We start from the raw sequence: 72,089 nt of genomic DNA on the forward strand, positions 1-72,089 counted from the left end.
GGGCTTTTCTCCAACGCACGTGCATACCCAGAAACCAGTTTATTGTTATCGTTATCGTCTTGCCCCGACACTCTGCACGTCACTACCAACTGGCAGTTTGTGCATATTTTATTGCGTCCGTTTCCTGTTGCATTTTTGTTGCATACTTTCAGGCTAATTCGTGCTTCATATTTTTTTGTCCATTGTTATTGCTGTAGCCTTTGCAGTTGGCGTGCATTTTTATTGCAAATTGCTTATGGGAGAGAGTAGCAGCTGCGGGAGCTGCGCCAGCAGCAATAGAAAAACGTCAACTGCTGGCCTTCTTATCGAGCGGCAACTGTTTCCTTGGCTGTTTTGCATTAATTGCCACTCTACGCAGGCTCTGGGTGATTTATGAGCGCAGCTTAGCAGTGGCCACTTTGGCAAATATAAATACCAATAAAATAACCACACACACACTCACACTCACACTCACACACACACACACACAAATACACTCACACACACAAACACAGCCAGGCCGTATGCTCATTCAAGTGTTCGAAATTTATAACACGAATCCGGTTGCCAAACAAGAAATTAAAAGTTTCTGACCCGCACACACAAACTTTTTGCACACGCACATGGCGCAGTGTAAAATTTATTAAACTAACTGCAAATTAGTGCAGAATTACATACACACACAGACACAGTTGACAACACATGTGTGTGCCAAATTTCGGGCGATGAAAAAAAAACTGCTGCATAAATCAAGGCGCCTGCAGCAGGGCAATTGTTAAATAATGTTGCCAATTGGCTAAATACTTTCGTCAGCCCGCGCCGCTACGCATCGCCCTGCGCTTCAGCTTCCACAATATAAAATAAAAAGCGGCGCCGCGTTTGAAAAGAAAAGTAATGCAGTGAGAATTCCCATAGATGGCTGCTTGTCTGCAGCGGGGCGAGCACTTTCTTTTGATGTTTTTCATTTTATTTTATCTTTTTTTTTCTGGCGAAAATTGTAAAACAATTGTTATAAATTTAATGCGCCTTTTTGGTGGCATGTTCTGGGCTTGATAAATGCAGACAATTAGCTAAATGCTTCACTGGCGCCAACAGCCGCCAACTGCTAGACAAGCGTACTGCTCCGGTTCCCGATCTCCGTCAGCCCCGCGCCGCTCCAAAATGACTTAGTCATTGCGCAGTTTTTGACACGCGTCCAAATTAGTTGCTACTGCAGTGCAGACAAGGAAAACCAACAGATGAGTGAGACAGCGGGCTATAGCAGCAGCATAAGGGCGTGGCCAGTACACACAGTTGGAGGTCTTTTATTAATTGCGGCCGGCTGTACTGCAGGCGATAATAAAAGTTTCAAGGTGCTGGCCAGCAAATATTATTAATGCATTTTGTTTGGCCTGAAACTTTTCCGGACGCTCATTGCACTCATATTTTGCCATTGGCCTTGGCAGTAGCTGCCGAAAAGTAAAAGTACATTTCACAATAAGACAGCATATTCAAGTCAAGATATCGCAAATATCATGCTTCGCAATGCTTTGCTTTTCACAAATATTTTGGCAAAGCCACATTCCTATAAACATGTTTTGAATTTGGTATGCGCGCGCGTATATGTGTCTGTGCGTGTGTGTGTGTGATGCACTTGTAAATCCCCTTGGCGCATTGTAATTTCCGCATTATAGAATAGAGGGCATTGAGCAACAAGCGGAAATGGCTTTAAGGATATTGCAATTTTATTTTGGGAAAAAAGGTAAGTCAACCAGCCAGAGGAACTGAAAATATGCAAAAGTGAACAGCACTCAAGCAAGAAGAATGCAAAAGAAATTGTAAAAATATTACCCATTCATATATGTACTAACAACTAACATGTTTCCCAATCGGAATTTTAATGGACAGTCTTTTAGTTACAGTTTCTGTTGAAGATTCAGCTCCGGTTATTGTTAAGTCACATCAGCCTAATCCCGGCCAATAATTTACAAAACTCTCATTAATAGGTTACTTAGCAAATTAGCAATTTATGTGATATATCTGCAACAGCTAAGCGCCAAAAGTTTAGCAGACAAAGTAATTTCCCTTTGCTTGCCTCAAAGTCGGCAAGTTTACTTTGGTTATTTTCATTCGATTGCAGCACGCAAACGCCAGAAACTTCAAAAGTGTTTTTGTCAAATGCTTGGGGTGCGTGTGCGGTTGCGGGTGTTTCTAACAAATTCGCGTTGGGAAAACATTTACCACACACACACACACACACACACACACACACACACACACACACACACACACACGCGAAGCGAAAGTGAAAGTGCGCGGTCGCGTTTTGTTCGTCGCTCCCATTATTTCCCATCTTGGGCCGCGATGCCTGCAAGGAAAACAAAACGCGTAAGTACTGGCGTAAACAACAACGCCAATGCGTACCTGTAAGGCTGATCTGCCACGTGTCCGACGCTCCCTTGGCTCAAAGACCAATCTGGTGTTCTGCCCCGAGTGTGTGGGTATGGAGAGGGGGAAAGCATGCTATGTGCTTTCTCCCTATCACATTTCTCCACACTTCTCCAACAAGAGGAAAATGTCGCCGCCCACATAAAATTGCTTTCTCACGACGAGAATGCAATAGTAAAACAGATGGTTAACCAATCAGCTGATGGCAGTGCTGTAAGGTGCAAGGCGATCCATGACACGGTACCTAGCACGACGTTAGTGGCGCTGCAAATCTTGGCCGCTCTACTAAAAGTCGTTTACCAGCGATAGAGGGCGCTGCCGATCATTAGCCGGGACACACACCACCTGAAAAGCGGGAAACATAGAATACCCACAAGGCGCAGTAATTAATAGCTGCTGATATGCAAATAATAGCAATTTTAGAAGTATCAGTCACGATTCTCACAGGGGAAAAGGTACATAAGGTCACGGTTCCGACCAATTGCCAACCCCGCCACGCATGTGGTGTACCTAAAGAGGGCTCTGGTGACCGAATCGGAGCGGTATAACTCCCAACGGTTAAACGCTGGGGGAAACTCTGAGCCACCGCGGGACTCCTGAGGAGACCTGACTGCAACCCGCACAAAACCACAAATCCACCAAGCGTCTGCTTCACATTGAACGGCTTGGTGGTCTGCGTCTGTGCCGCATCGGCCGGCAGTATACCAAAACCAGGCAGCTGGTATAAACTGCAAAGCCTGGCAGTAGGCATAAAATGCATAAAATGGAAAGGAATGGATTGTTTTAACGAAACTACTCCAGGTGGCAGTCACACATGTGAAAATCCACCCGTGGCACAGTCCACGGTAGGGGCACGGATTCTGGAGGCCCCAACAACCGTTACCAACCAAACTACTACGATGGTGGCACACTTGGCTATCGTAGCGGATAATGCGACAAGCAACAACACCACAGCAGCATCAGCAGAAATGGATCCCTTCCGGAGAAATGCAAAGATGTCAAGGACCCCCCCGCAAGCAACACTGCCTGCACAGCAGGCAGCTCAGGCGGAGAGGAGCAGTGCTAGAGACGCGGTCAGTGGCACGCCAAACATCAAGCGAAGCAGGGATTTATTAAGTTCCCCAAACGCAACAAGCGGACGCCCTGGGAAAAAACCAAAAGGGCATGGCGTAGGTACCAGCACTCTACTCCTTGAGCTGGGAGCTATTCTGGACAGGCTCCTTGCGACTGTGGGTGGCAAAAAGCCAGCTGTGCGGCACATCAACCAGAGTATGAAAGATGACCTTGCCAGGATGAAGGAGATCCAAATGGCAGCCACAGCGCAATTGCCAAGTGAGCAAGCGGCGCAGCAAACGGGCCAGGGAAGCAGTGCACAGCCATGCGCACTGGCTAATGAACATAGCACTAGCAGAGAGAGCGCAGTGCAAACCTCCCCGGCGCTGCTACAAACAAGGAGGAAAACCCCCGCAGATAGGCCGGTGCCGAGTGCAACCCCAAAGCCCAACAGGAAGGCGAGTCCAGAAGAAGCGCGAACATCTCAGCGCCGAGATGCGGACAAGCGCGGGACCACCGAAAAAAAGGAGGACAATAACAACAACAAAGGGCCAGGCAACAACAAATGGCAAAAAGTTGGAGCCAAGAAGAATAAGAGGAGCAACACCCAGCCACCAAAGAGAAGTCGACCAGATGCCATATTGGTCAAATGCCGGAGCCCAGAGGAATATGCCAACGTGCTCAAAACTGTACAGACAAACCAAGACCTACAGCAGTACAGAGAGAGCGTTAGCGGCATCATGCGTACCGCAGCCGGAGAACTCATCCTACGAATGAGCAAAGCAGAGGACGAAGCCACAACCAAACTACAGAAGGCCGTCCAGGATGCCGTGGGGATTACTGCAGACGTCAGAACGATCTCTGACAAAGTCCTCATAGAGATACGGGACATTCCGGAATGGTCAAATAGCGACGACGTGCTAGGAGCCGTATTCACAAAAATCGAAGGGGACCTCCTTGCTGAAGCCTCACCGAAGCTAAGGAAAGCATACCGCGGCACACAGACGGCTACTATGCTACTGCCCAAGAAAGTCGCAAGCGAACTTCTGGAGGTAGCGAAGATACGCATTGGATGGGCGGTATGTCGTATACGCCAAAAAGTGGAGCCGAGGCGATGCTTCAAGTGCCTGGACTTTGGGCACACGGCTGCACGATGCCGCAGTAAACACGACGCCTCGAAACTGTGCTTCAATTGTGGAGAAGCCAACCACTCGGCGAAGGAGTGCACCGGCAAGTCAAAATGCATAATCTGCACGAGATATGAGACCGTGAACACGGCACACAATACCCTTAGCAGGGCCTGCCCGTGGTTCATTAAGGCGTCGCAACCAACAGCCAAAAAATCAAGTTAATCCAGATTAACTTGAACCACTGCAGAGCGGCCCAGGACCTACTCGACCAAACCACTCGGGAAGAAAAAACAGACTTCGCCATCGTCAGTGAGCCATACCAGCCCAAACATGAAGGCATCTGGACCCAGAGCAATGGCGGTGGTGCAGCAATTTGGAGCTGCGGAAGCCCACCAGCGCAACTTACAGACAGGAAAGCGGCAACCGGATATACCAGAGCCAAGTGTTGCGGAGTCTATATATATAGCTGCTATATTGCACCCAGTGTAGAAATCAGCGAGTTCGCCAACATACTCGACAACATTACGGACGACGCAAGAACCCGTTCACCCGTAATCATAGCGGGCGATTTCAATGCGTGGGCAGTTGAATGGGGAAGCAGCAAAACAAGTCAACGTGGGCGTATCCTGCTAGACGCGTTTGCAACCCTCAACGTGTCGCTTCTCAACGTTGGTAACAGGCAAACCTTCAACAAAGCAGGCAGAGGATCAATCATCGACTTGACATTTGCTAGCCCATGTCTGGCGAGACGCGCGTCCTGGATGGTGTCCGACTTATACACACACAGCGACCACCATGCGATAATAAGTCACTTCGCCGACCAGCACAAGGACCAATACCACCAGCGTGGCACATGGAGCCAAGATACGCTCAGCCCAGAAGCGCTGTTGCTAATGGTCGAGAGCATGCAACTCCCAGCCGATGGAGATGCCGACCACTGGGCAAATTACCTAGGAAGAACGGTAGAGGAGGCATGCAACGCATCCATGCTTAAAAAGAGAAGGCGGATAAACGGGCGCAGACCTGTTCACTGGTGGAACCATGAAATAGAGATGGCCAGGAGAGAATGCCACATAGCCAGAAGACGCTACCAACGGGCCCACGGGAGAAGCAATTGCCAGGAAATGCAGGAAGCCTACAGAGCGAAGAGGGCCGCACTTAAGAAGGCTATCAAACGCAGCAAGGACGCCACGTGGAAGAGCCTATGCGCTGAAGCCGACGCGCAACCCTTTGGTACAGCCTACAAATTGGTCATGGGAAGAATGTGCAGGATGCCAATGCCCACAAACGAGGTCCAGCTAAGGGCAATTGTCACCACGCTCTTCCCCTCGCAACCAACGCTGCACATAACCACCACGTACGCCGGAACGTCGACGGTAAAATGGACGGGCGCAGAGGAGGTGCTACAGGCTCTTGCGCGGATACAGCCAAATAAAGCCCCAGGACCTGACGGGATCCCGACAAAAGCTCTGAAGCTAATAGTGGCCAAGCAACCAGCAGTCTATGCAGCGCTATTTAATAAGTGCATGGAGGATCGCCGCTTTCCTACAAGGTGGAAACGCCAGAGACTGGTGTTGCTCCCAAAAGGCGACAAGCCACCAGAGGACCCGTCCGCATACAGGCCACTGTGCATGCTCGACGTGGTTGGCAAACTGTTCGAGCGCATCATATGCAACAGACTGCAAGACGAACTAGAAGAACGGCAAGGGCTATCTGAGTACCAGTTTGGATTCCGGAAAAAGCGCAGCACTGCCCAAGCTATCAGCCATGTTGTGGGCATCGCCACACAAGCCATCGAGGGGTCCCGATGGCGGAATGGTAGCAAAAAATACTGCCTCATTACGACCCTGGACGTAAAGAACGCGTTCAATGCAGCCAGCTGGATGAGTATCATACGCGCGCTTCAGGGACTCCAGATATCCGAGTACCTGATAAGCCTGATTACGGACTATTTCTCCAATCGTGTGCTCTTGTATGACACCGCCGCAGGACAGCGGCAGCACACCATAACTGGCGGCGTTCCACAAGGATCAGTCCTGGGACCTACACTATGGAACGTGATGTACGACGCAGTTCTCCGTTTGAACATCCCTGCAGGCACTCACATCATTGGCTTTGCGGACGACATTGCGGTGGTTACGGTCAGCAAGGAGCTGCCGGCTGTGGAGGAGAAAACAAACACCGCTATCCGACAGGTGGTGAACTGGCTCGCGTCCAATGGCTTAACACTGGCTGCCCACAAGACGGAGGCAGTACTGGTCAGCAGCCGTAAGGTAGTGGAGACAGCCACAATACGCGTCGACAACTGTCCCATACACTCGAAGCCAGCCATCAGATACTTGGGAGTAATGCTGGACCATCGGCTTACGTTCAAGCACCACCTGGAGTTCGTCGGGGGAAAGGCGGCGAAAGCCGCGAATGCAATAGCCAGGATGATGGCTAATAATGCGGGCCCGCGGCAGAAGAGCAGGTGGTTGATAGCAAGTGTGGTCAGGTCAATCATACTGTATGCAGCAAAAGTCTGGGCGCCGGCACTGAGGATACCAGCGTACGGCCGAAGCAGCAAGGCTGCATACCGCAGGTGCGCGCTACGATGTATCAGCTCTTACCGTACTGTCTCCGAGGATGCAGCACTAGTACTGGCCGGAATGATCCCACTAGATCTCCTGGCAATGGAGACGAGGAGCAACAGCCCCCAAACTGTAAGGCGGGCTGAAACCATGGAAGAATGGCAGGCGAGGTGGAGAACTACCACCAATGGCAGCTGGACACGATCGCTGATCCCGGACATACGGCCTTGGGTGAGTAGGAAGCACGGTCAGACCGACTTCTACCTGACTCAATTACTGACGGGACACGGGTGCTTTAAATCCTATCTATATAGGTTTAAACACGAGACGGACCCGTTCTGCACACACTGTGCGCGGGCCCCAGAAGACGCTGAACATGTCTTTTTCGTCTGTCCAAGATTCTCTGCTGAACGGGAAGAGCTTAGTCAAATTATTGGGAGACCTTTTATAGTCAACGACTTACTAGATATCCTACTAAGCTCGCAAAACAATTGGATTGCTATTAGCACCACAGCGGCAGTGATAATCAAATCCTTGCGTCGCGCTGAACGACAGCGCAATCGTCAATCATAGATGAGAATCTAGCTGAGGCTTTCATGCCATCTCCCCCTCGTGAAGTGATACCCATCGGTGGTGCCATGAGAGGGATACGGAGAGTAGGTGGGTTTTTAGTGGGTGCAAGTCCCACACTTTTCGGCTTTTAATGCTTTTCCCTCCTATACAAAAAAAAAAAAAAAAAAAAAAAAACACAACACACACACACACACACACACACACACACACACACACACACACACACACACACACGCAATACTAGGACATTTGTGAGCCACAGCAACTGGCTAACGAAGATAAATAGTCAAAAGTTTGCAGATGCCTAATTGACAAGAAAATCGAAAATTTCCTTAATGAAATGCAAAAATAACTAAAGAAAATATAACTTAAGCAGAGCTCAAGCGACTACTCACCTTAAGTCTCTAGTTGTAAAATTAATATTTCTGTCTCTTTCTCTTCGAGTGCTGCCTTTTCTTACTATTGCACAGATTAGAAATGTTGGAAAAGTCGCTGACTGCAAGAAAGCAGCGTAATGGACAAATTGTAATTTAATGCTCTTTTGCACCTTCAAAACCTTTCAATCCCTCACAAGATACGTAATCACATTCGAAGTGCTCGCCTCCCCAAGCCTCGTTTACCCCTCAGCAAAGTCGGCGTAATCACCAACACTTGATGAAATGTTACAATTTATAAGACTAACCCGCAGCGCGTTCCCTCCTTCCATAAGCCTTGGCGTGCATATATCTTGTGTATGTGCATTTCGGTGTATGTGTGTGTGTGTGTGAGTATTATCCTTGCAGCGGCAGCTTGCTGGTTGCACAGTTGCCATTTGTACATTATTTTGAGCTGTACTTTGCTGTGCTCAGTGCTCGCTGAGCTCTTACTGCAATTTTGACACACCTGATGAATTTCATGCACTTAAGTGAAGCCCTCCGCCCCGCCCCGCCCCGCCCAGCCACGCCCTATTTGAAGCTGCATCTGCACTTGTGCATTTTAAAATTATTTGATTGAAATTACAAACTGCAATCGGACGCGCGTCATTTGCACTGACAGACTTTTGCTGATTGTGGCTTGACAGCTATTGGAATCGGGATTAAATAAAGTATATAGGATATAGATATACATTTTGTCCTTGTTAATAGCTCTGCCCAGGAGCACCTGCTACCAATTAGCAAAGGGCAAATAGCCAAGCGCAAAACTAAACTCGTTCATTTTGCAGAGCTGACTGTGCCTTCGCCTCAGCGGCCAATTAACAGTTTTAGAATTTTTCATGTTATGCTCCAGTAGAGTGAACTCCATGGTGAAGAGGAAAGGGAAGGGCGTCTACTGCTAGGCCTCGACTGCTTTCAGCCTTGGCTATATCCCAAACTAATTTCGGCGCAGTGGAGCATGTGGCAAACTTTTTTGGCATATGTCGCCCATTATTTGCCATAAAATTTAACATGAGGCAGCTGGCGCACCTACGCAACACACACAAATACACACCGCCTGTTACTAGCATGTGTGTGTGTGTGTGTGTGTGTGTGTGGATGTGCCTGTATGTGTTGTTATTGTTGTTGCTGCCTACGTGCACCGCGTGCGGTTGGTTAGCTAAAACGGACCCAGCGGCTGCCGCTTAAGTTGTTCTGGCAAAAGTTTTTGTCATGCCTGGGACTAATTATAAAATAGCTCAAAGGCAACTCAAAGGCTGCCCAGAAACTAAGCGAGACAGAAAGACTGATAGAGAAGAGAGGAAAGGAAAGAGAGAGGAACAGGGAATCAAATTTAAAGCTGCTTCTGATGCTGCGGAGATGGGCTGAGGAAGGGGACTGCGGCAAACTAAACATTTGCCTGCCAATTTGTTGTTATTTATTTTTATGTTTGCTTCCGTTTGCCATTCTTCTCTCCTCCCCTCACCGCCTCTTTCAGTCGGCCCCAGTAGCTTGTAATGTTTGGCCATTAAAAATAATAGTGTGGTTTTTGTTGTTGTTTTTTTTTTATTTTTTGGTTGGTTGTTGATTTTGTCGTTGCTGTTGTTTCACATAGCCAGCGAGTTTTTGGGCTACATAAATGCTACCTTTATCCATTTTTTTATACCCTGTGCGAAAAGTATATGAAAAGGCATATGACACGTAAATAATTTTTGTCTGCGTTGGTCAGAAGAAAAATCTCCCGAGTATCTTGTTCTATAAAATTCATATGTATTTTAAATTTAAGAATTTCGGCATCACAGAAGCATTGCCTGCCAAAAAACCGTCCAAACAAAAATAGAGTAAGGCACGTGCGCGATTTTTTTTCTTCTGAAGAGTTTGACAAGCGGCTCGTAATTGGCAAGCAGCATGATTTGACTTAGCCTGAGGCAGTCCCTGGCATGTGTAGGTGTATCTTGGTGCTGGCATGTTCATGTGTGGATCTTGTTGTATTAAATTGCCAAATACCCTTTGGCAACATGCGACAACACCACAAAAATTAGCACTTTAATCTTTGCTTAATTCGTGTCATTTGTTGCAACAATTTTTTTTTGGGCCAAATTTGTAGCGATTAATTTTGAGCAAGCGGACGAGTAGTATGTTCATTGGATTGGTAATGGGAATGGGAATGGGTCAGAGCATTGACTATAACTCAGTGGCTTTATCAAAAAACCACTTACACACACAATCAACTTAATGAAGCCATAATTATTTGGGTTAACAGCTTGCGGCGGACAGCTGGAGTGACTACGGGGCCAGCTTCATTTCATTGCGGCCAATTTGTTTCTGGGCCCAACAAATCAAAGCGCACGCCTGGTAAGTAACCAGAGCCACGCGCCTTGCCAGAAAACAAATAAACGTACATTTGCAAGCCTATTTAACAAATAGATGAGCATTATTTTTCCTTTTCTACTTTTCTGGACGTTCGATATGCGCATAGAACCGATGAGGAATAAAGAAAATCATGTGTAGACGGAAAACATATGTGCGTACCGTGTGTGCCGATTGCCGAGAAATCATATAGACAAGGCGAGGCGAAATCTTCAAATTTCATGAGAGATGTAGTTACTTGGAAAAGTCTGGCACGGTAAATCAGTCAGCAGACGTTAAAAAAAAGTAAACAATTATCAATTCAGATACGAAACATAAATAAGTAGCTTAAGCATTGTCATAGAAATAATGGCAATGCGGTAAACTGTGCCAAATGGGCTGTTAACGTGTAATGTATATGCAAAATTATTATACATTTCTGTCAGCAACCACTTATTTAATTTTACACAATTTAACTAAATAATATATCAATTAAATGATTGACCAAACTGATTATAGAATGCATGATATTATTAAATTAAATTATTTATTTGCAAGCGATTGCTGCCAGATAATTTTCGTTCTGCTTACAGGCAAGCTGATACCCTATAAATGCGTTGAATGTGAAAGTGTATAACTGGCAAAATCGATTAGCATTTGCTACGCTTAGACCCTTAGAGGTCCTACTCGATTCAAGCACTGTTGCCAGTTAGAAACCAAACGAGACAAAAGCAATTATTAGTCGGATTTCATATTTATAGCCTCACTGGTTTTGGCTGAGACATGAGATGAAGCAGGCAATCAGTGATGCAGGCAACTGCTTTATATACTAATATAAAGACTTTTTGTGTGGCACGTATGTCTAGACAAACATTGAACAATGGTAAGCACAAGAAGTTTAATCGGTTATTGACATCATCTCTGGTTTCGTTGACAGCTGCAGCAATTGAGATATTGAGAAAGCTAAGCATACATATATATAGTTAATTTTGGGCAAAAAATCTGTAAATCCTTTCAATTCCAAAGCCAGCTCTAATTAGTCTTTTGTGTGTGGCCATTGAACTTGAAAAATTAATCAAATAGTAAACAAGTAAGTTCATAGGACAAAAAGCGATTTTTAATGGACATAAAATTGTTATAGCCTTTGCATATTCGTATTGGCTTATTTATGTAATTAGAGGGATTTTGAACACGCCAACAATTTTGATAAACAATTAAAATTTAATGCTGCAATTAAACGCAGTTTTTCATTATTTCATTATTGCATTGTGAGCGCTGGCAGGCCCCAAGGCAACCGCCGAACTGTCAAAATGTTTGCCATCAAAAGCTATTACGAAAACGTATTAGATTACACAGCGAACATTACAGTTAGCTTGTTTAGCAAACAACAAACAAAAATCACAAAAACAACAACGAATGTTTTATGGCTGCACGCTAAAATATAAATATAATGTAATAAGCCACATGCAATCGGGTATATATACATCATAGCATAGGTCAGGTTTCGTTAGGGGTAGTCGTGTTTACGCTATTCGCCTCTGCGAGGGATTCACTTCAGGGGCTTGTTTGACTTTCCCATGCGGCTGAGTATTTGCTTAGGCCAGCCCCGGCCTTTGTCAATAGTTGCCAAGATCAAAGCCAGCACAAAACTACTTGATTGCCCAGGGAGCAGGTGTCGCGTGCTAAAGCAGCCGTTACCCGAACTTGATGAAGCGGCAAATCGCTCATTCGCAATGCATGAACCAAGGCGACAACACACGGGACGTCGCAGACTGAACTTTGCATAAAATATGAAGCCGCAAGGTTACACGTTTGATTTGATATACAACTGTTAAGGTTAGACAGCAATGCGACAGATTCAACTACAGACATGACATGACAAGCAGAAATAGGATATCTGCGCATATTAATGTACTCGATGCCTGAAAACTTGTAAGCTTAATTATGCATTAAATACACAGCATATTTAAGCATATTATTTAAAGTTCATTATGTAAATGTTGTCGGAAACATTATGTTAATTAAATACCAATATAGCATTTGTTATAGTAATAATATTTTGGCTACATATATTCATATTCATATGTGTAAATATGGTATTTTCTAGCTATACCTAAGGGCAAAGCTGCCCCAACATGCTCTAAGATCAATGTATCCACTCTCGCCGTTTTAGGCAGCCACTGGGACTGAGTTACCCGTATGAAATGGATTATTAAATCAGCTTTGAGCACAAATATTATCGTCTTGCTCGTGTTGTTATTAAAAATGATAGACACGTTCCTGTTGTTAATTATTAATTTTCGCAGACTTCATAGCGCTGCTAGCTAGAAACGTGTCGCAAATAACTTGAATTGCATAATAAAACGCTTCTCCGGCGTGCACATGACGTTCAGGTTTTTATAAGCTGTCAATTTGTTTACACGTCAGCATTCCCTATGTTGTTGTTGTTGTTGTTGTTGCTGTTGTTGTTGATGCTGGAGGAGCTGCCATTGACTTTGTCGCAGCCGCAACTGAAATATTAACGCTTCTTATGATGCGCCATGTCTTGGTTCACATGTATAACTCCCGGCAGCGTCTTGTGCTGACAATGTTGCTGCTCCGGTTGCTGCTTGTCGCACTTGTGGCAAACACTTTGCGAGGCGCATTTAATATTTTCGCCAGACCCACGCAACGCACAGATAGTGCTCCTGGGAGCTAGGGTAGGGGTAGGAGCATGCTGAACCACGGCTATGCCACAAAAACAAGCAGCTCAGGTCGACTTTGACTGCGACACAAGGCGCTGCCTTGTTGGTGTCTCTCACGCGTGCGTTTATCTTGATGTTGTTCCAGCCGACTCCACAGTCTAGGCGTGTGTGTGTGTGTGTGTATGTGAGCCTGTGAGTGACGAAAAACGCATAAAATAGCATAATTTGTCAGCTTGAACATGGCAAGAGACCGTCAACAGAATAACAATGAATCCAGCAATGCGACATGGTGCGGCCCGTCAATTGACAGACGACCTAGTCGGATGCTCATAACAGAAGGGGTCAGACTTCCAAATAATTGGGTCACTTTGACATATGATCAAAGCAGTTTTTAATTTGCCGAATTCCAAAAACTTGGCCCACGAAATGTTCATTAACACGGTCAAAAGCAATCGACTCGCCGCTTTTCAACCAGTCTGCAGCGAATCGTAATAATGGCCAGTCTGTCAATTTAAATTAACAAATGAGCTACGCACCTGATCTGGTCACATCTGGCAGCATATGGAGAGCAAAAGCATTCCAGCTTTCATGACACAAAGGTTCAAATAGTTGAAACCAGTGTTAGAAACGATGCCTTGTCTGTGGTCAATTAATTTATGCTCCCTTGATTATGTGACTGTTCGAGAGAGGTTTCGTCTTATTGCCATTGTGCTGCCGCCTACCATGGCCGCCGCCACTGTTGTTCCTGCTCCGGAATACGCCAATATGCGGGGCTTTTTTGTCACGCGTACAACATGTAGAACACAAACTATGTTTGCCATTTACTCTATTTAGTTCTTATTTGAAGTAAACTTTTGGCTCTTCCTCCTAATGCTTTTTTTATTGAATTTGCTTGGCTTTTAGTTCATTACGAGAAATGTGTTTGTCTTCCGGTAAATTGAATTGTATAAATGCTAAATAAAAATGCTGTGTGTATACTTTCGCGAAATGTGGTTTGATTAGTTGCTGCATATGGTTGGAATCTTGAGCCAAGGGGAATCCGTGGGCTTTGGCAAGCAGCAGATTTGGAACAGGATTTATAAATTAAAAACTGATTAAGATACCTTTTTTTTACATAAAAACAATAAATTATTACAAAAAAAAGGAGCCTTCTGGAACACCCAAGGCATATACTGGTTGAAAAGGTGGTGGAGCTAAGATACAAGTTTTGTATAGAAACTTGTCTAGTTTGTTTATACATACACCCATGTATCTCCCGTAGTATCATATGATATATGTCTGCAAGGATATTCAATATTCGACGTCTTTTTTTACGCTCTTTCTTGTTCTATTGTATTGAATTTTTGTTTATTTAAATGAACCAACTGTGCAGTTGGAAAGTTGTTTTTGCTGTTTGTTGTACGCTTAACGTGAGTTCAATTTTCGAGCGCTGCCAATTAAAAAAGTTTTTACCCAGCCGCGATTGGCGCTGCAACTGGAGCCCGAAAGTAGACTTTACTTTTATTGTATTTCACGAAAAAATCCATTTGGGCCACGCATCATTGCATCGTGCCTCGTCGATTATTTATCACGCATTCCTGCACGTATGTATACCTAAAAATATATTTAATAAATTTAAATGCTCAATTTTATTTTCATACTGTGTTGCATGAATGCAAAAAGCCTTAATTGAATTCCAAGTATTATGTGTGTTGTGCGTTAAGATTCCAGCGTTTAAATATTTGTAATACTATTGCATACTGCTAATTGCGGTCTAAATTGACATTAGACATATGCCTGCATAAAGGGGTATTCGTGCATACATGTCCTGTGCTCAGTGGCTCCCACGGAAAACGCGCTCCAGCGTAAACACTTCAAAGATATTCTCCGACGGGTACTCTGTACATTGCAGAGCCTGACGCTGTGCCATACTTCCTTAGTGACATAATTATCATGTTTACATCCCTTTGTATGTCTGCAAGGGGTATACATCACGAAAAAGCAATGTAGATTATAATTAGAATTATTTAAATTAGTTTTCTGCTTTACTATCTATATCTATTGGAAATTAATCTGTACTATTTGGACCCTATTAAAAGTTAAAGCTAAAAGCTAATGTATATAACTAATGATTCGAGGTCAATGTAAAAGAATTTCAAAAACTGTAACACCCACATCATAGGGTATTTATCTAGTCTATACTAAATTCAAGTTAATGTAACCAGGGCCGGAATAATAAGACAACAACAACAACAGCAAATGTAAGAGCGTCTCTTTTAGAAAGCAGGCCGCTTTGGCAGCCACAATTTTGATTTAATTGTTGGCATGGTGACATGTTCTTTTAATTTATGCCAATTTATTTAATCATGCACTTGCTGCCTTTGTGGCCCACAGGAGGACAGGGACTCGTATTAGGTTATAAGCAGAAAGCTTGCCAAGCTAGAAGACGAGCTGCTCCGTGGCATTTGTAATTAAAAAGCACTCATGTTGGCCAGATAATTTGAAAAGTAAGTAAGTTAATGTAAGACAGCGCTTTGACGCTACTCTGACGCTGCTCACGTCCCAGGCACATCATAAAAAAGCCAAAAGCGAGCGCGATAAAAATACATTTATCAATCAAAACTTCAATGGGGAACTTTTGCGTAAGTTGCAGCATAAAAATATTCATTTTATAGGACAGAGCGGGCATCCGAGCTAGGGGCGGAATGGGGCAGCTGCTGTTGAAGCAACCATTTAATAGCTTTCATTTTGCCAAAGCAATTCTCAAAATCTCGCGGACGCAGGACCACGACGGCAGGACGTGCACGAAATGCGCAAATTCACGCACGTCACTTGAACTTGCACAGCAGCCCGGCGCGACGGCAGGGAATACGGGTCGAGTGGCGCAATGTGGCTGGCGGGGATTGGGCTGCGTGGCTAAGGCTAATTTGTGAAATGTGTTTTGCTCCTTATTATTGTTGCTGCTGCTGTTGCATCATTCATTTCATTAACAAGCCATCAGCACAGCCCAGCAGTTCCCTGGCAAGAGCTTTAAATTCTTATAAGAAGACCAAACACAAAGCTCGCCGATGAAAACTTTTTCAATATATATTTAAGCGCATTTTATGTTTTTCAATCTTACTCGTAGATTCTCATTGTGATATTTGCTTTGAGCTGGCGTTGCAAATCGCTTGAGCTGTTTACTTGTATTCACAGCATTCTATTTGCTATTGAGAGTCTCACGCATCAGCCGTTTATTTTGCATATGCTCAGCCAGCGAAACCCTAGAAGAAAAAAAAGTATATTGCGAATTTATGAGAAGCTGCTGAGTAAAGCTATTCTAGCAAATATCTTGGGCAAAAACGCGAACAACTTACTCGGTTTATAATCAATTGCAGATCGTGCACATTTAAAAACAAATTCTTAAAGCCTTCCCCCTAGAAAACATAAATGTTGGTCTCGTTTTTGTTTGGTTTTGTGTTGCAGCTATAAGGTATTTTTTGGTACAGGCCAACACGATTTTAATCTCTTAATGCAAACGAGCAATGAAAATCAACTTGGCAGTTTTTTTACACTTGTACTCATTAAAACTGGGAAAAAAGCAAGCAGCACTGTATGAAATGCATGTGGGATGATCCACAGCAAACAATATTGCTTAAAAAAACAATATCTGTCCTTATTCTGAAGTCAACTTCTTCGAGGACAGCATTTATATAAGTACTTACTCAAGACCTCATTGGAGGGTATCTGCAAGTCGAAAAGTAGATTTCTCAGAGATCGGGAACATATAAAAATAATACGGATTTATAAGTATTTATGGGATTTTATCGGAAGGCTTACACATTTTAAGCATTCAATTCGCAGTTTGTGCAAATATTTGCGCTGCTATTGACCTGCTGTTGAGCAGCTGTCGGTCTGTCTGCCTGTCTGGCAGTCCGTCAAGGGGGCTTGACAGGCGGCGCCTTAATTTAATGCGCTTTACTTGACCATTTTTTTTTATTTTGCGACTTTGTATAACTTTGTAATTAAATGCAAATTAAGTGAACCGTATTTTGCGCCTTGATTTTTTAACCCTTTTTTTTGCTGACAATTTTAAACTTGCTGGCAAACTCATTGGTAAAACTCTCAATAATGCTGGGACTCTATTAACGCCAATGTTGCGTTAATAGACGCTACGGAGCTCGATGTATAATGGGGAGTAAGGGGTAGCGCTCACTCGCGTAATCCGGGAATGAGGCAACTTTTCTAATTAGGATCCGCCGAAGAGCGGCTAAGGAGTAGCGGCAAACATTTACATTTGCTGAGAATTCATTTTGGCGCTAGAGCCAGACCAGAGCCTGTTGCTGGTTTTTATGCATACAAAATTCCGTAGTCGTATAATGAGCTGCTAAGCAAAGCGTTGCCAAGGAACGCAAATCAGCACAAATCAAATATGCAATCTTTTCGCAATTGCAATTGGAAGTGCAACGCAATCAAAAAGTAGCAAGAACTTCTTCCAAAGCATTAGAAATGCCAACAAAACAAAACTAACTGAAACTTTTGGTGCAAAAACCAAAAACACGCGGCAATCGACAATGTCGATTATATAGTATAAATGTCTGTATACACTCGTATGTCTAAGTTTTAGGGTTTGGGTTGGTTCTCTAGCAACTGGCAACTGACAATTGGCGACGGGGAAACTTAGCCAACTGCCTGAATTGGAAAAGTGGGAAAAGTGGGAGTTACAGCTGTTGAAAGTTAAACCGTAAGCATCAAAAGCGCCAGCTCGTAATTACAGACTGCAAAACGAAACGAATCGAAAAGTAAACGACGCGACTTCGAATGGAAATCTCAATTGAATGTAGGCGCGGGGGCAACGGCAGCGGGAAATCACACTAAAAACACGCAAACCTGGCAAAACTTCAAGCCGCTGACTGAGCCGTCGCAGTCACGAACAAAACTAAGGTAGGCGCCAGCTGAAGCCAGGTGCTCGAAAAAAAGGGTAAACTTTGCCAAGCCTTGAAAAGGCATCTTAAGCGATTTTCCGCGACGTTGCGCTGCACAACAATATGACGGCGATATCTTAGAATGTGGCGGCGGGTGCTAGTCGTATGAGCGATCTGCTGGCTTGGGCTTGGCCCGAGTAAATTTACGGCAAACGAAAATTAAGAAAGTTGCAGCCACCTCTGCAGGCACAGGCTGTTGGTAAGGGTGCCAAACTTGGTAACCGTTTGCAGCGCGTATAGGCTTATTTATGATGAACAGCTAAGGCCCGTGTGTGTCGCCCCAGCTTGATAAATGTGCAATGTTGCGCCACGGCGTGGCAGGAAATGGATTTTGAGTCGTGTCTTGAGTTATGCGACTGGCGCTAATCGAAGCGTGGAGTGCCACAACAACAACAGCAACACGAGCAATTACAATTGCAACTGCTATGGCAACTGCAATTGCAACTCCGACAGCAGCTACGCTTTCAATTATAGCTTCGAGTTGCGTTTAAGCATTCGTTAGCTCAAGCTGGTCAGCCGAATGGCAGCAAAGAGCGTGCAAAGTCAAGTGTGGGCCACGGCAGAATCCTGTGCAGAGCCAGCTACAACGCCTTGGGGCAAGACAAATGCTTACAAATGTTGCCAACGCTTCTCTCAGCCAAGTATTTTCTGGATGTACGCTCTTGTCTGGCATCTGGGAAATAAATGAGTCAGCATTTGTTAGCCGGACGGCAGCGTTGATTGAATTGTTATTGTTATTGCCTGGGAGTTGCCTTAAAGTTGGCTTAAGCAGCTCAAGAGGACTCTCTACCTGTGTATACATACCCAAGCTACCCAAACCCAAGCACACACTCACGCACGCACATACATGCATTAATATATACATATGTATATTCAGAGGCACTGGCACTTTTCAATTAAAACAATTGTCAACGACAATAAGTTATACAAGTTAGCAGCTAGCTGCTCTGTCCGTGCCCCTGGCCCTAATCCACTCCCCGCTTTCATTTCTGCCGCTGTCTTTGGCTCAGTCGTAGCCGGGGTCGTGGCTCGTGATGTTGCTGACAGTCGCACGTACGCTTAATTAGAAAAAGTTGCAGCGTCCACCTCGACGCTTTGGGGCATGCCCACGCCTACATCTACATCCACGCCCAAACCAGCAGCTGTCAGCGTTCGCCCACATTTTTGCAGCGGAAGTAAATTTACACTTCAGTTTTTATTATTTTCCGACGAGCGCGCAAAAGCGCGACTAATTTTCTTGAGCGCCTGCCCAGGCTTCCCACTTCCCATTTCAATCCCATGCTTCCTTTAGAAAATCACAATATTGTACCGAAGTTTGTATACCCTAACTTCATAACCTAATTGCATGAACCTGATTTCAAAGGGGTTTCCTTTGAAGACTTCTTCCTCTAGACATAGTAGATAGTCAGCCCCCTCAAACGCTTGTATAAAATTACATGGCCTGGCTGTACATTATGTTCCATGGCAGAGTAGTCAACTGCCTGTTAGCTCCTGTGAGCTGGCTAACAAATGGAAAATGAGCCGCCTGCGTCTTGCGACTAGCGCATAATTTTCTAAAAAAAAAAGAAGAAATTTCCCCTTAGAAACTGAATGGGAGAGGACTGCAGTGCAGTTGGTTACTTGGCTTTTGTTTGCTTTTGGCTTGTGTGTCTCGTTGCTGGCCTTTGTGCTAGCTGCTCCCTCTGTTGGTCCTCTGCTGATCCGGTTGTTGTCAGTTAGCTGGCTGGCTGGCAGATTTTTTTCACTTTGTGCCTTTTGGCTTGGCCAGCCCAAACCTTGGCTAGTAATCCACCTGACCGTCGCGATGCCTTGCCGGATGTCACGTGCGCATCATTTTCCAGCACTTTTACTGCCCCTCACTGCACACACTGTAATTATAACGGCGTTGCTTAAATTAGTTGCCACGGACATGCCACCAGTCAGCAGTCATGCAGCCCAGCTCTGACCTGCGGACCTGTCCTGGCAGAGAGCATGAACCAACATTCATACAACCAGTGTGCTGGTTCCGTTTCTGTATGCTGGGCCTCCATTAAACACGCTCGCATGTGATTTTTATAGGCGGCTCCATTGTTGACGTTGTTTGTTGTGGCTGCTCTGCTCCTGTTTCGGTCTTTTTTTTTTTTTTTGATCTCTGCTTTTCCGTCAACGTCATCGTGATTAGTTGGGCCATTTTATGACTGCTTTGTTTTAGTCTCTGGGTCTGCTGCATTGTCAAATCCATTTGGGTTTTGAGCACACGGGCCAAACGATAAAAATACATATTCATATACTATGTGGAGATGTATGTGCAAAAAGGGCGTGACTGCAGCTAATACCAATTAACAATCCCATAAACCTGACACACAAACTCGACCTAAAAAGAAGGTGCTTGACTCGCTTGCACTTACATCATTAACGGCATCATTTACACAGAGCATCCCCCGCGCAGCCGCAGCCCGAGCAGCCGCTAGTTGACGCTTTAGAAGACTTTAAGTTGCAACTAATGAGACTCCGAAACATAATTGTTGGCATTTAGTTAGACGAGAACGAGCGGCGCCACGTTGACGGGCAAAGCACTCACACCTACGCGCACACACTGACAAAGTTTAGCTAAAACTGACACGGTATGAAAAAGAAGCATCACAAACATCAGAGGCAGCAACAATAACAACAACAACAACAACAACACGGGGAATATGGCAAAGCACAACGAAAACAAATGCACCTAATGACACAATTTCACACACCCACACAATCAAATGCTCAAACACACACATAACCACACGCACAAACACACACACACACACACTCACACCCACACCAGGATATCAGAAAAATGGAGCACTGCATGTCGAGAAACTGTTATACAATACAAAAGAGCGCCCCCCACACGGCAAAAGCCATTTCTCTTCTTCTAATTCTCTCTTTCCGCTCAAGAGCCGCATCCTGATGCTCTCTCGTTTTTCGAATTTCGCAAGCGAACGCTGGCAATTAAAGGCGAATTCAGAGCAAGTCATTCGGCTGCCATTTCGCCGCATCGGCTTTGCAACGACGGCGCTTTGCCAGTTGCCAGCAGCCAACAAAGTGGAGCAGTTCGGGCCAGTTTCTGGTGTGCAGTTAGCCGGCTCAGCAGCCAAGTCCGAGTGCCAAATGACGCGATGCTACATGATAATTGTCCAGTGATAGCCGGCATTGTGGCTCGCCTAACTGTTATGTGTGTGTGTGAGTGTGTGTAAGTGCTGTGTACGTCTGTTAGGCGAGTGCACCACATGAACTGAACGTAGCTCAAGAAGGAAGTTCACCAACATTTCTGGTATGTTGCATATTTATTTTATTTTGCTTTAACTTGAGCGCAACAGCAGCAGCAGCAGTTGCATTTGCAGCTGCCGGCAGCAAAAGTAACGCCGTCAAGTTTCAAGTTGCAACTTGTAACCTAGTTTTTTGGGTACTCGTGCCTTGCCACAACTTGCATGTATCAGTGTGCGTGTGTGTGAGTGTGTACTGGCTTGTCCGATTCGGGTGTTGGTGTGTGTATATGGCTTGGCGCGCATTGCTTGCACTTTACTCGAGCTGCTTTTTCCCTTTTTTACTTGCATTTTATGGAATTTCGCCGTGTACATATTATTCATGCCACTATCCAAAAAAAGAAAAAAAAAATAATAATAAAAAGAAAGGAAACAGCAGTGGCAGCAGCAGCAGCAGTGGCAGTGGCAGTAACAACAGTGAAAAGTGCAATGGCAGCCAAGCTCCGGCGCAGGCAGCCGTGATTTGTATGAATGCTGCCATTAAGCTGACGACGACAGAACGGCGGGGTGGAGGGCGTAATATAAGAATTGCTTACCTTAACTTACCGTGCGTTCCTTTCGTTACGTGCCAGTTGCCCATTTTCTACACGTTTCTAATGGCATCGGGTCGTATGCGTAACACGAGAGTCTCGCCTGGCTGTTGCCAAATTATATACACACACATATAACATATATACCTATACATACATATGTCCGTCTGTTTTCCAGCATATTAAGGCTAACAAAAATGACACGATAAAGTTGGCCAAAAAAAAAGAAGAAAACTTTGCGCTAACAAATTCAATTGCCTTGAGTTTTATTTAAAAACAAATGGTGGCAGATTTTTTAAATGACAAGAATTAAGATAACAAATTCGCAGAACAGCACAAAGAAGAAGAACGTTGAAACGTTGGCAAACGGGGAAAGAAAATAAAGCAGCGTCAAGAAAATGGCTGGCAAAACTTTTGTACCGGCAAATAAAACAAAAGCCCGTCAAAGCCCGCGCGCAAAATTGTTACAGCGTACAAATAGAAAAGCCCAGCCATGCAACAGCAACAACAACAACAATAACAACAACAGCGGCAAGCTATGAAATACTTAAGCCAAAGTCGCGACACAGTCAAAGGCAAGAAGCCACATGGCTCAGCCGGATGTGCGAGGCGCCCTTTAGGAGTCGGCGTAGGGAGCTTTGCTTTTGCCCGCCCGACCCAGCAAAAAGTCTAATAAATTAAGCAATTTACATGAATTGTCGTTTGCTTTGCGCCTCCCCCACCCCAGACAACTCATTTGTATTTGGCAACAAGCAGGAGGCGTGGCCGTCGAGGGATTTGTAAAAAAAAAACAGAAAAAAGTTTGTCGCTCGTTGACAATAATTCAAGACTCGGCAAGAGCTCCCCGCTCGACAGCAGCAGCAGCAGCAGTAGCAGCAGAAGGCCGCAAGGTAGAGGGCCCTGCAATTTGTTTAATTTTATTAAATGTATCTCACTGCTGCTGTTGTCGCTGCCGCTGCTGCTCCTTGATGAGGATGTTTTTGCTGTAATTGTTGTTGCTGTTGCTGTTGTTGTTGCCATTGTTTTGCAGTTTCTGTATTTGGTTATCTGTGCGCATTTGCAAGTTTTTTATTTTTGCAGTTAAATCTTAGAAATTTATGTGCATATTTTTGCCATTTGACTTTCAGCTGTGTTTGTGCATACACATAGATACACATACTCCAGCTACTATATGTATCTGCTCAAATAAATGCCAGCTAAATGCCTGCGGGCAACTGCTGCTATTGTGGGCGTTGCTGCCGCTGCTGCTGCCGCTGCTGCTGCTGCCGCTGCTGCTGCCACTGCTGCTGCTGCATCAAGTTTCGGCGCGCTCACAGATAAGCAACAGTTAAAAGTTTTTTGCTGTCAAAACTTTTTGGCTTAGAGCTGATTCTTTCCTGTAGTTCTTGTTGCCCCTGTTGTTGTTGTTATTTTTGTTGTTGTTAGCGTCAACACGTGGCACTCGGAGCTAATCAAACTATTGATTGTTTGGCTGATTGTGGCAGCGGATTTGACTTTGACTGCGATCGTTTTTATTGCCAACGAAGCAGTGACAGGTGAAAGTTGTGGCCAACTTTCAAGTTTCTTCGCCCAGCCTGACTTTCACTTTGGCAAACTAATACCAAAAGTTTTCGCTTTTCATTTGCTCTAGCAGGAAATTGATTTTTGATGTGTTGCTCTACCTTTCCCTGCTTAGCTCTCTTTGCCTGAGCTTTGAACCCTTCAAAACTTAACTTTGTCAATTTTGTTCAGTTGCTTTCACCTTGGCTCTTGCTCTTGGCCTTGCTGAAAGCGTATCATCATCTTGTTGCTAGGTGCTAACCTCTTTGACATGCAAACAATTTTTTTCTGAGCTCGCTTTTGACACTTGTCGCAAGCTGTTTATTGATTTTGCATAAACAGGTAAACGGCGAACCGCAAAAAAATGTGGGTGTGCGGGAAAATTGAAACTCAAAGACAACACTGCTAGCGATTACTTTGCATATGTTACATAAAGTATGCGCATCATCGCAGAAGAATTTGAAGCATTTGCTATTTTTAAACAACTTGCTCCAGAGATCTAACTCGTGGCTTTGACCAGTCGAGTTGTTTTGTCAACAAACTAAATGTGGTCTACGACCTTACCTTGTAATACCCAAACAAAAGCTGTGCTGAGAAGAACTCCATGCAAACATGCACGTAAACACACTCAACTTGCTGCAGCAGACCCGAGGGCCATCTGCAAATGTTTAGAAAAGCAGTTTGCGGTGCACAAAGTTTCACTTGACACAAAATACTTAAAATGCAGCCCCTAAAATTTGCTCGTACGCTCCTCGGTGGCACCTTTAGCCAAAATAAAAAAATGTGTATAGAAAAAAATTGGTCCGAAAACTGTGTGATGCATAATTATTTTTACTAAACGCGCACATTTTTGTCACTTGCCAAGGGTAAAATGCCATTTTTGCGCTTATTTAAGCCATTGCATAAATTTCAACATAAAATGAATACCAACACACACGCAACCGCTCACACGTCATAATACAACGCACACACATATGCAAATTTACTGGCAAACGGGTGCTAAGGGCCAAGGCATGCAATTGCAGGAGCCCGCAGCAGGTCCAGCGCCATAGCATCGTAATGTTGGTGGCCTCCTTACGAAGAGGCAGACGTGCTTCAGATGTTTAGCACATACACATACACACACACACACACACACACACACACATACACGCGCGCCCACGCACCCACTCACACATGCGCTCACATTGAAGCTCGCTTCAATGTCAAAGTTTCGCCAGGAATGTGTGGAAAATTATTTTGCGATATAACGCGCGAATGAAAAATGTATAAAATATTCAAAGAAGCATTTTACATTTCAGCGACAGGACGAAGAGCACTCCTGAAATTACAGGCACCCGAAAACTGGTTGGGCAAAATAAAATATTCAAAATTTGGAAACAATTCATGTGAATGCAAAACTCGTTGGCAATTTATGAAATGAAGGAGATTCGAAGTGAAAATGAGCGCGGAGTTAGCCAATTTGTAAATTTCGAGTCTTTAAACTTAAGCGATAACGACAGCGACGTTTCAGTCGTGAGGCTGGCAGCCATTGCACACATTAATAAAAAATAAATAAAACATAAAAAAGGAAAAGCCAAAAACTGATTTAAGTTTTAAGCGTTTGACGCTTTACAACCACAATGTCGACACAAAGTTTCACATACAAACCCCAGCAAAAACAGGAGGGAACAGCAATTTCATTGCCATGTTAACCCAAGTCATAAAGTCAAGGATGAAATGCAAAGTGCCGAAGTTTTAATTTAAATTTGCCAAGCTCCGCACTAAAAGTAACGAAGGCATTCACAAAAAAAAAGTAACAAAGTCCAAATAACCTAACTAAAGAAAAGCCATGCGCTTAAAAAACCACAAAATAAGCTGAAACAACAAAATCTACAAAAGCACACCACAAGTAGGGAAGCTGCAATTTTCAAACACCCTGCCCAGCTTAAAAATAATATATTTAAGTATGCAGTATTTTAGCTAAACAAAAGCTGAATTTTGATAAAATGTTACTATCTCAATATTCCACTATCCCACCGACACAAAACTTATCTTTCCTATAACAGGTTGCTTGAAAAAATTCTTCTATGTAAGGTAACATTTTCATCGGTTGGCTAATAGTATGGCAAACCGACAAGAAAACTTCCGCGAACCGCTAACAATAACCCAACCTTACTCTCAATGGATCCAATAACTCAACTAAGTCTCAAAAGAAGAACATGATATAGAGCTTGCACACACTGCTTGGATTCGGAAACAGAAAAAACGCCGAGAATTACGATGCCTTTGAGTAACACACTCTCAGAGGTTCCTGAAAAACCGCGGCTGTTATCTGCATAACTCATACGCACAGTGTGTCCGCGTTAGTGGTCGCCAAGCGGCAGCATTTTTGCATTGCCCCAGCACCCCCCCGACTGCAGCCAGATGCTTTATCCTAGCTGGGAACGCACAACGTGGAATTGATCCAAGAGCTGCAAAAATTTGCAACACATAGCGTATGCTCTCACACACTCGCACACATACATACATGGGTACCAGCTTGCACGTTAATACACCCGCAACTCGGGCTTGTTGCACTTTCAGCTTACTTCAATCTGACCAGGGTTTTTTACTTGGTCCTCTTCGCCAAAGGAAGCTCTCTGTATTTGGGCTTATTGACTTTTTTCGCTGAACTATGTGAAAAGCGTTGGCTTAAAGTTTGCCTAAGGTGTTATCGTAAATATTTTGAATTTGTTCATTAAAGTCTAACAAAATGTTGTTCTAACAAAATGTTGTAACAAAATGTTGGTTTATAATGCTAGATGTGAGGGAGGCCGTCTATCGATTGGCATTAGCTTTGTATTATATTTCCTGTAAGACTTTACTTTAAAAAAACAAAAGTATTCAAGACACACTCTTGGTTTTTTCTTTCGACTTTTCCAATGCGCTTTTCGCTTTGTAGATCCAAGTCATTTGGCGTTCTTCTGTTGTTTCAGTTTCGCAGCATCAACATGACTGCTTGGTCGCTAAAATGAATGTCTGGAATGAATGACTGACTGGTGACAGAATGCCTAACTGACGGGCAACACGGAACGAACTGTTGTGGAGCCTGAAGTTCTTTGACTAATGAGGACGCATTGGATATATACGCAGTGCGCGTCGCATGTCAATAAGCCACAGCAGCTACAGTAACAGCAGCAGGAGTAGCAACAACAAAAAGAAAACCCTAGGCGAGTATGTTCCAATCGGAGATAGCTAAGGATGTCTAACACACATTCAACCTCATGAATATGTATGTGTATTAAGCTGCAGAAAGAAACTCGGCTCCGAGCTACAGAAAAAAGAATGCTTTGACGCAGGAATTTAATTGTCGGATTCTAGGATTGAAACTGATCAGGAAAACATAATTTATAGGAAGATATCAACGTGGTACCCAGATTTCTTCGAGTTATCTTTAAAGAGTGTACAGGGTATAATACCAAAACAACGGCAAAGCAAAGTTACGGCACATATAGCACAAAAGAAAAAAGTGCTAACAGGGGGAATGTGTGACAAAAGGCGGATCCCCAATAAAATGAGGACGTGCCGCTGATAGCAGGTAAATCCAAGCCTGCATACTTTGGGGAATGGTGACATATTGGATACGCTGCTCCTGCCCTGTCTGGCGCAATATACACAGGGGAGCCGTAAAGTATTTGTTAGTGGAGCAACTTAAGAAGTAGGCAAAAAAGTTGCCAAAGTCACAAATCATTCAATTTGCCATTCAGCCTGGAGAAACTTGAGAAAATGTTGTGTGAAGTTGCTCGAAAAGAAAAAAGAAGTTGCTGTTCCAACTGTCAAACTATGCTATACTAAACTATACTAGACTACGTAAATGTCATCCAATTTGCATTCATATAATTTGTGACAGTAGAGCAGCAAATGCTCTGCTGCTAATTACAGTCATCTCTCCTTATTTTCTTCTTCTCCAGCACTCAGATACAATGACAGATGAGACACACATGGAATTAAAAGTGAGGGAACATAAAAAAAAGAGACAATAAAGAAAGCAAGGCTTTGGCATTCACTGGGACTGAGTGGCAAATGAAACTTTCACAAATGATTGAGTCAATGATGGTGCCATTAAAAGTCGCAAATTGTTGTTTTTGTTTCAATAACGTGTATGTGTGTGGGTTTGTGTTTCTGCGTGTATTTGTGTGCGTGTGTTTGTGTGTGCCAATTATAAATGTTAGACTCGGTATTTGACATTCTAGAAACGGAAACACGCCAAGAGATTTATTTTTGATATTTCCGCTTTAGTGCGGTAACAGCAACAACAAAAACAGCAACAACAACAGCATCAACAACAAAAACAGCAACAACAACAGCATCAACAACAACAACAAGCAGCTCAACAACATGAGCAACAATATGAGAGAACAGCGAATGCTCTGAAACTTTTTCGATAAAAATGTAAATTTATTGGGTATGTGTAACAAACAAGCTGAAGCTTATGCATGTGTGCACACTGGTACATGTGTGTGTGTCTGTGTGTGTGTGTGTGTGTGTGCGTGTATGATGAGCAAACGAATGACAATAACGTTGATGACGCTGACGTACATGTGGTGGGAGCGTGGAAAAGATGTCGGTGGGTTTTCTGGCCATGGACGACTGGGTGATGATCTCTGCCCATCATGCACGACTGGCTGAATCATATTTTTATGATTTTTTATTGACGCATTTTGATATGCCAGTTAACAATTCATTCATTGACTTCGATGTTATTTGTGTATGATTATTGTTTATATTGTAAGTTCGGGATCGCATGCGTGCAGACTTTTTAGTAGTTGATGCTTGTTTTCGCTTATTGTACGCAACTTATCTGTTTTATGTTGCGCTACAAATTATTCACAAAAACTTTGGTTATAACGTACAAAATTTATCACATAAAATCAAGAAATAAACATGTTGGACCCCGGACACACCAATAGAATTAGTCGTAGGCACAAGTGAAATAAAAACTTTCTTTTACAACTGAGTTAAGTAAGGACCAAGACTATGAAATCACGTTAACCGCCGAGCTTAATGTTGAGTACTTCATGTAAAAATTTCAATAAGGTCAAAGCTATATTAATTTTATTTTTCCAAATTTATTTTTGATTAATTTTTTTTTTAAACAAGTCAAAACCAAATTTGTTGGTCACTTTCCTATATTTACATCATCCAGAGTATTTGTTTCCCTCTCAGTGCTCGGCCAGTCAAAAGTGAGTTTTTCAATAATAAATAAAGCTATTTGTAATACTACGTGAAAGTGGAGGACCCGCCGCAGATTCCACTTCACTTCGATCCACTTCTTGCGTGTGTTTAATAAAATAATTAACGCTTTAATCGAGTAAACAAACAATTGAACAAACAAACAGCACGACGCTTCGCGGTAAATGAAATACTATATATCAATTTTTCATGGAGCTGTTGTCAGATGCTGTGAACTGCGCTTGGACTATAAATTAATCAATGAATTGCATTTAAAAGTAATAAATTTTTGAAGCAGGCGCTTAAACTGATAAGCACACAAAATTAATAATGCACACAATCAGCGGTAATCGCAGTGAAATGCAAACAATAAACAATGGATATTAAAAAAAAAAAAAATCAAAAAAGAAGGGCGATGCAAGCAAAGAAGAAGAAAAAAAGGATGTTACCCAATTTTACAAACATCTCAATTCGCAGGCAGAGGACACAACGGACAAAGGATGACAAAGACGACAGAGTGCTATTATGTTGAAATTATGCGTTACAAAGTCAGAAGCAAACAGTTGGACAATGAAGGGACAGCACATATCCCTTACCATATCTGCTTAAGATGCAGCCAGAGGAGTCTTTTAAGTGTGATGCGAGGGTAAAACATATTTTTAAATCAAAGTGAAAGAAAGCAAACCGCTATTAGGCCACATCAAGCAGGGCGGCAGGCCGTTGGCGGCGGTTAAATCCAAAAAGGTTACAAATAGCCAACATAAAAAAGTTTATTGGTGCAAAGGATTGAAAACAACGGCCGGTCCGGCGACAGGACACGCACAAGGACGCACAAGAACGGCCAGAACGTACCGTGCATGCCAAATCGCTGCCTTAGTATGCCTTGCCCCAATAATATGCTCAATGGTTGCCAGAGTCGTATTTATTGTTGTTTATGTGCCCCGGATCTGAATGCCAGCCCAGTCGAAACTGTCATTGTCCGAAATGAAACCCGCAAACGCCTTTGATTTTCATTTTTCGCTTCAGATTCAGGGCTTTTCGCTTTTCGCCTTTCGCCTTTCGATTTTCGATTGCTTTTGTTAGCCGTTGTTAAAAAACATTTATGCGCCATAATCAAAAGCAATGCGACACCCACACATGTTGCTATTGTTATAGCCACAATTTTTGTTGTTCTTGTTGTTGTTATTGTTGCTGATGTTGTTACTGTTGCTATAGTGGCGAGTTCACACAGTTCAGTTCAGTTCAGTTCTGGACAAGGTTATGGCATTTGATTATTGCCTAGGATTAGGCTATAATTGTGTATCGCATTTCGTTATTTGTTTTCATTCCACATTCTCCCCGCATCGCCAAAGGCTCTTCAACTCCAAAATGCTGCCATAAGCTGCGCTTATAATGCGCTCAGCGCTCTGTCATTGACTTTGGCGGATAAAGGGGGAAGCGTTTGAATAAATGCTGCAATAGGTTGTGATGAGCTTCAAAGCCGATAAGTCCAACAAATTGATGCGTTTAATAATCCGCCCCTTTAATATACGCTGCGTATGAGTTATATTATGCCAGAGTCAACGAGCTGCGCTCAAGCTGGGCGGTAAACACAGCATAAACTCCGGAATGAAACCGCTCATTTACACTCAAACAATCTCAACTGAGCAGCAGCAGCTGGGCAGCCAGTTTCGGGAATTGGCTTGAAAATTTCAGGCATATTTGGTAACGGGTCATTAAATACGGAAATTGAGTCAACAAAGTCAAAACGCCAAGCAGGAAGGAAATACACAAGCCACAAATATACACACACGCTTTCATCCAGTTACATTCACAAAAGAACTCGACAGGGTTTTTGCGGCTACCAAGAGTTGAGTCTAGAGTGAAGATTCTTCGGCTTGGCTGCTCTGTTTTTTTTTTTTTGCAGCTACTGCTATGATTTTGATTATGTAACATTTGGATGTGACCAGCACACACACGTGCACAAGCACACGCATAGCAAAGGTCGGTAATTGCTGCCACTGAAAAGAGCAACAGCGGCAGATTTCTTCTTCTTTCGATTGGCTGCCAATAACAGAGAAACGCTTCCATGCACAATACGATAACAGTAAGAAGACATGTGTATGTGTTTGTTCTTGTGCGTGTATGTATGTTTCTGTGTGAGTCAAAGGTTACCCAATTGGATTCAAAGAGCATACGTCTGTATTGACTGTCGGTCAGGCGGATGATGCAAAACGTATTTCGCATTCACATATTTAAATTTCTCCAATTTTCGCTCTGTTTATTTTTTGTTTTGCAAATCAATAGCAGTTGTCTTGAGGTTTCTGTAGATATTTTTGTAGTCACATAACCCAAACATCTTTATGGGCACTTTGGGCCTCAGGTATGGCCTCACGCAATTGCCCCATAGAGACGTTTCCCCTTGCCCCACAACCACAGTTTGAGCTGCTGGACAAGAAGATACCTTTGATGCACTAGAGAAAACTTTCAAAGTTAACTCTTTAGCAGATAATTAGTGTAAACAAACGCCCATCTGAAATGAAATACCCTACTTATTTTTGCTTATTGCGCAAGATTTTCACAGCAGGAGAGCGAAAATCTTTAGCGACTACCATGACTACCATTGTAAGCTGTGAATGGTTTGGGTATTCTAAGTTTGCTTAACAAACTTCTTCCTTTGCCCTGGCTTTGCCCCACGTCCTACTGTACACCCCCGAATGTTCATAAAATATTTATTATTACAACGATTATACAAAGAGTTCGTTTTATGCAAAACTTTAGCGATGCATCAGCAAAAAACGAAGAAATTATTGTGGAACCTGCAGATAAGGGTATAAGGGATCTACGCACTTCACATTTATGCATCCATTTAAATTATGTACAAAACAACACAAGCTCAAGCGCAGGAATGCAAGTGGATAATGCCCTTGATTAGATGAGGTTTACAAGAGAACTTATTCTTCCACTCTGCAGGCACGACAACAAAAGACTCACGCAGCAATTCAATTTATCAAAAGCAGCGCTCGGATGTATGCCATAAACATAATTAAAATGTTTTTAATTTGCGTTTACCGAGTGGCAAGAAAATTAACTTTTCAGCATTGTTGGCGACAATTTCATGCAGGAGCTGACACTCGTTCGAGCCAAAAGCAGGGAATGGCTGGGCCACGGTTCGGTAAGGGCTACAACAAGCGCAATTAACATATTTTATCAATCTTTTCACGTTGCCTCTCGCCACTGCCCGTCCACACTTACGCAATTTAAATAACTCAAGTGGCAAACGGCACATCACAAGGACACTCGACACAGGCGCAGACATACGAGCATCATCAGGCAAGCAGACAGACTGCAAGGCTGGGAAGCTGGGAGGCTAGCAGGCAGGCAGGCAGCCATTCACATAAAAACATTAACACTTTGCGCGCGTGTGTATGTGTGTGTAGGCCAGGTGCAGAGAGCGCGGGGTCAAAGTTGGCCAGGCCACATTAAGCTCAGCCGGTTTTTTCCCGGGTCACTGGGGCCACAAGGTCGCCCCGCATTACGCACTTGGCCAAGTAAGACATAAGGCGGATAAACAGGACGCGAACTCAGCGGATACGCGGGCCAAAACCAAACACATAAATTACACTTTAATTTTGCAGCATTTTTGGCCACGGCTTATAAATCAACAACATGGCTCTGGAAGGGGCACCAGCAAAACCAAAAAAAATACAAAAAAACAAAATATGAGCAAGTGCCGCCATGGAGCGACAGCTGCTGCCTGGGTCGTGCTTTTCGCCTGCCTGCCAGGTCCTGGGCCATGGGCAATATTGAAATTTCAATTTAATTACATGCATTGAGCGGAGCGAAGGCACTCCACGCTGCCCGCCAGTTGCCAACAAAATGAGCTGTTGGGCAAGAGCAACAACAACGCCAACAACAACAATACCAATAGAAACCAAAAAATTGAAGTGCACTGCGGTTAAAGCTTAATTTGTTAAGATAATTGTGCTCAAATTGTATTATTATGAAATGGGCATCCGCTTTTGGGTGCTTTGCTCTTCTCGCACTTATTATCAAAATTAGATTTCAAGTGCGCCTCGACCACAGCCTGGCTTAACTTTGACCTTAACGGCCGTAACTCAGTTCGGCTCTTTGCGTAATTGGATAATGGGCGAGATTTGGCTGAAACGAAAACGAAAGCCCAGCAAATCCAATTAGCTGCGACCAGAGCTGATGCCATTGAAACTTTCTTCCGTTACGCATTAAGTATATGAACCAGAGAGGGCAAAAGTGTCAAAGATTTAATAGTCGTGCTTGTTGTAATCTAAACTCAACCAAAATCCCTTAAAATAAGAACACGCTTTCAATACCATTTTATAAAAGTGATAGAACCTGGCAAATTAAATCAAGCGTTGGCAAAATATATAACACTAGCGGGTATAACCCGGCCTTCCCCGTGGTACGTATAAAATAAATAAACCTCATGGAAATCGAATGAGATTTGACCGATTTATGGGAGTGGGAAATTTCGACCTATGTCTATATTGGAGGTACCGTTTTCATATGAATTTTGACCAAGATTAATGTGTCCGAATATATATGCTTAAATTGATCTAGAGGTCAAACCATGAAGAAAGAGCCAAACCTCGTGGAAATCGAATGAGATATGACTGAGTTATGGGAGTCGGAAATTTCGACCTATGTCTATATAGGATTTTTACCCCTTTTAACGTGCATCTTCTTCACATAAGGTAACTACAGTGAAAATGGTAGCTTCCTAGCGCTTACGGCTTGGGCTGTGCGTTGATTCCTTATCAGTCAGTCAATCAGTCAGTCAGTCAGGACAAACAGTTTTATATATAGAAAGATGCAGTTTTATAATATGAAGAATCTTTTTTTTCCCTACCAAAACTGAACTGCCTGTCAGGTTGCGTTAACATCTAAGTTTGTAAATTAGGAGTAAATTAGCAGAGCAGTAAGAAACATAATATATAGCAAAATTAAGGAAGTCGGAATAATAAATCTCGGGCTATTTATTTAATGGTATCCAATGGAATCCTATTAAAATTTAACTATCTAGAAAAATTATTAACAAAAAAAATATAATTTGGCTTGCGCAGCGCTTAGCCAGAACTTTGCACAATCGGCAACTTATTCGTTTTTCTGTTTAATATTAATAGGGGCGTTCAAAGGGTCAACGAGGCGTGTCCCCAACAACAATGCAACCCATTCTGTCGAATTCTGGGTAATGCTTTTAATTAATTCTTAGCAGAAGAGCAAAAGGCAAAACAAAAGTCGCGAATCGAGTCGAGGCAAAGATTCAAAGTCAAGTTGCCTGCAGCAGCGAATACATGAAATAAAAATATTATGAATAAAATCCATTCATGCAAAAGTCGCCCGAAACCCGACCGCAAGTGCGCCACTTTGGCATGAATGCATGTATGCAAGTGTGTATGTGAGTGTGGTGGCTGTGGCTCGTTAAGGCAACCACATGCCGCTCGCAGCAGGGCGGGCGAAATCAATTTTAAAGTGAATTTAATAAAAGTGCATTTATGCGCATTTTGTGGCAATTAAATGCAATGTAAATGTTGGCCAAACTGAGGCTTCACTGTGAATACTGGCACATTTAAACACATGTCGCCTGGTCGCCTCGACGCCCTGCCCTCCGGCTCCGACTAAATGTGGTGGGGGAGATCAGGCACACCAGGCACGTGGTGTAATTAAGCTGATGTGCAAGTCTTTCACGTGGTGCGAACATTGCCAGCAGCAGGCAATTAAATTGATGCCTGAACAGACAGCTTAACCCACAATTTTGGGCGCTTTCTGGCGCGACAGATTTATGACAATCGCGCTAAGCAACTCTGAGGAGCTCGCTGGCTAATCTAGGTGACGGCTGGAGGGGAGGGATGGCCGGGTGCTGAGTTCGGCTCACCTGGCAACTGCCGTCGCTGGTCGTAAATGTGCGAGCCAAACACTTTGAAATAAACATTTCAATTTGTTGCCACCGCTGCTGTGGCAATTTGGTGTGAAAAACTTGTAGATATTTTTAGATGTCGCCTTCTGCCGACTCCTCGCCGGCTGGCTGCTCGCCGATTTTATGACCACGTGACGGGAACATCTTCGTGCCAATTGCATGGCAGGCGAAATGTGTCAAGTGAGCGGTGACTGATGTAGCGAGTAACAAGCAGACGCACCACCATCAACCACCAGCAGCACCAGCGACTTCGACAGCAGCGCCCGCGGCACAGTGAAGCACATAAGCTGCAATTGCATAAAAAAAAATCGTTCATTGTAGAACAACACATGACTGAAGAGAGCAGAACAGCAGAGGTGGGGGGTTCACTTAAAAAGACGTTGCCTTCATTGCGGCAATTGTCTGAGCCAGTTAGCTGCAGTCGCTCCCTGAGAAATACTGTCACTGTCAATGTCTCCTTGCCAGAGCTTGGCAATAATTTGTTTATGGACCTGTCTTTTGGGTTAGGAGCATGCTGCGTTCTCCCGCCCAAATACATTACACGCGCAATGTTAATCTGCTTTTAATTAAAAGCAAGGAACAATGCTCTAAGCAGCTTATACTTGCCCCCTGCTGGAGCCTGGCCCAACTTAACTCAACTCAACTCGACCCTACAGCAGAGCCGACTAATTGCCATTTGTTTTGGCTGCCTGGCTTTTATTGTATGTGGCATTGCAGCCACATAAAAGGCGTTTGTTTCTGGCCAAGTGTGATACTGCCAAGACATGTGCCTACAGCGCCAGGAGTTGAATAGGCTGGGTGCGATGTCAATTACAATACAAATGTGTTCACTGACAATGACACGAAATGAATGACAATGAGCATATGTATTGAAGGAACCGGGGATGAGAAAACTATATGTATGCAAGCGTCGCATGAAGACAATTAGCATGAAAATATCTAAGCGGCATTTTCAGAACAAATTAAATTGGTCTAAAAAATGCAATATGTATGTACATCGATCAAAAATTACCCAAACTTCTCGTGCTTGTATTTTTTTTCACTCTCTCGCTCTCTTTCTCTCTATCGCTCTCTCTCTCTCTCGCTCTCTCACTCTTTCCCTTTTTCTCTCTCTCTCTCATTCTCTCTGTTTCTCTCTCATGCACCATATTTTTCTCTCACACTGTCACTCCCAAACTAACGAAAATCGCATAGAAAGGAGTTATTTAATAGTGATATCAGTAGCATGAAGTCCACATAAATAAATCAAAATATTACGAAAAAATTTATCAAAAATATATAATTCCATTAAAGTCTCCTCGTCGCCAAACGAATAATGATTGATGACAAAATATTAAGTAAAATCAATCAAGCTATGAAACAAGTTCAACTTTGACTAAAAAAATACCATGGCCGTGTAAAATATGTCAAAGACAATTAATTATAAAATTCATAAAGCGAACCCAAACGCCCACAAAAACAACCGAAAAACAAATAACAGAAACAGGACGAACCAAATGTATGAAAAATGCGGCTGACAAAATTGTCTTTCATAATAATTTGTACAAACAAATGCGATTGGGAGGCGGGGGGTGGTTCAGACCGCCTGTCAGTACGATACAAAGGTAGGAATAAATCAGTTGTAATGGAGGTGGCGGGTGCGGCAATAATTAAAAAAAACGATGTTTTCGTAAAAATACCAGACAAAAACAATATCAATATTATAGGCCCATCCTATGTAGACAGTAAAAATAATGTTTGCAGGCGAGAGCAATAATAATGTTGCTGCAAACACGTGTTTACAGCAGCAATGCGATGCGACCGCAGAGCAGCAGCAACAACAGCAGCAACAGCTGGGTGCAGACAATGACCCCGGCCGCACTTCCCCGAGATGCGTCTGTGTGCACATTTTAATCAATAAACAAACGTAAAAATATGACAAACAAATTAATAAAATGCAACAACACAAAAGATTGAAGCAAAGTTCGGGGGCGGCGCACACACAATGACAAAATGTGATAAATGAAGCCGCGCGTAGGCCTGCCAATGACAATGGAACAGCACCGACAACAAGGGCTGTCAGTACGGAGGCAGCCTCTGACTAAATATAGATGCCCCTCCACCCTCTTCAACGGCATGCATTGTCGTGTAATTGTGACAATTTGGTCCCATACAAATGGGATAATAAATGTTGAGCGTAGGAAATGATGTGTGAAGTGCAGCCGATCTGCCACCCTTTCCTCAACCCAAACCCAACCCTTTTATAGTTGCCGGAAGTGATTTCTGGCTCAACTGAACGGCCAATCGCTGGTTTAACTAGACTGCAATCCTATAACGAGGCATTATGCGAAATGCCGCTGCTTCATTATTGCGCCGAGTTCCAACAATAACCAAATTATTAAGCGAGGCAGAGATCACCAACTTTGAGATACTCTATATAGAATCTGTAGTTTTCGAAAGTATTCGTCAAGTATTGCCGAACCAAAGTTGAATTCATATCATAAAAAGAATTTGTATAAAAGACAATTCATATCTATGATATACCCTCTCTGCACATTATTCATATTTGAGTTTTTCTTTCCAACTTGGGTGCTGCGAACAGCAATTCCCCGTTATGCGCAGCCACGCCTCTTAGCTGGACTGAGCCTCCACCAAACGGGGTACAACGGGTTGGAATGACGACATCAAGGGATAAAGGCAACAACAATTTGTAGCCACGATGCCAACGGGCAGATGAGGAAGATGCAGAGCTTAAAGGATTTGAAAAAGTGCATTTCCGGAATTGTAGCGCATAATTAAGCAGCCGCGGGATGCCATAAATAATGAAACGGGTAAATTCGAAAATCCATTGGCAGCATCAATTAAAGGCTTTGTTGATGGGCTCAAGCAAAGAGAGCGTGCGGTTGTTGGCCAATTAGCCAGCCAGCTATATAAGCATATACACAGATACACACACACTTATGCAATATAATATATGCCTATGTTAGGTTATTTGAATAGAACGCATACCGATTGACCGCGCTAAGGTCAACGCAAATGCTTATCAGAGTGCCCCGTGGAGTCTCATAAATCAAACGGGAAATTGTGGCACGTGATCGCCGCTGAAATGCGACCGTCTCTGTTTGCTGGGGGAATGGGAGCGGGAGGCGACTTAGGTTCAGGAGCTGCACTTGCCTGGTCATAAATTATTTATTTAGAACTTGGCTGAGTTTAACGGCATGCAATAAAATTAATATATATTTTTGCCCTGCGCTGCTTTGTCAACAACTAATTGAAACATTATTTGTCTATCTCTTTCCAGCTAATTGCCGGCCAGACCATTAGGAAACTTTGTACATGTGTGAGTATGTGTAAGTGTGGGCAAGTGTGTCTGCCACATGAAGCAATTAGACGCAGCACTAAAATCGCCTATAAACGTCAAGCAACAAAAATTTTCGCGGAAAAGCAGCCGAAACAGCGGAAAATCTAACGAACAGCAACGACACTTTCCCGGCAACATAAGACTTGGGCACTTGGCAACATACTTACATACAGAAAACGTAAGCAGCATGTTGCCAAGCAGCTGCAGCAGCAGCGGCAACATTTCAAATTTATTGCTAAGCGGCGATGGCAACAACAACATACCCGCAAAACACTTCGTGCGTGTTTAGTCGCATTCGTATCTCTGTCGGCTGCGTATCTGTATCTGTCGGTTGTGTGACGCGCTCGTTGTGACTCTCTGCGGCAGCGGTATTGCAGAATGACGTATTAAAAGCAGATAAACAAAGCGAAGAGCGGAGGATCTGTTTGTGGTACGGATTGTAGGCGGTGTGTTCAAAAGTGGAGGCAGCCGTGCGTAAGCCTGAAATCAAAATTGAAAATACGAAAACAATAAATCAAAATAAAAACGTGCTGAAAAATCTACAAACGAATATCAAATAAAAATACATATGCATAAATTCATCAAGTGAAAAAAAAGTCAAAGTAAAAACATTTCTAATTTTTTAGCGAGCAGAGAGTCAAAATAAAAAATCAAATACAAATACTCTTATTATATTAGATACAAACAACAAACTAAAGTCGAGGAATGAAAAGTAAACTTCTCAAAAGGACATTAATAAATAAACCAAACTAAATTCGAGACTTAATAAATGAACTAATCCAAAAACTACAAGTGCGGCTAATGATTTATAAAAATGCTCCCCAATGCATGCTAGACTAGACCCCAGCCCCAGCTCCAGCAACGCGCCAAATTAAGCCTAATCTGGCAAACAGCGTGCCAAATTAATTAACTCGCTCGTCAGCTACCCGCTGCACATCTCTGCCGGTCCATTAATTTCACACTTAATTAATGTCAGGCGGCAAGTCCGGAGCAGGGCCGGTGACAAACGCTCGCAAAGTGTCCAAAAAGCGCGACTCGCTGGCAATGTGGCAGACGCTATCAACGCTATCCACATCACTCACAGTGCTCCCCACGGTACTCACACACGCGTCGGACTGTAAGTGCCAGCTCATCAGGTCAAAACAACGCACCAACATTAGTGGCACCAACACGGAAATGCAAAGTCATAGCTCGAGTAGCGGCAGCAATTCGGTCAACATGTTGCCATCAACATCAGCAGACACCGCGACGACAACAACAACGGCGACGGCTACGGCTATGACTATGACAATGACAACAACAGCGACAGGAGTGGTAAAAACCGCGCGTAGGTGTCACTGCCAGCCCAGCAACAACATTGCAACCAGCATCCTGCAGTGGCTGCTGCTACTGTGCATCTTATGTGGTAAGTACGAGTTGCAGCAACGACCAGCCAACAATCAACAAATGAGCTATGGCTAAAGGCCGTAAGTGACTTTTAGCAAAATGCGCTTAAATGTCTCTGATTTAGTGGACCACACAAAAACCCAGGCATTTCCACAGCCACACAGTCAAGTGATATAGAAATGGGCTAAAAAAAACAAGCTAAAAAACTGCTGCAGCATTAGTCCCGCAACAGCTAGAAAAAAAAAAGAACCTCGCAGCACAAATCAAGATGAATTTCCGTGCATTTTTGTGCAGATTTTTGTGTGGCTTTAGCCAAAAAAGAAAGATATATATACGCAGACAGGACGAGACATGAGAGTCCGCTTCTAAGTAAATGCAACGAACGCGCTCACAACTGACGGCCCCGAACGCTTGTGTCTGTCTGTGGTTTTTGGGCCAAATCTTAAACGCTACAACAAATAAATAACTAACAAAAGCGCATGTCGATAATGCTCGACAATGTAATACTCTATACTGACAAAAAAAATAGTGGGAGCTTGTCATGTAAATAGTAAAGGCATTTGAAAACAAATTTTTTATTTTTAATACCATTGTTGTATTTTCATAAGCACATATATATTAAAGAGAATATCTTAATTTCGACAAAGAATCAAAATGAATTCTTGAATGTTCATATTTTTATAACACAATCCCCAATAGTGATAAACAACTAACTGATATTATAAAAATTACCTAAGGCGTTTGCCCATTTGATGGGTATACAAGCACTCGCTGCCAATATATACACTTGTTACACCTCATGCTGCTCGTAAGAACAGGGTATGAGTAAATGGAAAAACATGTGAAAGGAAAAACATTTGAAAATAGTGCCAAGAAAAAGAAGAAACTAAAACGAGCAGTAAAAGGACTCGAATCGTAAGAGAGAGAGAGAGAGAGAGTGAGGGGAAGAGAGATAGACACACAGCTGAGACAGCAAGTAATACAAATTGACTCGTGTTTTTCATTTTTCCGTGTGTGTTTTTCACCGTTTGCTTTGCTGCTTTCAATAATTTTGCTTGATTTTGCAGCTGCAGTAGGTGGCTTTTTTGCTGCTGTTGAAGCAGACGCAGTTGCTGCCACTTAAAACTGAAATTAACTCCAGCACACGAAAGTGTGCAACGAAAAACGAACATGCCAAATCAGGGAACATGTGGGTTATTGGTGTGTGTATGTGTGTGTGTGTGTGAGTGTGCACGAATTGCTTGATTATTTCGTTTTGAAATTGATGCTGCAATCAATTATAGAACAACACAAAGAAGAGAAGCAAAACGAATCGAATTCGGTTAGCGAACAGCAACCACAGCAGCCAAGAATAATGGCCAAGCCAGCAATTGAGGTTCCGTTGCCACTGGCAGCGCAGCCACGTTTAAAGCCAAGTCTTTGTTATTGATTTGCCAAGCGAACCCAAGGCGAATACGCTGCGCTATGCTAAAATAAACTGAAATCAATTTAGTTAAGCTCAACCAACCACTCAAGAGCCAGCCGACGCTGCCACCAGCCACCCAACTAATCAAGATAAATAAATATTTATAATTAATTTAAAATATAAACACGAAACAGCGCGGCCCGCAATTAATTTCCGCAACCGGCAGCAAAAGGAAATTCAACTAGAGCCAAAATATTGCGTATACGCAATGTAGACTTAATCGACAAAGCTGACGACGGCCGCCTTCCTCTTGATAAGGTTCTCATCAGAAACTTGCAGGCATATGAATAAATGAATGAATGCATGAATAAGTAATCAACTGAAATGACCAGCACCACAACGAGTGGCTAACGAATCAGAGGCTGGTGGCGGGGGCGGAGCCAGAGCCAGAGCAAGTGGCACATTGCGAAATTAAGAAAATGTGTAAGCAACGAAAAAGGTTAAAGCGCAGCAGCCCTTAAAGCAGCCCAAAAGGGTCAAGCAGCACGTTAAGCGACTGTCAGCTATGGGCCAGCCAATACGTAGCTAATGAGTCCCAGCCCCAGCATCAGGTGTAGGTATCCTCAGCAGCAGAAGCATATCACGGGGCAGGAATGTGCGTGAGCCTGGCTGCCTGCGCGTGCTTAATGAACTGCAATCAATGGCGCCAGTCGATAAGCAACGAAAGGCGACTGATTGTGCGTGCAACATGAGGCTGACCGCAAATGCGCACAGATACGCACATTCATATGGTACACACACACACACACACGTACGGGCGGGCGCACCACAAATGATTTATACAGCGCGCTTTTTGTTCGGTTTGGCGCATTAATTACGCACATTTTGTTGAAATTTATTTAAGCGCACAGCACGATACATTAAACGATTTCCCACACACACACACGCACACACACACTCTCTCTTGGAAAAATAATTAAATACAACACACGCGAATTGGGCTAGGCATGAAAATGCTTTCCAAATTTATTTACTAATAGTATTCGTTGTTAGATTTTGCTTTTAAGAGTCAATTCAAATTCTTCTAAATATATGCAAAAATGTAACAAAGTTAAATGCAAACGTGTGAAAATAAACAAGATACAATGCTTTAGTAAGAAATATGCAACCATTATTATTTTAAATTTTATTTTCTAAATGATTACTAGTTCAAAATACATCAATTATCAATAGGAAAAAATTAGCTTCTGTTCATTAATAAAATGCAATATATATAGCTCAATTGACAGGAACTTATCAAGCGGACACCTTTATGCTACACCGATACCAATCAAAGGTACAGCCCACAGACATTCACTTTTATGTTTTTGGCACAGCACCCACGCACATACACACTCACACAGCTATAGAGCCACACATACACAGATGTCAGTTGGTGATGCAGCTGTTACTACGGTTCACGGCCTTTGACAAGCTTTTTGATGACTGTTTGACAAATGTAAAAGTTGCAGCATTTCACTTGACTTCAATAAAAACCCATATTAAATGTTCAAACATGGACATTTCTATCTGAAAACCAATTTTTTCTGAATTCGCCATTGGCGAATGTGTAAATAAAAGTCTATATTCATTCAAGTCACACAAATATTGAAAATATATGTCAAATGTGTATTTCGTTAAATAACTTTTAGAGCTGCATTCAACAATCTCTGAAATGATAAACTGAATTGATATTTTAATACTTTTTAAGAGAGGGTTTTATGAAGAGATTATTTGCTTAAGCAATTGATGATTATAGCTGACACTATCAAACACGCGCATGCACAGACATATCTAAGCCATTCAGAAGCCATAAACTGTGCAAATGGAACCCAACCATGGAGAACAAATTTAAGTACATTATAACAACGTCAAAACCGTTCAGCCCATCAACGCAACCACACTCTCTCACAAACACACAGGGGCATTCAACCAGTTGGTATTAGCAATAAATGTTGACCAAAAATGTTAGTTGAATGGCCAAGTTCTCAAAACGCATAAAAACTATAAAAACTTTTCAACATTTCAATTCATAATTCAACACATAATTATATCTGGCTAGCTCTGTCTAGCTCTTATTCCATCCCTCTCTCTCTCTCTCTCTCTCTCTCTCTCTCTATCTCACTCTAACTCTTTTTCGCTCTCGCTCTATGTGCGCACTGGTCAGTCGAAATGTGTCAGCAACTTTTCAAAACTGTAACAGTGCCAATTTGTCCACAAGTACCATGACCAGCCCTTGGTCCTTTTCGTCCTGCGTTGCACATTGCAATTTGTAATGAGAATTCAACTCAAATTTCGCTGTTCACAAATTTTGAAAACATTTTGCTGGCATTGCTCATTCACAGTTGATATGCAAATACATATATTGCTTGCCTCGCTTATGCATTATGCTAAATAATTGTTCACGTTCTTTGCCAGGAAGCGAAGGGCAGGGCAAGTGGCAGAGTTGTTCGCCATTTTTGCAATTTGTTTTAGACAACAATATTGCGTTAATTATCACAGAGTGCCGTCAAAATTAATTACAGCCGCCGGGCAAACTGAGTTTGCGAGTGTGTGTGCGTGTGTGTGAGAACCATCAGTTTAATTTTGCGCAGCTTGTTATTGTTAAGCACGCGTAATTACATGAAGAATTCATGTGTAAAAATTTGTTTTTGTTAACCCAAAATTGTTGAACTTTAAAGCTAACGTTTTATTGGATTTTATGCACAGCCCACAGAGAGAAAGAGAAAGAGAGAGTAATTGACAGCCCTACAAAAAATACGCAAGGAGAAAATTGAAAAACTTGCCAGCGCTTCGCTTAACTTGCAGTTGAAATATGAAAAATAAACTTGGCGTTCAGCTTCCTCAGCCCAATGCAAAATGTGCAAGCAAATTTTTAAAAATTATTGCACATCATGCCCCAGAAAGCCGCAACGGGATAAGCAGCTGCCGGGCGCGCCGCTGGGATGAGCGCAAGCAGCAAATGTTGGCGGCGGGTGCGCAAACAGGCTTTGGGGCAGACAATAAGTTAAATTAGTTTGCTAGCAGCACGGCATTTACGCCTCCAAGCCCTTGGCGCTTTCTCTCTCTCTCTCTCTCTCTTTATCTGTGTCTCTATGGGTCTTTCGCTCTGTCCACATGACAACAAAAATATGACTCATAAATTATCACAAGTGAGTTCATCACACGGCTTGCACTTGCCACATTGAGTGGCCGCGTGTATGTCTGCAAAAGTTCGTCTGGCTGTAACCGGCTCGGCAGCTGCTCCAGCATGCCCAGCATGCCGAGCACTCCCCGCAACCTTCCACCTTTCACCTTCTGCGCCCCGCGCATATTTGTAACTAAATCTGTGAGCTCAGCTCAGCAAAAGTTTATGTGGTCTGCATATGCGTTTGTGTGTGCGCATGTGTATGTGGATGGCCTGTTGAGTGGTGTGTGGGTAGTGCATATTGTCATAATGTTGAATGCATGATATATTGAATTGTGCAGTCAATAAACGTTTTATGATCACAGCTGCACATATTTCAGTTTCTCTCTGGCAAACTTGCTGCGTAAATCGAAAGCTATTACAATGACTAAATCAAGCCAAATAGGTATTTACCACATGACGTACATGCACATGAATCCATACACACACACACACACATGTGTGTATACCACAAGCTGCCATGAAAACCCATCATGGGCTCTTAAATAGGCAGCAACTATATGCTGTAACATTAACGAGGTTGAAAGAGGAAGAGAGAGAGAGAGAGAGAGAGAGAGTTAGATAGAGAGAGAGAGGTAAAGCGATTTACTGTGCTGAAAAAAACTGAAACAAATTCATCATCACGTTGTCTATCCTTGGCTTGCCATCTGCTCCATTGGCATCTGCTAAAGCTACTCGATGCGCAGTTACAAAACTGCATGGCCATAAAGCTAAGCCCGAACTAATTTCGAAAGCCGACTAGGCCTAAGGAGCAGAAAGAATGGCGAAACGACGACAGCCAAGCGTTACAAAAAGCAAAACACTGTCAGCCATGAGAATATTGTCCACGAGGATGACGCAGGATGCGGCACAACAAGCAGCAGCAGCAGCAGCAATAGACGCAACCGAACGGATATTGCGCACAGCCTAGCTCCACTCCCAATGAGATGTGAATGGGCGCTTGGGCGGAGGTGGGTGCCAAGGCTGTGACAAAATTGAAGCAGTCACTGGGGCCGGGCAACACTCGGATGATATTGCGTTGCTATCAAGATTTGAGTTGGAAACAAAAGTGAAGCCGCAAAAAAAATAAAACATGGACACTGTCAGAAGTCGAAGCTCAAATGCCCTTATTACGCATAATGGACAAAGTACACAACATATTTCGAAAATGGAATTTGATAACACATGATTTCATCAGATTATCGATAAGCATTGTCTAAAATTCACATTTGAAGAAATACACTGTAGCATACTTTCTGGTGTCATTCTTCCTTGCATACAAAAAAGATTGAGTATTTTGTATAAAGCTTGCATTAGCAAATAAGTCGAGGCGAGCTTGCAAATTCAGTTCGCACTTAGAACTCAATTTTTAGATAACCTTTCTATCCCATCGGCATAGAAGAATATAATTTTCAGAAGTCTTTAATGTGGATTTATGCCTGTGTATCAACAGCATACAAGAATACATATGTAAATATTTTTTTCTTATGCTACCACTTATCTAAAAAGCATATAATACCCTCAATAAGAGTAGATGTCGGAAAAAATGCATAGTCAAAATGCTTGGTGATAACAGGCAAAGGGTGAAACAATGACAAGAGAAATGGAGATAGAAAGCGCAGCAGGAAAAAATAAAAGAAAATGATAAAAAAAAAAGGCAAAGAGGTTTACAGCTTCTCGTAAGGCGGCTTAAACGATTTGCGAGTTTATGAAAAGCCAAACACACTTTACACACAATCTGATCTTATGTGCTCGCGCGTGTGTTGGGGTGTGTAAAAAAATTGTAAAACAAATGGAAAATTGCTTTTTGATGTAGTCAGTCAAGCTGGCCATGCATGCAAGTCGACGTCATCATCAGAATGTAGCACTTTAAGTCGCTTGCTTGGCTTTAAGTGTAGGGCCCAAATGCTTGCCGCAAGCCAGCTGCATGTTGCAGTTGCAGTCACGTCGCACCGCCTGCATTGGTGAATCGCAGCATATTTTAATCCCTGCATTTTATGCGGCCCAATGCCCATGAAACGCAGAAGGATGACGATGTTGTGGTTGATATGGATGATGCCGCTGGTCCGCGTACGGACATATATCGTATCAATATTGTTTTACGGTCCCTGCCGTGTATGCAAATGTGACCACGTAGTGCTGCCAGCCACTTCTGCTCACACCACAGGACGTTGAAAGGCCGGAGAGTTGGCAAGGAGAGTATACAACGCGTACCTGGCAACTGCTGGCAATTTGTGGGCTTTACCTTTGATAGGATGACTGCAGGCTAACGTGGGCGTTGGCTACCTATCCCCTGCCATTTATGGCATACTCATGCACGCTGCATCAATTTGAATAAATCTCATATAGCTTTTTCTCTCCTTCATTTCCAGATGCCGCCCAGGCGACGCTGCGTAATGTCAACCTGCTCGTGGAGCCACCGGCTGTGCGACGTGGCCAGTCCGTGGTGCTGCGCTGCGAATATCAGCTGGACGGAGCTCCGCTCTATTCGATTAAATTCTATCGCGGGCAGTTGGAGTTTTATCGCTTCACGCCTGGCGAGTATCCACACACGAAGGTCTTTCAATATCCCGGCATCAAAGTGGACGTAAGTCCCTACCTCCTTTCCTTTATACAAACGATGTCCCGTCCTCGCTTCCTTTAAACAACACAATAAAGCACTGATGTTCTTACAGGAAAGCAACTCGAATGCAACCCTGGTGCTCATACGAAATGTCAGCTTTGGGCTCTCCGGCAATTTCAGCTGCGAGGTGACTGCCGACGCACCGCTCTATTCGACGGCCACCGCCTACGCGCAAATGCAAGTTGTGGGTGAGTATCGCATTAAAAGAATTGGGCCAAAAGTCAACCCACCCGCCTATCTGACACGCCCTTCTCATTTGTGCGCCTGGCCACAAGGAGCCCACAACAATGGCAGCCTCATCAAGATCAAGCGGCTGACCGTTGATGGTACTTCACACGCAGGCTCGCCACGGCCCCTTGCCTTCCGTTACCATCCTCTCTGCCCAGTTCCTTTACACAAGCAGCTGCAATTAAAAAGACCTAGGCAAATGCTTTAACCAGAGCATATAACCAGAGAATATTACCACCACACCAAGTACTCATTCTCCGAATATCTTTTGATGCACGCCTTATAGTATATAAAAGTTCACTGCATTGAGGATATCTCTATAATATTTCAAATACCCTTTTATTATTTAGTTATAAAATGATTTTAAATTTATAAATTTGAGAATTGCCAAAGCGACTGCTTTAAAGATTTTGCGCAGTTGAAAAACCTTTTTTTTTATTTTTTGTTTATTTTTTCCCTTTTTTTTTTGAACAACAGACAGAAGCAAACATTTGTTTGTTTATTTTTAGTACATCAAAGAGTAGTAAAGGGTTGCCTAATAAACAATTATGTTCTCTAAATATGTTACAGAATTCCCAGAGAAACGACCACAGCTCTTCACAGAGCAGAAGCGCTATGAGCCCGGCGATGTGTTGAGGGCCAATTGCAGCACGCTGCCGTCAAGACCACGCGCCGAGCTGCGCTTCACCATTAACCAAATGCCGGTAAGTGTAACTGTATGATACTTGCGGCTCCTTGCTGCTCCCTGCTGCTCCTTGGCCCCATTTGCCACAACTCAGCCGCGCAACTTACTGTCCAATCTCGGTGCTAGGCAAGGTTGCGGCAGTGGGGCAATGAATTATTTGCATTATAAAGCAGAACTTGTGGCATAGCCTAATTAAACAACGCTGGCTTGGTAAATGGGAACGTAAATTCTGTATAATTACGAAAGCCACTTGCTGAGCCTTAAACTCATTTGGAGCACATGTGTTAGGCTGTGGCGGGGCTTCGTTTAATCTCGTGCGATGTGCGCCATGTAATTTGTCGTTTATTTATGAATATGATGTAACAGGAATGGAACCCGAACCTAATTAAAATTTTTGGCTCAAAGCGAAATGTGAAACCTGCACACACACAGAATTAAGTCAATAGACGGAGAAAAGGGTTGCGCGCTTTGATTTGATTGTGCGATTTGCCCCTGTCATTTATCATTACACAAGAAGGCAAATGAAAATGGAAAATGCCAAATGCTGAATGGCAAATGCCAAATGGAAAATAGAAAAGGAAGCAAACAAGTCACTTGGGTCACACAGTCGAAGTCATATGCATACGCACTGCCTGGAGAGTACATCATTAGTCATTTGGCGGCATTTTCATGTTTGCATCCATTTTGCGACTGGGCGCTAATCAGTTGCATAAATCACGAATGAAATCCGAGCATGGCCCAGCCAAGACTCTGACTCAAACTCAGGCCCGGGCCTCAGACCCAGGGCGGGGTTATCGTTTTTAAAAAGCAAATGCTTTCCATTTTTGTATCCCATTTTGACCGCAGGCTGGCCAACCTTTTTCTTTGTCGCATTGCTGTTATTAATCATAGCCACGACATAAAATAAATTACGTTAAACTTGTGCACAGAAATTGCCCGGTCAGAGCCGGACAAATCGGACGAGTCGCCAGAGCCGGACGCTGCCTTCAAATGAATTTACGAGACAACACTTTTCAGCTGACACGCCCACACGAAGAGCGCAGAGCGCATTCGATTGTCGACTGCCGACTGTCGACTGTTGTCTGTCTGTTCATTGTCCTGACGGCTGCCAGGCAAAAGAAAACTTATTAAACGCTTCATAAATTTTTATATTATGTCTACCCACATCATCAGACATAACGTGCACTGGCACTGGCATCCTTCCCGATCTGTTGTCTCTCTTTCCATTTGTGCGTCTTATCCTGCCGTTTTGTATCTGTCGCTAGCTGTTGTCTACTTTTCGGGGCGCACACACACACACACCCGCACACACACCCACACGAATACGCTCACATGCAGGCCGTTGAACAGTTTATCTAGATGCCGCTTGCTTCCTTCCACTTTCAGTCAACCAACTAATGACAAAAAGCAAGACAAAAGTGCGCTGGGTATATGTAAGTGTGTGTGTGTGTGTGTGTGTGTTAGTGGCTTAGAGGGTTAGGCGAAGGGGAGTTAACCCCGTCCGTCTGTCTGCCACGGCGTGCCATATAAAATTTTATGTCTGTGGTGTTTATGGTGGCGTAGACAGTCAGCAACAACACGAGCTACACGAAATTCCATCCATTCTGCTGGCATTGGCCATGCAATTTAGTTTCATATGCCTGTAGAGCGGAGATGCTCTTCTGATATTGAATTATGATCTGGCTGCTGGCACTTTAAATGGCATCGAACGGCAACACATAGCCGCCTGTTATTGCAGTCCATTCATACATAACTAAGTAATGGCAGCTTAAAGCTAGCTATGAACAGCACATGTTCAGTTCTAAGTAAATATTGAGTCACAACAATAATACTGGCCTTAAAGCAAAACAACACATCATGCCACAAACACGCTTGATTGATATGTTTTCAAAATGAATTATCTCTCTATGGCCTTATCTCTCATCATAAATTTGATATATACCAAAAAAAAAAGTAATTAGGACAATCATAAAACAATATATAAGTTTTCAATTCCCTTAAAACATTTATTTTATTCTATAAAGTAGCACACTTCTCTGATCATGATGCCACAAGCTTTATTTATAATTTACATATTATCTGTTTCAATTTATACATTACAAAAAAAAATGTACAAAAACAAGCAGTCACATGTTGGCCCATCCGATAGGAAGGGAGGCAGCTGGCGTAACGACTAACATAATTTGTTAAAAAGTTTTTGTCATATTAATGGAAAAGTAGCTGAAAATGAATTTTTTTTTCTGGTGAATCATGGGAATTAGTTGGGATTAGAGCTGTCGAGACTTTCAGAGAGTTGGCGGCCAGACAAGTGGCCATTCGACAGTGGGATTTGTGCGCCAATCGATTTTTTGATAAATTATTTATTACAGATTATTTTTGGGTAGGGCCGCAACTGGAACTACTGTAAATGCTATAAGCGCATAATTAAAGCTGAGCAACAGCTTTAAGTGGCTGTGATTAATGAATCGCCAACAGATGGTGGGCAAATTGAGAAATTTCAGCTCAAATCGATAACAAACTCGATTAAAGGCCCATGTGATGTGCATGATGTTTTCTGGAAGCAAAACAACATTTGTAACTTGTGCATAATCCCAGAATAAATAGCTTCACATAGTTTCCCATATTTTATACAAACACAATTGGCATAGCCTAGCAAATACCTTTTCTGGAAACGCTGCCACGTAGTTTGTTTAGTTTTGCCCTTTGTGCACAATTAGCATAATCCTCTCTGCCACAAATTAACGTGTTTTGTGGACAAGCCCAAATTATTAGACGGCCATCAAAATGAATTTAGCCCCTCAAACTCAAACCAAATACAGAGTCAACACACAAACTTTGTTGCCCATTAGAGCAAGATTTGGATTTTGCTTAAAAACAATTCGCCAGCAAAGTGTTTACGCAAGCAAATGCCAAACATTCATTTAATTGCCCCAGCGATTGTATTTGGGTCTGGGTCGGTAGGTGTCTCTTGGGCCCTCGGCTGGGGGTTCCGATGCCATAAAGGTAAATCACAAGAAATATGAGGGTATTTACACTTTTGGGTCGCTGCCTCAGCCACATGCTTAATTAAAGCGCTTGGCGTCTTAAGAGTTTCTCGTAAATTACGCGGCATTAAATTCCCAAGGGAGTGCGAGTGAGACAGTAGCCAAAAGAGAGCGAAAGCGAGTTAACTAAAAATGGCTTTTTATGTCGCTGTGCCTTTGCCAGCATGAAAATAAAAATAAAATTCAAATATAAAGTTAAGCCAAAAAACGTACAAGCAGAAAAATAAAATGTTCTGTGCGGGCGTGTGGGTGTGTGTGCGTGTGTATGTGTGTGTGTGTATAGGAGATTGTTGTAAAAAGGGTTAAGCAACAAAAACAACGACACGCACAACAATAAAGCGATTTTGCTTTTTAATGTTGTGGGTGTGCGAGTTGCTTGTGAATTGGCTACGCCCAAAGGAACTATGCTATTCAGATATCCTTTAAAAAAAGGTACTAGATATTTGGCTGGGTATTTCAAGTGGGCATTGACTCCGTGTGGCTGTTTGCATTTTACCATAAGATGCTTAAAGTTTTGGCCTTAGTTTGCTGCATGCGTGGTATTGCTTAGTCGACTACTCTCCATTGCTTCTGCCGCTGACCCAAATTCAAAGAAGGCACGTTGCCTTCAACCTCCAATTTCTTACACCTTTTAAGGCACTAAACAGCGCAGAATACATGCATAAGTAAATGGTGCTCAAATGAGTTTGTAAGTGGAAATGAAATGCGTATTTATTGTATTTAAATTGCCAGCGGTTCGCAGAGGGCGCGCGGCTGTCATTTCAAGCAGCGTTAACGGCAGGGCATGCAGCAAACGGAAATGACAACACAACCATTTGCAAAATGGCGCCTGCACTTCCTGCGTCAACAACAATGGACATTTGCGACTAAAAGCCTGGCACGATGCAGTTAACGGGTTTTCTTTCGCACCCTGCGCAAAGATGCGCCAAACGGAAATGATGTGCCCAAGTCGAACAGTGAAAATCTCTGGTAAATGAAACGGAAAGCCGAGTGAAAGGCTGAAATGAATATGCACATCCACATGCCTGAGCAGGAGCTTGAGTTTCAGCTAAAGCAGTGAGCCTAGCATGAGATTTAGGCATATTTTTGTTAGGACTTGCAGCTGCTGTTGTTGCTGTTTCTGTCATGACGGAAATGAAATTTTTAAATGCAAACAATGCAAACGGTATGACGGAGTGGCAGCAAGACACATGGGGAGAAAAACGGAAAGCCAGATGGAAAATGTTGCTTCTGTTGCTGTTGCTGTTGCAGTAGCTCAGCAACTCAAAGGCAAAGTGTAAACAGTTTGCATTTCAGTAGCTTTAACAACCAACGAGCAGCAACAACAAGAAGCAAACAAACAACCTTGAACAGCAGACACTCAAACAAACTGTCGGACATTTGCACAGGCGAAAAAAAAGCCAACAGGGCGTATGAGTACTGTCCTTGCTGTTGCTTGTGTTGATTCTGATGCTGCTCTGTTTCTGTTGCTGCTGTTGCTGCTGTTGCTGCTACTGTTGCTATAACATTGAAAACTGTTTTTTAAAAGCCAACAAGCGAGGCAAAAATAACAACAAAAACAAAAATATGACACGCCATGTCCGTTCATTCTCAGTATCCGCTTCCTAGCATCGCAAGTTGTCCCGTTGCCTTTGCCCACTGCTGTTGCCCGTTGCCAGCAGCTTTTGTTGCCACTGATGTTGCACATACCTCCCCTCCCCCATCCCATGCAAAAGTCGGCACATAGCTTGCCAGTGGTCGCCGTTGCCGCTGCCGCTGCTGCTGCCGCAAGTGCAACATGCTTATAATAACCCCCGCAAACGACAAATTGCCATTCATATTCGTGCGATATGCTCGCATGGGGTTTTCCACATATCGGACAGTAACTTTTTTGCGGCACTTTCCCGCACTCGGCAAATATATTTTTAGTTTGCTAAGCGGAAGCGGAAAGCAAAATCAGTTTCAGCTGCATACACCCACCCACACCCACACTCACTCACACACACACAGCTAGCTCGAGGGGTATGAATAATTTAAAGCATACTTTCTGACATACGTATTTTATGTGCATATGGTAGTTAGTTATTAGGTTAGTTCTGCACGAGACTGAAAAAGGAGTTAAGTGCTGTTGAAGGGATCGCAATTAGCTAATCGTGCACAATTCTCTCCGCCAGGTGACCCAAGAGGAAACACAATACATTCGCACGGTTGATAACTTAATAGCATCCAGGCTGAGCCTCAAACTGCAATTGCAAGCGGTGCACTTTGTGACCGCCGGCAATACCAATGGAAATGTCAACGGCAACGCCCATGGCCGATCTACCAATGTGTACATGACAAATGCTGTGGGCCACGGCGGTGGCATAGGCGCTGTTGGAGGACTCATGTTGCGCTGCACGGCTCAAATTGGTGATTTATATCAGGAGTACAAGGAAATTGAATTGGGCTCACCGCAAAAGGATCCGGTGCCAGCCAGAGGTAAGCCACAACCACAACAAACACTATCCGAAACACCTTCCAAATTTGTTTTGTAAACGCATTAAATTGCCCATTGCAGTTACACTCTCATCCGGCTCGGGTCTGCGGAATTTCTTGGAAACCTATTTCTACACATCGGCATCTGGCAAGGGGCAGAGCGTGGGCAGCTTTTTCATTTGCAGCCTAATCTCCATGTTCGGGATGATAACAAGCGGCAGCTAAATGCAAAATTGATTACATTTTAGCTACAATTACATAGAGTACAGCTTGAACATGAAATGTGTATAGCATAGATAATGGCCTCGATGTGTAGCCAATCGTATTAAGCTTAGCATCGCCCCCGACACCTACTCACTGTCGCACAACTGCAAAAATATCCCATTTCAAAATACTATATAAATTACACATTACTACGTATATGTTGTACACACTCAAATTAAATATTACAATTTTGTATATATTTGTTTTATGATGTAAGCCATTGCACGAACATTAGATGGAATGCACCGCCGCATACACCCACGCAGACAGACGGTCGGACTGAGAGGCATATATTCAAGCAAACATGGCTAATTGTTAATTAATGGATTATTTAATGATGCATTAAATATTGCATAAATTATTATTTCAGTTGCATTTAACTCCATTACAAACAGCTGCAATAGCACTCCGAATATCAACTTTAAATATAAGTGAGCAAAAAAAAAACTATAAAAACAAAAACAGGCAATTTAAAAATTGTAAAAATAAGAAAATGCATTTAAAATAAAACAGCATAGATATTCCAATACGCATACTACTCAGTTAATTAATTGAATTTATGGGTATTGCAGATTCAGGTAAGTATATGTGATTGCATTTAGCGAACTTTGCCATTATATTGTAGCCAAACATTTATTAATAATTGTTTGCTAATAAGCGTACGATGTCATTCCCTAAAAACAGTAGAATTTAAATACTTTTGCTTTTTTTTATTGAAAACTTAAAATATACATATCTATATTATGGTTAAAATAGTTCTAAAAAGTCTACAGTTATTGTTTGGCTCTTGCTTTTAATCTATATTTCTTCTCAACTTACTGAATTCTTTTTAATAAAAGCTGTGTTTTATTTTTTACTTACCGGTTGACCTATTTAATTCTTGCTTGCCCCTCGTGAGCTCTTACTCTTGTGCAAACTATAACAAACAAGGGTTAAAGGTTATAATAATCGGCTTACTTTGTTTATTATGTGAACTATACAGTCTTAAGAATATGTCGGAGTTTAACTGCAGATGAAATTGTGTTAAGTATTTCAAGGAAGTCACATTTCTTAATAATTTTCAACTCAATCTGTCAATTTTACTTTGTTCATGAATATTGTGTAATTATAATGAGGACATTTATTTCTTTGCAATTATTCTTGGCAATAGACTCATCATTTTGCGGTATATCAGCCACAGTTGCTTTTTGAGTGTACAGATATTCGATTTAATGCTGTCGCATAAATCATTTTTTTCGTTTCAATTGCTTAAGCATATTTCAAATTGCGATATATATTTGCTTAAGGGCGTGGCCAATGGCAGCGCAAAGAAGAAAACGAACGGAACTGGCCTCGGGGCTCGGGTGAAATGGCGAAAGCAGCCCGTTAACACACAGGCAGCAAATGCATTTGCCATTTGCCAGGGCAGCAACTTGGCCACGGGCCAGTTGAAAGTAATGAAAAAACTGCGTTTGCCAAAAAGCAAATAACCAATACACACAACTATGTAGCCAAGGCGAAAAACTGACTTTTGCCCACTTATGCAAGCAGCCGAGCGCGCGGCAAATAAAAACCAAACACCGAGGCAGCTTCAAGGCGGCACCGCAAAACGGAAACGGAAATCGGAAGCTGCAACTGTGCAGCGCAATCGTCCAAAGCAGCCCAGCAACAAAAATAGGCGGCACCCGGACACAAGGACAACAGCAGGCGAACCGGGGACGGCGATAAAAGTGTTGCAATTTATGGGCAGGCTGGCCGGCGCCCAGGCTCCTTTCCCAGCACCTACAGAACAGTGCGCAGGCAACTAAAGTTTCTGGCTAATTGATTTTGTGATTTTATCTTTTAATGACTTTTTCGCAAAGTGCAGTGCTGAAATGCCGCTGCCTCGTACATACACACAGATATATGGTTCACATGTACATATATTTGATTTTAATTGCATATTAGTGAAAACGCTCTTGGTTCGATTTATAGAAGGCAAGTCTTTAAATAAACCCAGCTATCAGTAAAAAATACAATTGTATCTCGCATCTTGTCTGAGGAATTTCTGATTTCTCCCAAAAGTATGCTTTGAAAAATTATTTTTTGACCAGCTCACGCGCTTTAAAAAACGCACAGAAACCGCGCGGAAAAACCATGGCGTGTGTCATATCTTTCTTTCAAAATTCGAAATCAAAATATTGTAATACGCTAAAATTATTATTTCATTGCGCTTTTTTAAATACCAGCAACGTTGGAACATTGGCATAAATTTAATTAAATGCGCCAGTGTGATCTAAGCTCTCCGCAGAGATATACGTCCGGGAGTTTTCTTGCGTGATCAATAATTGACGCACCATAACACCTACAAGTACTTAAGGGTGCTCTTACACAGACGCTTGACTTTTAACAAAAATATCAAAAGTGTTTCAGAAACCCTGAAGAGCAGATTAGGCAAAATTAGATGGCTTCTGAACAGTAGCAATGCATTATCTTTAAAAAGCAAAGTAATGCCACAAAATGTATTTATTTGTCAGGATGGTTTTTCATACAATCCATGACATTGATTATTTATGATTACTATTTTTATTTGATATATATACTTTAAATATATACTTTCTTTTAATGAGTTCTTGAGTCCGCGGTTTTATCCATGTCCGCTCTGCTTAACATCACAAAACATACTATCAATAATTTCTTATTACAAGTAATCATCATGTGTCTTATACTTTTACCTCATACTACTCTCCATCTGTCTTTCGACAGTAAGCATCTACAAAACCTGCATAGCTTCTACCTGACGTTATGGAATCAAAGTATAAAGGATTGCTGCAAAATGGGTGTTACAAGCAAACACGTTCCGCAATCTGTCTGGTGTCCCCTGGTTCATGCGAACTTCCGATTTGGAAAAAGACTTAGGAGTGTCCAAAGTCGGGGACGTTATAAATGTACAGGCTGCGAACTATATTACGCGGCTTGAAAATTATCCAAATCATCTGGCTAGGCGCCTACTAAAGAGACATAGAATTGGAGGAACCCGAATGGAGAGGAGATTGCGGAGGTCCAATCCAATCGATCTCTCAGATCGTTTTATATCACTTTGTAAATTTTTATGTTAGACTTAAGAGTAGAATAAGTAGAAAAGTAAATATTCATATAAGTTTAATTGCAGTTGTTCAAATAATAACAGTAAAATTGAAATAAGTCCAACAAAATGGGGGAAAAAAATACCGTTGACATAAAAGTGTTCACATATACAAATTGAAATCAACAGGTTCTTTATTAAAAGTTAGTTAATTAACTAAGGCCTAGTAGATAACAGATGAAAAAAAAATTGAAAAATACATTAAATTAAACATCAGCTGGAACGCAAAAGCCAAATAAGTACATGAAATGTCGGCAGATATTAAGAAAAAGTTAACAAAGTTAATTGCTTTCACCACAGCATAACATACAGCTTCAGCCGACACTCAGCTAGCCAGGATGTCGAGTGCTGCTCGGCTCTTTAGCTGGGCCACAAAAAATGTCTGCAAGCACATTTGATGACCAATAAAACTCCGGGTAATGTCACGACCATTTGGACCGTTAATTGAATATGGATTCGCCTGTAACTAGGCAAGTTCATTTCACAGCATGGAACTTTCGTGTCTGGGCTTCGAACACAATTGCTTCGTTAGCGTTTAAAACACATTTATTTCTGGTTGCGCACAAAAAATCCAAGAACAATTTATATGGCATGCTATGAATATTTGATGTTATCAAACACTTTAATTTTCACCCTTGTAGCAAAAGCATTTTTTATGTAATTCCATTTGCTGATTTTGGCAGATGAAATTTTCGCACAAAATTTACATATATTGCATATTGTTCGGCACAGCTACGTGCAACCTGCTGACAAATCATCATTAATATCGCGGCTACGTAAGTTTGGCCCAGTGCCTGTGTATATGCGTGTCCGTGTATGCGTGTGTGCGTGGCAACAATAGCACTTCGTTAGTGCAGCAACCGGCAAATAGCAATCAAAATTAAATAAACATATTTATGCATCAAATTTGATTTTGATATTTTATGTTTTCTTTTTTATGGTCCGCACTAAATTCAACCAATTCATGGATCATTGCAATTTAATTGTATTTTTCGCATTTAAATTCCACAAAACAATTTTAATGAGCAGCCATCTAGTAAATTTTATGGAAAATGAAATTTTAATAATACAATTGTTTTTCATATCACAAAATTACAAATAAATTTTGCTGCCAAAAAGGCCAGCCAGCTAATTATCTAACCAAATTTAATTTTCTTTTTTATTACGATACTTAACAATCGCCACAACAAAACAATTGCATAGAGTAGCTACACTTTGTCATAATTTATATATATGTATATATATATTTTTAAATGTAGATATATGGTACTTCACAGTGAGTTTGCGCTATTCGGAAATGAAAGACTCTAATAATGTTGAGTATTAAACCCAATTTGCGCTTTCATATGATTTCGCTTGCATATATGTTTGCTTTTGTAATTTGCATTTAATTTTGTTTTATGCAAATTTCCCATAATAACAAATATTGCAATAAATTTACAGCTGCAATTTTGTCGTTTCATTAAAACGCAATAAAAACAAATTAAATGATTGGCGCGAAGCAAATAAAAAAAATAATTGTACAGTGTGGAGACATGGCTAAAGAGGGTACCACCACCTCAATTGCTCTTTAAACGACTGATTCGCACCCATCAGCGACCTGCCAGAGCTGCCTGTGCACGGGAAGCCGAGGGTCCGACAACAGGGTGTAATCAGGAGTGAAACAAACAGGCCAGCCAAACAGAGCTCGTCATGATGGCAAAGGCAGATGGCATGTGATGTTTCAAAGAGCGATACAAACGAAGAGCACAAAAAAAATACGTGAAAAGACATTTTGATTACGAGATACCTCGTAAGCACACGTATAGTGTTCACAAAATAGATCTACTCTATACAAAATGACATACATCAGTGCGATCAATAAACAACTAAGAGTATAACCGCGTGAATATAATACAATGAGAATATATATATATATAAATATATACACATAATAAGAGTAAAATTAAATCACCTTCAATGTATTCATAGGGATTATCATCCAAACTAAAAACTAGACTTAAGATTTTAAATCAGAATCGAAGTCTCTTGGAGAGTTATTATTTCCGATTTGGCTTTAATGTTCAATTATAAAGTTGCATGCAGCCAAAGAGAGACAGAGAGAGAGAGAAGGGGGATGTCATCACGTAGGCTCGGCGCGTCTGTCAGCGTACATTCTATAGCCGGAATACCTAATTGTGGGACAAACGCCCACTCCCAAAAACGCATACTACACGGTTAAGTACAAAAGCTCATTACGCATACGCCGCGTGACGCCGTGGCAAACAATGCAAGCGACAACGACAATGATGATGGCAGCAGCACAAGCAGCAGCGCAACAGCAGCAGTGGAAGCCACATCATAAGCGTTTGAACCGCATTTGCACACATGAATTAAGCATTCCACAAAAGTAACAGTAGCTGCAGTGCTTCGCGGCACATTCCAAGGACTTTCAGCCGCAAGTACCACACCGCACCACGTTCAGCTGGCAAACACACACTTTCGCACACCATGCACGTCATGACCTGGTCATGTGTGTTAAGCGCGTTGGCGGGAATGGGAATGGAAACAACTAACCTATGACTGCAGGTTCCGCAGTGCTGCCGCTGCATGCTCCTTCCCAGTCGCTTTTCTCTTTTTCCATCTCTTTGTCGCTTGTGTCGGATGCGCAGCGGCTTAATGCAACTGCAATTTATTATGGGCCACGGTGGCAGTTCGGGGGCCAGCGTCAAATTGGTTAGCGAAAATTTCAAGGCAACCCTAAACCAATTGTATTGTTAAGACTTTTAAATTAAATTTCCAATTGTCAATGTTATTTTATTTGGTCGCTTTTCCGTTGCATATAAATTTCCAGTCTGGTCAGCGGCAGCTGGGCCTTGAAAAAAAAAGTCGCAGGCACACAGAAGTCGCTTCCTGCTGGTTAGCCCCACTAAATTCTGACGTTAGGACATAGTCTAAAGCCAACGGCAATAGCAACAATGACTTTATTTCCGATTCTTGTGTAGTCCTGCGCGGTCTATTGTCCTGCTGCTACATAAAAATATATATACACACACACAGTTTGTAGTTCTTAACGTTGACCTCGTAATTGTTTTTATTTACCTTTTGGTTACCGCTAAAAAATGTGAAATATTTTTTTTTGAACTTTTCTCCCTCGACTTTTCCTTGACAACATGCTCACTTACTTAACATTGTTGAAAATATTAGTGTATTTTGCACACTTTTTATGCTTTGTTCTGCTTCGTGCTGTAGCTTCCGCTTTTTGTTTTATTTCTACAATTCTATTTACGCATTTTATTCGATTAGAGTCTCTCGGGCCGAGGGCAATTGTGGCCAGAACGAAATTGTGTAATAGAGCAAAATCAAATTGAATTTGCTGCGAACATGAAAAGCTAAATGTGTTGTGGTTGAGAAAGCTTCTCCAACTGACGGCCTTAACTGCCATAAAACATAAAACTTATTCAAGCCCAGGCTTCAACTTAATAACATTTCAGTCAATAACTTTAAAGCAAAGCATTACTTACAATTCAATCAAACTAAAATCCAGGCTCTTGTTATTTACTCTCTTTAGTACAATATTAATGTTAACGTATTATAAGTTTTCCTCTGAAAAACAGCTGCTCCTGTACTACAATCGTCAGCCATATACAAAGAAATAAAATTAGATGAGAAAATACTACTTTAGCTTAGTAAAGTCCTTGCATGCCATCACGCATAAGTATTATATTTATAGACTTTTCATAAAAAATAATAAAAAAAATTGTGTCAAACTTTGCGAAGCTTTCACAATTTATTTTAGCATTTTAGCATATTTGAAAGATCTTTGGAAACTCAAGCGCAAATGTTTAAGTCTATGTAAATAAGATATTTCACAAGTGCCCAAACACATATACACGCACACTTACATTGGTTGGCAAGCCAAGCACTTGAGCAAATTAACAAAATTTCAATCACACTTCATTAGCAGAGATATTTCAATAGAGCCCATCCAACGAGGGGTAAATGTGCCGCAACGACATCTGCATCGCAATGTGTACATATAATTCGAATACACACACACACGCAGCAACCCCAAAGGGGCTCTGTCATCGACCACATAGCAAATGGAATGTTACACGTGTGGCTGGGAGGCTAGATAACAACAGCCCAGGAATTAGCAGCCAAGGACTGAATGCTACAGATTCCCTCAACTGAGATGAGAAGAACTGCGGTATACCAACAGCCAGTTCCAAGCTCTTAATCAGATGGCAATTCGAGCTTGTGGAAATTCAAAGATGGCAACAAGCCACTGAATACCTAAAGGATAGCCCGACAAAATAGGCCAAGACCTTGGCGGCTTGATTGGCTCAGTAGTGAATGGTATTCCGAGCCCCTAATGCAATAGCTCTCTTGAGACAGTGGACGCTGTATCAAATCTCTTTATGTTCCCTAATACCAAACACTGTGCTGCAAATCTAAAAAAAAATTTGATATTGCCTTCCCAAGCGATCCTCAAGAATTCCAGTAATACTTAAAAGTTTTCATGTTTCGAATTCAAATCTTTCTATTTCTCTCAGTCTCTTCTTCTCTGTCTCTCTTTCTTTAATTTATTCATCTTAATTTCTTCTACTTTCCCCTAACCCATTATGTACTTATTTCTTCCCAAAATTATAATTTCGAAATTTTTCATAATTTTCATAGTTAAGATATATGACATCCAAGTGTATATAGATATCAAAGCTTAATGCTCTAGCATTTTATATGATTTGTTTCCATTGTAGAGGGGAGGTATCTAACGCCTAGAATTCGTGAAAAACCAAGTCTCAAAATATTCATTTTATTTATTAATTTATCGATGAAATTAAAATGACAAAATATCGACAAAAATGATAATCTCATTCAATGTTTTGAATACGGCAATACACATTTCATATTTCTTTTGTAATTACCGTAGTCGACGCGTTCATACAGCCGGACAGACACACGGGCATGGCTAGATAGACTCATATATGTACCTTATAAGGTAGGAGAAGTGTCCTTCTGCATGTAACAAGCATTTGCATAAAACAATTTACACTATTTAGCAATTTTGAATGAGTTCAGGCTATAAGAAGTTGTATTTGTTGTATGTTTTAATGATTAATGAGATAAGCATATACGTAAAGAAATATATATTGCTAAGCCTATATTTTCATGCATTTGCTAAATTTATCTATTTTATTTAAGCAATTTAAGATTTGAGGGAAACGAATAGAAATAAAATTATTTCTATGCTCGTATAAATCTAAATATATTCACAAAAAACATGCTCCCCAGCGGAATCATAAGATTATTTCAAAATGCAAAACCCCAGTAAACTGCAAAAACCCGCTTCTCCTCCTGGGGTCATGTAAGCAAAAATGATTTTTAGCTTTTTGTGCAATGGCTTTTAATTACTTAAGCTGTGCAGAGGTTTCACAAATATTTTAGCAACGCTTCAAAAATATTGCCAACCACAAAATTTTATTATTAATAGTCCAAGAACTGGGATAAGGGCAAAAAAAAAAGATGCGGATTGCATAAATTGAGCTTTGAACGGAAGGTGCATGCAAATACTACAGACTCTTAAAAATATTATGACGAGGGTCGTGGCGTTGGCGTTGAATGAGCGTCGGTTGGGGAGGGCGGATGTGTGCATCATGGCTTCACATATTGCCCAGGGCACCACTAAAATATTATTTCATGAAATTTGCTTAAGGATGCAGCAGCAGCAGTAGCAGCGGCAGCCAAAAGTTTGCTTATCCTTGAAAGTTTATTTTACGCCGGAAATAAACCAAATTGCGCTTGTCGGGCGCTAAAAGTGGCGCACGGGGATTCCATGTGTTGCATGTGAGTGTGAGCAGTAAATGCCTTTGAATGTTTTTAAATACGATTTATTCAATGTGCGCAGGCTCAGACATATTAAAAGTCGTTGCAGCTATAACTTAAGAGATTTCCAAACGCATATCTCACATATTTTAATGCACATTTTCTTAAATTGTGCCATCAACTGGACGATGCGGCTCGGCATTCGTTAGCCTCGGCCGGGCAGCCACTTCAGTCTGTTGGACGTCTCTTGAGCAGGCCAACTAAAATAAACACAGAATGTTGTAATTTAGCTACATATTTGCACACCAATTATTTTCATAGCACCAGCAGCAACAAAAACATGTCCAAAAACAAAAGTAAATTGTTGGCCAGGAAGACAGCTATGGCAGCGTCATGATGATGGCCATTACGAAAACATTTAATTGTTGTTTTTGCCAAATGAATGGCAAACGGCCTGCAGCGACAAAAGTATACGACACAAATTGTGGTGTGCTCATTACGACAATAGGGCCGGTCCGGGCCGGGCCTAGCCGGACCCGGTCGAGTCAATTCCATGCAGCCCATTAGAAACCTCTGGCGTAACAAGGCACAGCGTCATGCATTCGCCTTCTTTCACGCTCGCCTGCACATCTTTGTTGCAACTAAACCCACCTCCATCCCCCGCCCCACTGGACAAAGCAGCCTTGTCAGTTGGCGGAGCCGGCGACCTGCGGCTGTGTGGCCTCAACAAGCAAAGTGGGGCACTCCATTGCGTGCGCCAGCTCTATATTTTTTCCACTAATTAAAATAAACCAAGTGGCAGTAGCGCTCCTCATTGCGCCCAGCATGTTCCTGAGTAGGCATCAGGAAAGTCACACGTAGGCTCTCGCTCCCTCTCTCTCTCTGTCTCTTTCTGTGTGTGGGTTTATGTGCGTACAAATAGCACAAGGTTGCGTGCATTGGGCCGCCGGCAACCAAATTGAAAGTGGGCAACGGTCGCAGCGGTTAAGCGAGCGGACGGACGGATGAAGGGTAGATAGCCCTTGCACTTTAGTTTACCGGCGGCGATTTGCGTTTTGGTTTCATTTGCTGCGGCAAAGGACAAAGGCACGACAATGGCACGATTCGCACAACGTTTGCAAAGTAGCCCTTTAGCACTGCGAATATTACGTATACGTCGCAAGGATTTGATGGAAATGCAGCAACTATCTACCAATTGGACTTAACTACACTGGTCTACACAGCAGTGCACTTTCATTTCAATTTGACGCTGTTAGCGTCCAAAAACATTTTGCATAATCGTTTTAATAACAACTCTGTAATTGCTTATTCATGTACAAGCAGCGCGCGAGCGGGATCGAAAACTCTCCGAGTGGGGGGCAGCAGCTCTTGACGTGGCTAACAACAACAAAAGCAAAGCAACATGAACGCTTTTTACCCTCCCAGCGCTGGACGCCACAGTTATGGAACAAACTTTTGCTTTTTAAATGTTTCTTTATTAGTTACTGTAATTGTTTTGCGAGTTGTTGTTGTTGCAGTTTTTGAGGGTTCGCCCCAACGCAGGAAATGTCCTGCCAGTGGACAAGGCGGTGTTTGCCGCAATGGTTTGTTTCTGAATTTTTTCTTCCTCTTCTTTTTGTCCTTCAATAAAGAAATCGAGACTTCAGCCTTGAGTCTTGAACCAGGCCACAAAGTTTGCACGAAATGCAGCAGCAACAATAACAACTGCCAACAACGACAACTACCAACAAATGGCAAGAAAGTTGGTAAAGAAGCGGCTCAGAAATGTTGGGTTTTTTTTTTTTTTTGTAAGCTCACCGGAAATGCTTCAATTTTGCGTTGCCCGCTGCGGAAATGCTCGCCGCCAGCAATAAGAACGAAACTACATACAAATACATATTTATAAATTTAGTAAGTATGTATATATGTATGTATTTGCAGCAGCAACCACCAAAAATTGCAACTGTAATTTGCGCCTTTGTTTTGCTGCCCGGCCAGAAGTTTCGAACGCAAAACTTTTGCCCAAAAACCAAACAATGCCAGCCCAGCGTGCAATAACAACAACAACTATCAACAACCTAGTCAAATTTACGTATAAAAATATATTTTCTCTATATAAACATACAAATTTGTATGCATGTATGAGTGAATGAAAATGTTGAATCAAAACTAAATTAAAGGAATGCTTTTGGCGACAAAATATTTGCTTGAATAACACAACCAAAAACTTGAATAACTCCTGAGGGGGTTTGTTGGACGGCGTTTAAATAGTGCAAAGGATTAGCAGCTTGAATGTTTTCTTTGTTGTGCAAAATTGTTGTGCATGTATATGGAGAATTTTCGCAATCAACATTAACATGTTTGTCGAAGCAAGAAATGCAATTTGTTACTACAGACACCCACCCACACAGACACAGAAAGTGAGAAAGTTGGCCAAGAGATTTTGCCACAAGCTCCCATCGACTGGGGAAACTTTATTAATTTAAAGTAAATGCTCAGCAACTTTGCTCTCCAGTCAGGAGCAGGGAAACGGGGCGCATACGCAATATTGCACACTGAATGCGTAGAATTAGCCGAAAGCTGTGTCTCACCCATAAACCGAATGCATACAGAACGTAAGCATTTGACTAATGGTGCATGTGTCGTATACGCAATCCACAAATGATAACGAAATGACAAAACAGGTAATAGCAGAGTGCCAAGTTAATTGCCGCTGGCAAACGAGACACGTTGACCAACACACTGCTTGTATCGATGTATTAGCACATCTTTTTTAATTTATTTTATTTTGCGCTGGAATCGATCAGTGCCTTCTGATCTCTACCAAGCGGAGTTAAGGGTATATTGTATAGTTATTATTTAATAACTTAAATGATGATTACAGACTTAAAAATATATAACAATAATGGGAAAGGGATGTTTAAGTGATGCGCCTCGTTGGTAGGTCTTCGGGGTGTAGCCTTCGGAGGCGCCTCTCACTGATGGGCTCTGCCAGGGCCCTTGCGGCCGCGTTCGGATGCTGCACCAATTTGTCGGAGTATCGGCTGCTGAAGAAGTTGAGCTGATCTCCGACCTTTGTTAGGCGGAGATCGCGTTCGATGGCGTCTGTTGTTACGTACCATGGCAGGCCAGCAACCTTGCGTGCTGCCTTGGCTTGGACCACTCTTATGCGACGGAGCTGGTGATTAGCACATCTGGATGAGGTGATGGACTTTGGCCGTGCCGCTGACAGGTGTGAGCAAAATGATGCGCAAATCGACGATGCTGGCATTATTGCACTGACAGCGCCACACACATTCCGCCAGTGGCGGCAGCAAGAATAGCAACTGAGTCTAAGCAACCACAACAGCAATAACAACAACAAGAGCAGCAGCAACAGTAGCAGTAGCAGTAGCAGCAACAGCAACAGCAAACAGCAGCAACAGCAACTCATTAGATTAATGACGCTGGTAATGGATTAGCGAGCATCGCAGCCGTCAGAGGACTTTGTCATTGGTGCCACAACGTCTACGCCAACAACTAAACAGCAGTTCGTAATTAGTGACATAGGTCGAGGGACTATGAACGATAGACGATGGACGGCGGTCGTTGACAACACATGCGCCACCGACAGTAGACTGCGGCGTGGCAAAGGCTGCAACTGAGCTGTCAACAGCAGGCAGCAGGCAGCAGGCAATAATTACCATTACAGCTTCGTTTTAAATTTAAACGTGAAATGGCCATTTAATTAAGCACTTAAAGTATCCGCACATTTAAGCGCCATAAATAAGAATAAGAATTCAAGTCTGAAAAATGATTATCCGCTGACCGGCTTCATGGTTAACTTCCATGCTTACATATATTATCAATAATAACTTTGTAAGCATGCCGGTTGCATTTCAATTAGGTTGCGACAGTTGGAGAAACCTTAACAACTTAATATTAATGTATGACCATTGTACAACTACGTACTTGGTCACGGTATCGTCTTTGCGTGTGCTCCTCCTGGTTGAGATTGTTAAAAAGACTCATTTGAATAAATACCAAAAGGAATAAAAAGAATGAAAATTCGCTTGCATATGAAAATACAGGAATATATATGCCCTATACAGAATACAATTGTGCAACAGCTATAATTTACTTTCAGAAAAATCGTATAAATGAATCAAAGACCTACAAGCATAGAGCTTACTTAATATTTAATTAATTGTTAGCTTTTCAATTTATTAAAGTAGAATTAATTTTGAAATTTTGTTCACCGAGCCTTCTCTAATTCGCCAAGTTGCTTATTATATGTATATGCCCACTTGCAAGAGTATTAAAACATTTGTTTCTTGGCTTTTGCTCCAGTTCTTGCGAACGAGCTTGGAATACGCGAACAGCCCACAGCCCACGCTAACACAGTTGGTGCCGTGTCTCATAATTTGGCCAGAATTTATGCACAGTGGCAGCAAAAGCTAAGCTGATTTGGGTTGTTAACCAATTGAGACAACTCTGCAAATGTCACAGAACTACCAGCAACCAGACCCCACCGCACCGCCCACGCTGTTGCCGCAACAGTCATCAAATGCAATACACACCTCTGAATTGGCAAGTTCATTTTATTTACACCTTCATCAGGTTAATAACCGTAACGTGGTTTGACGCACGGCGGCAGATTGAAACGTTTTGCCGCTTGCATCGCGGTGCAATGCTGACCGGCTGCCATCAAAGGTCCGTCAGTCTGTCCACTTTGACAGTTAGAAACGGACACTTCACCAGCTGCACTTGTGGAACACGTGCCAGACCCTGCCAAATGCTTCTAAGCCCCGTTCGTGTGTGATTCTTGGCCCGGTCTGCGTATCATTTTGATAAGCTTATTAAAATGCAGCGCACGTAGCTGATATTTTTTGCTGCATTTGTTTAAATCGGCGCTAGTTTTTTGCTGCTTCTGCTGTCATATTTTAATGTCAAGTGCTGTGAACTGCTCCTGGCCAGTGGCGCATTTTAAATGTCATGTTGTCAATCGCCTGGTCTGTCCGCCTCTTGTCAGCTTATGTGCGGTCGCTGGCTAAGCATAAATTACGCCGATCGGGCGGCTGACGAGGATACGCGGGGCGTCCACATTAAGTTCCCAACAGCGCCACAGTCGCTGCGACATCGAGTTATTTGTAGCAGGATGTTCGTAAGTCGCATTCAACCTTGAAAGTGAAACTGAAAACAAGGTCAGCGACGTATCGCAACAAGTGCGTGTGCCAAGAAAAATCAGGCGAACAAATTACTCAAAACTTCATCATGGCTTAATGTAAAATTTTATGGTATTTTGCATTAAATTGAATTTAAAGAGAATAAGATAAATAAATTGTATTACTCTTTATTACCAATGTCTTCTATGCCTTTCGGCTAATGTATAACGAAAATAAATCTTCCTAGTCAACTTCAATAAAGAAACAAAAATACAATTTTTATTTTATTATATTTGAATAAAGTTTATTTACTCGCATACCAAATTGACCTGAGGCGCCATCTATCGCACAATTTAAATTATGCTAGCTCACATATATTTTATTATTTATTTATTTCTTATTTAAACGAAGTTCAAAGCAATTAGTACAGCTCTATAATTTGTGTTGCGGTTAAAAATTAGTTTATTGGATTAGTAGCCTTTGAGCAAATAAACTTAAAATTAATTAGTTAATTAGTCTCGTATGTGTAATTAATATAATTTAATTTTAAGTAAGCGTTTATTTTATCACCGATTAAAATTGCATTGAGGATCCAGCTGTGACATATTCTTATGTACATCATTCAGAGGTCATTCAACTCTCAAATGATATGTCAATAATGTTTAAAAATTCTTCCCACAGTTATTCTTCCCACAGTTATGTTATTTTTATTATTTCACAGTTTAATCATAGAAATTTTGCGTGCGAAAAGAAAACATTTGTTCTTTAAAAGCTGTTTTAAAATATCTCCAAAATTTACATTTAACTACTTATCTCCATACATTTATCTAACCTCAATCTCAAAGACCAAACAGATATGCATACTTTGTGCATGGGAACCCTGCCAAAACCCAAGATAGCCAAAAAGATGCCAAATGTAACACACGTTCGACAAATTAGCATAACCGAAACGAAAATTGCGCATAAAACTTGTGTTATTACCCGACTCATTTGCCAAATAAAACCAAAAACCATCCATTCAAAATTCTCACATATAAATTGCATGAATTTCAGCACCCAGATGGAAGACCCATAAATGACGCGCCCATAAATGGAGCGAAAGGAAAAAGTTTATAAAAATAAAAGAAAGAAATAAATAAAAAAATCCAACTGCAGAACTACTTAAATTTAAATGAAATCACGTTTCAGATTTGCCGACGACATTCTGGACTTTCTCTTTTCAAAAACGTGTAAATAACAATTTTTATTGTATGTATTTATAACATTTATACAAAGTTTCAGCCACACGGACGGACAGACGGAGTACACACGGCCAAGCAGCAGGTGTGACACTTTTTTTTTGGTTTCGGTTTCAGTTTCTGTTTCGGTTTGGGATTCGGGTTTCGTAGCGCGTTATACTGACCCACATCTGGCATGATGCGACATCAGAATGCAGCGGGCGAGTGCCAAGGCTCCTGGCAACAGCTCTCACCCACGTCTGGCGCGCTGGTGCGGGTGAGAAGCTTGGCACATCAAGCATTCTACATTCTACATTAACAGAGCAAAAGCAACTGTGCAAATATTTTTATGTGCTCATAAAACAATGGACAGGCGGACAGGTCCATCAGTCCAACCCCCGAACGCAGACAGCTAGACGGACTGTAGTCCAGTCTCGAAGCGGAACAAAAGAATTGGGCTGGCTGGTTCGTAGGCTATGAAATTGTCAGCAAATGTGAAATTTTAAATAAAATGATGAATTTATGTGAGTGCTCGACGTGCGTAAAACGTGCGAGAATTTCACAAGCAACCTAACTGGTTTGAGGCGGAGCGGGCCGAGCGGGACACGGCGTGGCATGACGCTTTGTGTGGCGCTCTGTCCAAAAACAATGCTTGCATCTTTTGGATATTTATGCCTGCCTCTCTGCTCGCTTCTTTCGCCACTCAAGTGTTAACTGCAAAATTATGCAAATAAAGCACAGTTATCATAAAAAGAACAAACACTTCACATCGCAAACAAATATCGGGGCGGAAACGCTGAGCAACGCAAACAAACAAATTTTTGCGGAATGAATGACAATTCAGTCTCTGCCCAGCGTTGACTTACTCCCATTTGAGAGTTGCGCAGGCTCGAGTGCATATACAGTTATTGGGGCATGAATAGAACTTAAAGACATAAGACGACTAAATGCAAATCTTGGCTAAATATATCGCTGCCCTTAGCTGAACTTAAGTCCTGCGCCAAGCTGCAAGTTGCTTTGCAAATCGGATTGTGGCCGCCCCAGCCCCTAACTGCCTCTGACCGCTGCTACTGCCTCTGGCTGCCAACGGATTACACAACTTCGGGATTGTCAATATGGCTTAAGCTGCTGTCGCATTCTTGCCGCTGCTGCAGCTAACGAGCTGCTTGCGTAGCCGCCGCGCCAAGAATAACAAAGCTCCGTGACGATGGCAAATGCGGCCGCTGCTGTCCCTGTTCCTTCTGCTCCTTCTGCTGCTGCTAGTGCTGCGACAAGGGCAATTTTATAATGCCCTCGCCTGGCTGCAAATCGATTTTGATTCCGCACTGGGTAACACTGACAGCAATTAGATTTGGCCGAGATTTAATTATGCGTGCACATTTCAATTAGATTGCGACGCCGACGACTGCTGCTGCGGCTACTTAGCCATGCTGGCAATTAGAAGATCATGCAGTTTAACTCAATTGGCAATTAGATACTTTGCTCGTACCCAGAAGCTGCATAAATCAACTCGAATTGTTATGGCATTTCATATCAAGCATACGCCACGTATAAAGAGCAAAATGAAAATCCTCCCACCAACCACGCTAGCTGCTGTCATTTGCATGCTAATAACAACAACTACAACAACAACTACAACAACAACTACAACAACAACTACAACAACAAATTCAACAACAACAGCAGCAGCAAGAAGATCGACACAACGACAATGACTACCAAGTTGACGACGTCAACGTCGACGCTTTTAAGATTTATTAGCGCATTTGACTTGATTTAGCTTGTTTATGTTTTTGCAGAGCAAAACTTATGGCTGAGCATTATGGCCACAAAATGGACACCATCGCTGGACACCAGCGTGCAGGTGCACACACACACACACACATATTTAGGTGTTGCTACGAGTGCACGCAACAAGAGCGTCTCATCTATAGCTTTGGCTGCCAGCTGATGTGCATCATAAATTATTTTGATGTTCGCTTTAGTTGATTCTGCTGTTGAAAAATCTGATTGGACGCAGCAGATAGTCCCCGTCTGGGGGCTGCAGGTGTTAAATGTCTTGGGCAAAGTGCTTCACATAAATCCACTGCAGATGGGTGTGAGTGTGTGCGATAGATGCGAATTTAAACTGACAATAGCTCATTTAAATGGTCGACATTTGTTTAGGGAACTCCTCCTTTAATTTGATTGGAATTAATGCGCACCCAGTCAAAGGTTAGACGCCCCAGCAATAACAATAGAAATACCAGCCCATATCCTCATCTCAGCCAGGCAAAGTCCACTTCTGCCGCAGACATAACAAACTAATTCATGCCGCCTCGCACAATCCATTAGGGTCACTTAATGTTGCAGTTGCATCATGTTTTGTTGTCGTTGTTGCTTCTAATGTTTGTGTCTTGTAAATGATTCCGGCCAGACACAAAAAACTCGACCAAATGCAGCGTCATTCATCACAACAGCATCCGAAGAGCGCAACTGTAACTGGGTCTCCCATTGGACACTCAGTTTTGCACTTAAACGTCGAGCAACGAACCCAAACAAAAAGCCGCAAATGCACACTCACAGACCCTCATTCACTCATAGCCCGTTATTCACTCCTTGCAACTTGACAGCCCTTTTGTTGTTGATTTTATGTTTTGTTTTGGGCATCCCTCTCACAAATATTTTGCTTATGCACCCCCAGCAAAACTGTTGAAAAATTAAAATGTTGCTTAACAACTTTTCCGCTTGATAAACGAGCGTGAATACACACGGCAAAAGGTGTGCACGTTTTGTAAATAAAAAACACACACACACAACTTGCACAACAGAGCAGCTCAATTGTTTATGGCCCTTGTGTGTTCTCAGAGCTTGCTGGAGCTTGCAAAATGTCATCGTAATTAAGTCCAAATAATACCCAGAACAATTAGCGTAGCAAATATGCAAATCGATTGTAATAATAAGAATTGTGAATAAATTAATGAAATCTTTGGGATATGGCACAGTTCTTCGGTCCTTGTCGACATACTTTATTTGATGACTCGGCTTGTAATACATTCTACAAAAGTATTTCAATATCCAATTGAACAGCTGCAGGGGGTCAAGTTAATGCGCCGAACCAACAGAGGATGCCGTAACTATATACAGTTCAAGTGGGTGAATCGGCTGAATACGTCCAATTGAGTGTTCGCTTATGCATTTATTTTGGTTAAATATAAAATTTATATGAGTGGTGTGTTATTGAGTGGTGTGTAAGGTAATATCCATTATTGATATAAAATTGTCTCGGCTAACACAAAACGGAATTTAAATGCTCTTCTGAATATTTTAAATAAAACATATTTTTTAATTTTCACAATTTTATAAATCTCATCGGATTTTTATTAATATTACATGATAATTCCTTTTTCATTTGTTCACAATTATTAGAAACATTTTTTGGGTCCAATTCAATGTCAGATCTTGAGAATGAGCCATAGTTGTATACTAGTTATTTCACATTAATATCGGGTTATCTTAGTCTTACCACAATACAAAGAATTTAGGTCTATAAAAAGCTTTTTTTTTGATATTGGATAGGTTTTTATCTCCGAGACGGCATACATATACAAATACCGTTACACTTAATCAAAATTGTGAATTCATTTGCC

General features: G+C 42.2%; 1 protein-coding gene and 2 long non-coding RNA genes across 4 annotated transcripts; 2 read left to right on the plus strand and 1 right to left on the minus strand.

The window, feature by feature from the left end:
• Positions 1-19,276: 19,276 nt before the first annotated feature.
• Positions 19,277-20,057, minus strand: LOC135436627 (uncharacterized). Its single transcript, XR_010437567.1, has 2 exons — positions 19,721-20,057; positions 19,277-19,653 (listed from the first exon to the last, which is right to left on the minus strand). It is a non-coding gene; the product is annotated as an uncharacterized LOC135436627 (long non-coding RNA).
• Positions 20,058-21,159: 1,102 nt separating this feature from the next.
• Positions 21,160-53,407, plus strand: beat-IIb (beaten path IIb). Of its 2 annotated transcripts, none has more exons than XM_064694366.1 (7): positions 21,160-21,392; positions 37,859-39,323; positions 46,287-46,501; positions 46,590-46,725; positions 47,336-47,469; positions 52,648-52,951; positions 53,031-53,407. In XM_064694366.1, exons 2-7 carry the CDS (start codon positions 38,888-38,890, stop codon positions 53,171-53,173), a joined length of 1,368 nt encoding a protein of 455 aa, XP_064550436.1. In that variant the 5' UTR covers positions 21,160-21,392; positions 37,859-38,887; the 3' UTR covers positions 53,174-53,407. The 2 variants fall into 2 exon arrangements, with proteins under 2 accessions (XP_064550436.1, XP_064550434.1); XM_064694364.1 differs by lacking the exon at positions 21,160-21,392 and adding an exon at positions 35,948-36,182.
• Positions 26,282-27,635, plus strand: LOC135436453 (uncharacterized). The gene is made up of 3 exons (XR_010437533.1): positions 26,282-26,706; positions 26,796-27,284; positions 27,386-27,635. It is a non-coding gene; the product is annotated as an uncharacterized LOC135436453 (long non-coding RNA).
• Positions 53,408-72,089: the final 18,682 nt, after the last annotated feature.

This window comes from Drosophila montana, unplaced genomic scaffold, assembly GCF_035044405.1.
Source record: "Drosophila montana isolate Dmon_TW-CO22-7 unplaced genomic scaffold, ASM3504440v1 contig_3733_1, whole genome shotgun sequence".
In the NCBI taxonomy this organism is placed as follows: Eukaryota; Metazoa; Arthropoda; class Insecta; order Diptera; family Drosophilidae; genus Drosophila; species Drosophila montana.

What these genes read in the sequence shown, in the direction of transcription:
- beat-IIb (XM_064694366.1), top strand. Translation starts at nt 38,888, where the DNA reads ATGTCAGGCGGCAAGTCCGGAGCAGGGCCGGTGACAAACGCTCGCAAA. An exon ending in TCACCATTAACCAAATGCCG is followed by an intron (nt 47,470 to 52,647) that starts GTAAGTGTAACT and finishes TCTCTCCGCCAG; the next exon opens with GTGACCCAAGAGGAAACACA. An exon ending in GGATCCGGTGCCAGCCAGAG is followed by an intron (nt 52,952 to 53,030) that starts GTAAGCCACAAC and finishes TGCCCATTGCAG; the next exon opens with TTACACTCTCATCCGGCTCG.